Here is a 72089-nt window from a genome sequence, read left to right on the forward strand (position 1 = left end):
AGGCTGCATCGAGGCCAGAGAGGCTGACAGCAGACCACCTGCAGAGCCTATGCTATTAGAGCTCGGGAGGAGCAAGATGCCGGATGTCATCGAGTGCGTTCTCCTCTACACTACACTGTGCATGCATTGGTGGATCCAGATCCACTCACTCATACATCGCATCAATCTACCCGTAGAAAGGGGATCTTGGTAGGGAGAGTGACCAAGACATTCGGTCACTAATCCATTGGGTCACGATGTGGTAGTGAACAAAGTATACAAGGGTTGCGTTGAGGATTGAGGGTATGAATTCTTGGCGGACCTAATTGAGTTACCCTTCCATGAGTTTGGCGTGATTTTGGGAATGGGTGGCTATCACGTCATCGGGCAATAGTTGATTGCAAATTGAAGAGAATTTCTCTAAAAACTTGAGAGGGTAATGAGATCACGGTTGTGGGGAAAGGATGATTTCTTGTCCAATGTCATCTCACGATTGCAAGCAAGAAGAATGATGAGAAAAGGTTGAAGCCTACCTAGCACATGTGGTGGATACTTGGCGAGCTAAGCCAAACTGAGTGACATACCCACGGTGAGAGACTTCCAGTATTTCTGAAGAGTTACAGTTTGCCACGAGAAGGGAAGTTGAATTTGCCATTGAGACAACTGTAAGATCTGACACCCATTTCCATTGCTCCTTATAGGATGGCACCACGGAATTGAGGAGTTGAAAACTCAATTGCAAGAGTTGTTGGATAAGGGGTTCATACGCTGATGTGTCACCATGGGAGCTCCGTCTGTTTGTGAAAAAGAAGGATGGGACTTTGAGGCTTTGTATTGATTCTGGCGGTTGAATAAAGTGACTATGAATAACAAATATCCGTTGCCTAGAATTGATGATCTGTTTGATCAGTTGAAGGGAGCAGGAGTATTTTCTAAGATTGATCTCAGATCAGGGTATCATCAGCTGAGGGTAAAGGATGTAGATGTGCCCAAAACTGCATTCAGGACCCGGTATGGGCATTATGAGTTTCTGGTGATGCCCTTTGGCTTAACAAATGCACCAGCGGCATTCATGGACCTTATGAACCGTATCTTTCATCCATACTTAGATCGGTTCGTAGTGGTCTTTATTGATGACATTTTGGTGTATTCCAAGACCAGGGAAGAACATGATGAGCATTTGAGGATTGTTCTGCAAACCCTGCGGGAAAAGGAGCTGTATGCTAAGTTGTCCAAGTGTGACTTTTGGCTGAATGAGATTGCATTCCTTGGACACATAGTGTCAGCTGATGGGATTAGGGTGGATCCCAAGAAAATAGAAGCAGTGATAGAATGGAAGCCTCCCAGAAATACAACTGAGGTCAGAAGTTTCTTGGGGTTATTTGGGTATTACAGAGATTTGTGAAGGATTTTCCTAATAGTTGCTCCAATGACCAAGTTGTTACACAAGAATGTCAGATTTGACTGGAATGACAAGTGTCAGACCAGTTTTGAGAAATTGAAGGCTATGTTGACAGAGGCACCAGTGTTAACACAGCCAGTGTCAGGGAAGGACTTTGTGGTCTACAGTGATGCCTCTCATAATGGGTTAGGATGTGTGTTGATGCAAGAGGGGAAAGTGATCGCCTATGCTTCCAGACAACTAAGGCCACATGAACAAAATTACCCTACCCATGATTTGGAGCTTACGGCAATTATCTTACTTGAAGATATGGAGGCATTACTTGTATGGTGAAAAGTGCTACATATACACAGACCACAAAAGCCTGAAATACTTGCCAACCCAGAAGGAGCTCAACCTTAGACAGAGGCGATGGATTGATTTCTTGAAGGATTATGACTGTGTAATTGACTACCATCACAGGAAGGCAAATGTAGTTCTTGATGCTTTGAGCGAAAATCCATGGCGACTTTGAGATCATTGAATGCCGTCTATCCTTGGTTCGAGATGGAGCTATTTTGGCTGAGTTGCAAGTGAGGCCAAACCTGCTACAGCAGATACTAGATGGGCAAAAGGCAGATGAGAAGCTAATGGCTATTATGAGCAAGATCTCAGAGGGAAAAGCAACTGACTATGAGGTAAAGGCAGATGGGTGTCTGTATTACAAAGGAAGGCGTGTGTACGGATGATGGGGAATTGAAGACCAGTATTCTAAAAGAGGCACACACTAGTGTATATGCTATGCACCCGGGAAGTACAAAGATGTATCATGACACGAAGCTTGATATTGGTGGCACAGTATGAAGAGAGATATAGTGACTATGTGACTAAATGCTTGACATGTCGGCAAGTCAAGGCAGAACATCAAGTTCCATCGGGTTTGCTACGACCTATCGCATACACGAATGGAAATGGGATCGGGTCACCATGGATTTTGTAAGTGGTTTGCCTCTCACCCAGAAGAAACACGATGCAGCATGGGTGATAGTTGATAGATTGACCAAGTCAGCACACTTTACGCGATTAGGGTGACTACTCACCGGAGAGGTTAGCGGTGTATATTAGTGAGATAGTTAGATGCATGGAATTCCACTTTCCATCATATCGGCCGAGACCCAAGGTTTACATCGAGATTTTGGAAGAAGTTGCATGAATCCTTGGGTACACAACTCCATTTCAAGATCGCTTTCCATCCTCAGACGGATGGGCAATCGGAAAAGAGTAATCCAGTCCTTGAGGATATCTTTGAGGAGTTGTGTCATTGAGTTTGAGGAAGTTGGGATAGATATCTCCCATGGCGAGTCGCATACAACAATAGCTACTGGGCTAGCATCCAAATGGCCCCATATGAAGCACTATATGGAAGAAAATGTAGAACTCAGGTGTCTTTGGACTGAATTGGGTGAAGATAAATGGTAGGGCGGACACAGTGAAACAGATGAAGAGAAGGTAAAGATAATCACACTAACTTGAAGGTTGCCTCGCATGGATAGAAATCTTATGCCGACCAAGAGAAAAGAAATAGAATATGTGGTTGGCGACAAAGTGTTCCTCAAGGTGTCACCGTGGAAGAAAGTGTTGAGGTTTGGAAGGAAGGGTAAGTTGAGCCCTAGGTTCATTGGCCCATATGAAGTCATTGAGCGTGTGGGTCCAGTGGCCTATAGGCTAGCTTTACCACGAGTGGACAAGATCCACAATGTGTTCCACGTGTCCATGCTCGGGAGATACCGCTCGAGATCCTTCACATGTCATCTCGGAGAAGAAATTGAAATACAGGATTTGACATATGAAGAAGAACCTCTACGGATCACGGCTCGGGAAGTAAAAGAATTGAGGAACAAGCGATTCCATTGGTGAAAGTGCTTTGGAGGCACCACAACACCGAGGAGGCAACTTGGGAAAGTGAAGAAGCGATGAGGCAACAGTTCCCTCAGCTGTTTGCATCGAGTAAATTCGAGGACGAAATTTAAATTAGAGGAAGAGTTGTAACACCCTCCGGTAACCACTCTGTACATTCTCTTTATTCGGTGACGGTGTCGGTCAGGGCTAGAACGTCGGAAAAATATTTAAATTAAAGTCGGGAATCAAAATTAACTCAAATATTAATAAGAAAAATTTAGTAAAAATTTTAGAAATAAAATACAAGCGAGTCAAGCAATGGTGCCCAAGCGATGGGTCACGGAGGGAAGTTCGGTTCTATAACGAGGAGCCCTAGACTGGGAAAAATTATAAAATAATTTTGGGACTCCAGAGAAGGGTCATTGAGGTTCCTATGGCATTAGAATGCCAAGAAAATACCTAGAAAAATTTTTCTATCAGTGCAGACAATTTTGGCCCGTTAAGTCAAGCGGAGGGCATTTTGGTCATTTCGCCTTACGAGGTGATTTTTGGCAGACTTTCCCAGTTGAGTAAATAATTAATATGACATAAAATATAAAGAAAGATTACTAGAAATGAAATTTAAAATGAGTAGTGAAGGAAAGGAAAGAAAATGAAGAAAAGATCAATTATGGCATCATGGTGATGTCATTAAGGAGTTGGACCAATCATACTTAAGCCATTGTTTGACTAACTATTAAAAGAGACTAAATAAGACCAAAATAACAAAATTTCAGCAGCCATCTTCCTCACCCAAAAACGTTACATTCTCTCCCAAAACCCTATTCTTCCATGGGAGCTTAATGGAAGCTTGAGACAACCCACCAAATCACCATAAAACCTTTAGTCATCTTCACAAAAATTTGCCCTAGCACCTTGCTAAAGCTTTTGGCAGCCAAGAAGAAGAAAGAAAGTGAAGCTTTCTCAAGCTTGGATTGGCATACAACAAGGTTAGTGCACTATATACCTAAAACTCCTTAATTTCATGAATGAGCACTTGAATTTAGTAAGAAAATGTCATTTAAATGAACAAAATTCATGTGTGTGTGTACATGAATTTTTTGGCTGCCCTAGTGGAGAAATAGTAAGGAGTGTTTTTGATGAGCTTGAAGTGAACTAGAATTAAGTTGAAAGTTTATAAACATAAGAATAATAATTTGGTATGCTAACTAAGGCATTATGTAGGAAACATAATGTGAAGCTAGGGTTTTGGAGAGTGAAATTTGGTTTTGGCTTATGAAGTGGTAAGTGAACATTATAAGGGTCAATTAGTGACCATTTTAGGTATGTTGACCATAATTAGAACTTAAAAATAGAATGGCAAAGTGAAAGTAAAATTCTGCCCTATGGACAGCAGCATAGGGACTGAAATTTCAGTCCATTTGCACTGCCATAACTTGGGCAGTGGTAGTCCAATTTAAGTTTGTCAAATTGGACATGAAACCACGCTTATAAAGTCACATTTTTGATTAAGAAACCATTCACAAAAGTCCAAATCAAAGGGTCAAAACCCAGCTCCAATCCGGATTCCCTGCACTGAATTCTGCAGAATTTGACCAAATGAACAGTAACTGTTCATTTGGCCATAACTCACTGTAGATTTGGTCAATTGGTCTGAAATTTTTACAGCAATAAGTTAAGACATAGACAAACAACTTTCATGAAGGAATCTACCCCAAATTATGGCCAGAACCCAACCAACCAAGTGACTCAAGTTACTGTTCCTGCACTGTAGATATGGTAAATTTCTGCAGAATGCAATCCGGACAGCTAGGGTTTTGAGCCATATCTGGAGCTACAAAACTCCAAATGGAGTGATTCAAAAAAGGAAATTCAACTAGACAAAATAAGGAACAACTTTCATGTTTTACATTTCTTCAAATTCCAACAGTAACAGTGTCCAATGGAACAGTGAAGTAAGGGCACCAAAACTGAAATTTTCTGCTAGTGTGGGTTGCACTTTGAAATTGCAAAAACACTTAATGCCAACAAGTTTTAAACACCAAATGTGGTATGTTGGGAGTGCCAAAGTTGATGTACACATTTTTATGCTAAAAGTCAACATTTTTGGTTGACCAATGATGAATAGTGACACCAAAAAAGTTGAAATTCACAAATTGAAGAATTTAAAAGTTTCAAATGCCCTAGTATACCTAACAAGATTGGTTTGGATAGTTTGGCATGCCAATAGGGTTCCGTTAGCGATCGCACATGGAAAAAATGCCATTCGTGATTTCATGGCTTTTAGCCATTACGGCTTTGTATTGAGACTTGGCCTTGTGCACGATATTATTCTGACTTGTTAGCCGCTCATGCACACCGGGAGATACATATGTGACCGATGGTGTGACGGCCCGAGGTACTAGGTACCCAGTGCCAGTTTACCCGTTATCCAGTCCAGTCGTCTAGTGTAGGTTACTTGGGGCAACCAAATGAATAAAAGTGAATAAAGCTAATGATTTAATGAATATACCAAGACCAAACAAAGAAAGCATACACATTGTATACACATTTATTTTCTTGCTATTTTCTTCTATTATATTATTGCACCACTAAGCATTATTGCTTAGCGCGTTGCTTTTGCCACGCGTAGGTACTGGAGATCCCGATCGTGAGCCCAGTAGACCACAGACTGGGTGAGTCTATCTGACAGTTCTGCTCAGTGTCCGTGTCACCTCACTACCTGCAGTGCATCGGTAGGGCACTAGGTGTCATTTTGTCATTTTGATATTTTGTAGCAGATTTGTATTTTCTCATATGTATTTGAACTCATGTAATATATTTTGATGTATATGTAAATTATGAAAATTGTATTTGTTAATGGAAAAGTAGATGTTTACTTGTGATTTACATGCGAACATCACATGTGAATGATGAATGAAAATGGAAATTGAAATGTGGAAATCATGATATTGAATTTGGTGTTGATAATGGATGTTTGAGAAATATTGTTGAGATTTTGGGATATTGGAGTTTGAGATGATGAAATAAAAATATTGGAAGTGTTTTTAACAGGTTCCGAAGAACGGTTTTCTCCATTTTTAGCCGGTACTCCGCCGGATTTTCTTTAAAATTTTCGGAACCTTAAATGAATAATACTTTTGATAAATGGCTTAAACAGATTATATTTCATAAATTATATGCAAAAGCATTGTCTAAATTAATTGAGAAATATTAGAGTGTGCCGGTACACCAGGTGGCATTACTTACTCGGGTATACTGTACACGGGTAAGGGGTGTCACAGTTGATATGCTACAAGAGGTGAGTAATTCTAATATTAATAAATGTAAACTTTCTAAATTTAATTTATAATCATCCTCATGCATCGCGTCATAATTATTTAGGATGCATGTAATAAAACACAAAGACGTTGCATAATTACATAATTGTTATTGGTGCATTGATGGATGATGGATGACCTATTGACTCCCTCATGTTTATGACTATGTTATGTTATGTATTGCATGGATCCATAAGTAAATCCCATGGAGAGATACTCCATCAGGGGAGATCTCTAAGTCGTCTTGGGTGTATGATACATGTCACACCTTACTCCTCTGTAAAGTATAACATGATCCCATAGTATACTTAATAAATTACCGAACTTCATCTACAGATAACCCATTAAATACATTACAAAGGATTTTAAAATAATTTTATCTCTTTTGAAGGTGGTGAACATTTTTTGTAGGAATTAAAAACTTTTAACTGAAGTTTAAAACCCAAGTAAAATGTTTGATAAATTCTATTTTTTGCAGTTTTTTTGTAAAAATTTCGGCAGAGTGCCGGCTATAATTGAGAAAAACCAGTTCTTCAAAACCTATGAAAACACTCCTAATAATTTCATTTCTCAACCCCAACCGCCAATATATTCTCAAATCAATACAATTCAACCAAATTTCAATTCAAGATTCACAACTCAAAATTTTTCTTTTCAAAATAATTCGATAGACTCATAAATATTGCATTAAATTAAATTTACATACACAAGTCTTAATTTACAAAAGGAAAATAAAAAATAATATTATTACAAACTTTAATGTACAACTGCTCATTTAACTACTTAGATACATATGAACAAAAAATTATTTATGTCAAATCAAATTTACAAGGGTATAAGTAAATACCTGTATAAAAAGTTAGTGTAGTCTTATCAACAGCAGCTCACTCTGCTGCTTTCTCCTTATTCCTATCTGCGATAGCAAAAGAAGCTATCGCTGAGTATATTTTACTCAGTGGTGCACAACAAAATTTAAAAAACTGAACATAAACCATTCAATGCCAAATCATAATGTAAACATTACATGATTACATTTCACAAAATCCAAATCACATTTATAACAAATCACAATTTAAATATTTCACAATTTTCAAAACTTAATATAACACAAATTTGATCAAATAATTTAATAAACAAAGTGTTGTCAATTAATAACACAATTTAGGCCATGACAAAAAATTTCCAAACATGCCGTGTTGTACACCACGACAAGGCAAACTCACCCCGCTAATCGAAATTAATGAGGGAGGTGGCTATCTAGCTAATGAGTACTCATCCAAATTCACCTCAGACTGGCAAGCTAGAGAGGGAGAAATATAATTAAATATCAAACTCAACCCAACAAGTGGAGGAGGAATATAGTAAGGAACTGCCATGCCAAGTGTGAATAAAAAACAATTTAAAACTATGATGTTCAATTATAATTGATACAACAATCAAACAAACTTCATTTCAAATATCAATTTCTAAAGTAGGCAACACACAAATTCTCAAATAAAATTTCCAAGGCCATAACCAAATTCAAAACCATATTGTTCAAATATTTTATACAAATCAATAAATAATTTTTATTTTAAATTTCCATTGTAAAATAGGCAACACAATATTCTCGAAATTCATAATGAACAAAACACATTCACAATGTATAACAAATCAATTTTCATTATAAAAACTATAATTTAAAAATTTTTATGTACAAATCTGATGTGAGTTGCCTCTAGGATTTGACTTAGTTTGCCCTATCCTTTTCCATATCTTTTTCAACTGAAACATGTAATTTATAGTATTTCAGTATCTTATCTCATAACAAATCCAATAATTTTATTTCATATTTATTTAATTGTATCTCTACATAGGCCTAAATTGGCATTTTCTAAACTTTACATTTCAGGATTACTATTCATGGTACTATTCCAGTCAAAATATTGACTTTCTTATGCTTAATAGGTATGTGGATTCCAATTACATCCACATAACACATTTTGGGTGCCTAATTTGTTGGTTTTGGTTGCCATTTCAATTTTTAAGTCTCCTAAGAGAAAATTCAATTTTTTCAGTTTTGGTGCCTTGTTTTGCATTGTTCCATTAGTCTAATTTCTATGGAAATTTGGCTACGTGTCCTTCATCAAAGTTGTTCCTTATTGTCTTATCTTTAATTCTCTTTTTGAATCACTCCATTTAGAGTTTTTTAGCCTAAGATATGACCATTTAACTAAGGTTGGGCGGATTGGTGTTAACCAGAATTTCTGGGCATTTTACTGGTTCTAGCAGTTTTGGACAATTAATTTTTGGTGGCAAAAAAACTTAGTTATGGGCAGAATTTAGGTTAGTGTTCTTCATAAAAGTTGTAGTTCTATGTCATATCTTTCTAATTTTACAAAAATCAGGTCATTTGGTCATTTTTGTACAGTGGCAGTGCACATTATCCGGATTTAACCTAATTGTTCACTATCTAAATGTCATTTTCCGAGCATGGTCTCTAAATGAAAATTGTGTCTTTATGTGTCTAATTTCATTCCCAATTGGTTTCATACCAATTGGGTTAGCAAAATTTCAGTTTTGGTCCCTGAAAAGGACCTAGGTTAAACTGCCAGATTGAGACCCTTCACTAATCCGAATTGCACTTCATTTTCACTCATTCAAACACATTCCAAATGACTCAAAATGACCATTTCAAACCTTAATTAAGTCAAAATACATCAATTTACTAATTTCTCAAATTTTCTCCTCAAAACCCTAAGGGTCAAGAACCCTAATTATGCAATTCATGCAACTAATGAGACTAAGGTGTACAATCAACATCTATACACTAATCTAAGCTTAAATATACTTTTAATTTCATCAAACTGAATCAAACCCTAGTGGATCTAATGGTGGCCGAAATTTTTCCATGGTTCAATTCATAGAATTTTTCAAAGTTTTCATAAAATTTTATCAAGCATAACTTAAGTTCAATCAATTTTTATTAAAGAAGAGGATTAAATTACTTACCTCACTTGAAGAATTTCAAACTTCTTAAATCCTTCACCTTTCTTCAATTTCTTTCTCCCTATCTTCTTTTCAAGAGTAATTTAAAAATTTTCTAGGGTTCAAAGTTAAAAATTATGGGAGAATTTCAAGTTATTCAAGCTTGAATAACTCATCAATGGTAGAATTTCATGGAGGTGAGAGAGAGAAGTGGGAGAGGAGAAAGTGCCACGGCAAAAAAGAAAATGAAGATAGAAAATTGGCTTTTTTTTTTTTTTTTAATTTTGTACATTTGACTTTTATTTGTGTGCAATTATCCACCTTTTTCCATAATTAAGAAATTTTAATTATTATCTCATGGTGATGTCACTATAATGATATCATAATTCTCTTTTTAATTTCTTTTCTTTTCCTTTGTTTTCTTCATACTTCTTTAATTTAATTTCATATTTCAAAATTTTTATTTCTCAGACTTTATTGGATAGTTAGGTCATGAGTCACCTCTAGGGGTGAATTGACCAATTTGTCCCTCGCCGGATTGATCCGGTTTGCAAATAATCTGGTATTTCTTTCGGAGTCCTGACCTAATTATTTACCCTACTTATCAACTCTTTTCTGTGATTTTCTCTTTTCTACTAGGTTCGCAATATTCCTTAGGACTGCGGCGTCACATTTTTTAGTTCAGAATTCGGATTAAAACTGACCTCGTAGTCACTTCCCGGGAAGGTCACCTATCGCTGTGACCCTCGACTCATTTAACTTTTTGTGCTTTATTTTTCTTATTTATACTTAACCTTCTAGCACTCACTATTTATTTTCATTAAGGGATTTTCTAGGTGTCTTAAACATAGTTCTAATTCTCTTAATTGTCCGGATCGACACCGATCACCGGAACAGTAAATTACACATAGTTATGCATATAGGGGTGTTATAATACTTGTCATGTTTTAAGCGAAAGTCATGTCATGTATGAGCTAGGCATATTGGATTTGGGGAGTCACTGGTGACAAGTACATCTTACGTAAAATGTTTGTGATATGAAAACCCATTTGGATGATGCATTGCATATGTATGAAATGAATAATATAATTAATGTTGGTTAGTTTACTCACTAAGCTTGTTTAAACTTACCCTTTCCCCCCCAACTCTCAGATGCAGGTTTGCAAGATTAAAAGAGATATTTGAAGAGAGGGCATCAGAGATAGTTTGAGTGCTTTTCTTTATGTATGATGCATGGATAGACAGACATATAAAATATGAATGGATAGTATTGTGCTGATAATTATAGAAAAAATTAAAGATATGTAATATTCTAAGTATGAATGATGATGTTAATATTATGTTAACTCTTGGGGGAGTGTAAATATTAAATCATTATGCTTGAGAGCTTATATATGTAAAAGTTCAAATTATGAACCACTTTTATGTTAAAGATATTTATTTATGGATGAAAAGATTCAAGTATAATGGTTTGTAATACATTTAAGCATTAATAGTACAAGTGTTAAAGGTATATTCATATATTTTAGACTTATTATGGATTTCGATAGTCTTAAACTGGCTCAATTTCTAGTTTTGATAACGGCCTTAACTTTATCATTACTAACTCTTTTGTTTCTCATTTATCGATTTTTAATTATTAGACTATTGATTAAATTGACAAAAAATGGACACAGGACCAAATAATTAATGAAATTAAATGTGAATTAAATTATATGTTTTGAGAATATGAGAATCAAGCCATTGATTTTAACATAATCAAAGGAGTAAATTAGTAATTTACCCATATATTAAACTTAATAATTTATTTTCAAAAATATTAAAATTAAAGAATTAAATAATAAACTACCCATAATTAGGAAAGCCGGCGACGGTGCCTAATTTGTTCTTTCGCTTCCCACGGAGCAGCCGCAGCATCGTCTTCTCAGATCTGTCTCCCTCGTCACTGAGAAAGAGAGAGAAAACAGAGGTCTCTTTGCCGTTGACATGGCGATTAGGGTTTTTCTTATTTCCCTTTTATTCTTGTCGACCACAATCACTACCTTTTCACTTTACGAAGATCAAGTAGGCCTCATGGACTGGTGAGCTCCCAATTTTACTTGATTTAACTTCCGTTTGGTTCTCTAGAAAAATCGCAGAAAATAGTAAAGAAAACTTTCTCATATGGCACCTGTATCGCGTTACGTAACTTCGATTTCTATACCTTCTCTGGAATTCGCTGAATCCTAACGGAGTTCGTTGCCTTTGTTCTATTATTGAACTCAACCTTATTAGTAATTGAACTTCGCTTTTTATGATGTATCATCATCGACCTGCTGAATACTCAGATTCTTAGTTCAATCCTAATGTAGGCATCAACAATACATAGGGAAAGTGAAGGACGCAGTATTCCATACACAGAAGACTGGTAGAAAGCGCGTTGTTGTTTCCACTGAAGAGAATGTTATAGCTTCCCTTGATCTTCGGCATGGCGAGATTTGTAAGTCGTAGTTGTGTTTTATGATTTTATGTAATTGGGGAGAGACTCTTTGTTCTATTAGCTAGTAGTTTGGAATGGTTAGTTTTGATGTACAGGTAAATTTTCTATTTTCTTATACATGTTTATATTTGTTGTTGAAAGCTAATTGATGTTTTGTTTATGCAGTTTGGAGGCATGTTCTTGGGAGCAATGATGCTATCGACAGAATTGATATTGCCTTGGGGAAATGTAATTAAGTTCATATCTATAATTGCTTTTGTTGTTTACCAAGTTGTGTAAATGAATGATTTCATTCTTGAGCATATAGTTGCTTGATCATAAGTGGAGCTTGTCCTATAAGAATATAGTTTTACTTGATTGTGGTTTTAATGGGATGCATTTTTATAGGGATGATACGAGTCTAATATTGATTAGTATGGTTGTTAAGCTTTAGAACAGTTATTCTAAACTGATGTATAAAAAGAACTCTTAGGGACTTGTAAAGGTGTATTGATTGAATGAAATATTGCATTTCTGTAAATCTCTTCTTCCCCTGTAATGCTTATGTGTTCTTCCCTTTCTAGTTCAATTCTTCCTTTGGTTTGCATCAATGGTGTCAGAGATGCAGACTAATATCTTGAGACTCTTTTCTTTTTCTCTGAGTTCTTCTTCCTTCTTCTCTTTCTAATTCTTTCTTTTCTGAAACTGTAAGCATCATTCTGCTGATTCTTTTCCCTGGTTATTCTTCCTCTTCCATTCTTGAACCTGGGGTTCTTCCCTCTCACCTGTTCTCAAAGTTTTCTGTTCTCTTTGTTTCTTGGTTACCAAACCATCTATCAAGATTCATCTACGTTTCTCTTATTGTATCCCTAAATTCACACCCATTTAATTACATAAAATTCCTGCCCAATTGATTACACGAAACCCTCCCATGGATGTTCATCTATCAGTCACAAAGACTTCATCAGAAATTGAATGATTGAAGGTGCAAGGGCTTGTGCTTGTGGTGTGATGAGCAATTTACTGCTAACCATGATTGTGACAAGGCACCATTTATGTTGAGTATCATAAATGACATTGTAGATGAAGAAGGTGATGATGAAAATAGCAAGGAATTGCAGCAAATCCAAGAAAATATTCCTACCATTGATGATAATGTTCAACAAGATTGGCCATCAGTAGCAAATGTTTTTGTCGTCAATGGCAATGTTCAACAAGAGTGCCCACCAATCTTTCAGCCTCTTGAATATTCTAAATGGAATGAAGAAGGCCAAGATTCTGAGAATTCAACCTTTTCCTTGCTTCAGATATCACTTTCGGATGATCAAAATTTTTCAAAGATGGAAAATCATGCAACTGTGCCTTTGCTTTTGGTTTGCCTAGTGCAAGAAATTCATGACGTGGAAAAGCCATCAATTCCTGCTGAGAATCTTCCACTTTGTACCACTAAGCTAAGCCTAATGAAGTTTGGGTTAATATCCTTGATAAGAGATGCGAGGGGCTTTGCCAATTGGATAAGCCAAAATGCGAGGTTTCAACTTCTTGGATATCCATGATATAGCTAGATTAGTTAGAGGTGCCTATGCGGGGAAAGAGTTGGGAATCAGTTTCTTATCTCACAATTATGCAGTTGATAGCAATTTTTATTTGTTTAAGAATGTTTTAGATTCATTTGTTGGTAGTGAAATGGATGCGATGGATCATTATGAACAAAATTTTAGAGTATGCACACTTCAAGAATCTAGATACTGGTCTTCACTATTTTCCTAAGGTATCAAATTGGATTTTGGAGAATGCTTATCCATATTATATGCTGAGGGTTCATTTGGGAAAGATTAGATGCAAGATGAAACAACTATTAAATCATGATTCCATTGGGCATTTGAACAAGATCAAATGCAAGATGAAGAAGATGTTCTAGAAAATTTTATTGTTCCCTTCAGGTTCCATTAGCAGAGACTTCTTAGACCTTAGAGTTTGTTTTCAATTTTCCTTCCTTGAGGGCAAGGAAGCTTGAGGGGGAGGTATTGATATGTGTCTGATACTGTTTAGTACGGGTTGTTAAGCTTTAGAGCAGTTATTCTAAACTGATGTAAATCTTGCATTCTTCGCTGTAAATCTCTTCTTCCCCTATAATTCTTTTGTGTTCTTCCCTTTCTAGTTCAATTCTTGCTTTGGTTTGCATCAAGGGATTATGGTCAATCTAGGATTCTTTTGGCCATCAACCTTTCAATTTGGTGTTATAATGGCCGGTGATATTCTTTGTGATTCCATAAATCCTTCTTTTTTTTTTTTTTCTCTTTAGCGTGACCACTGTATAAAATACTGAAATGTCATCGCGCCTTAAAGTTTTTAGTTTATTGAGATTCAAGAAAACAAAATTAGTACTCTGGTTTGCTGAATGGTGGTTTGTATTATGTACACATATATTAATGCATTTTGTTGAGCTAATTACAACATTTGTTCATGATTTTATCATATGTGGAGCATTGCTTATGGTATTATTATTTTGTCTAGACATTATTTTTTTCCTTCTGGTGTACCCTGGAAGGAATGAGCATTTGACTGTTCTAGTTATCCAGATTCTTAAATCTTCTACCTCATTTTCTCAGACGTCATTACCCTTTCATCAGAGGGGAGTATTCTAAGAGCATGGAATCTTCCTGATGGGCAGATGGTGTGGGAATCATTTCTTAAGGGCCCAAATCACTCAAAATCGTTATTGTTGGTGCCGGTTAGTAAATGAATTTTTTATTGGTTACCTAATACAATCTCTCAGAGATACGATGATCGTTGAATTGCAGTTAATGAGCAATTTTATGAGGTCTTCCTGCTATATATATATTGTTTTCCAATTACAATCAAACATATCTTGGATCATTTGCAAAATCAGTCATCAGATAATGCTGAGATCATTTGTCATAATGTACTTACTGTGATGAAAACTTAATTTTCTCCCATTTGTTGTTAGCATAATTCACCCTCTTTGGAGGATCTCAGTTCTTCTTTCAAGTCTGCTCTTATACATCATGCTTTCTATAAATTTTCATAACAATTCGTGGTTAACTAAGGTTTCTATCTCCAGACAAGCTTGAAAGTTGACAAGGACAATGTGATTATTGTGTTTGGTAAAGGAGGCCTCCATGCTGTTTCTAGCATACATGGCGAGATTCTCTGGCAGAAGGATTTTGCTGCTGAAAGGTTTGCCCAATTTGAAGTATTATGTGTTAAGTGTTGTTTTTGTTTTCAGCAATCACCAGACCATTGATTTTGTGATTGTCCTGGTTCCTGGTTGCAGTTTTGAGGTTCAGCATGTGATTCAGCCTCTTGGAAGTGATATAATATATGTTGTAGGATTTGTTGGTTCATCTCAGTTTAATGTGTACCAAATGAATGCAAAGAATGGAGAGCTGCTGAAGCATGAAAGTGCGGCATTATCTGGTGGTTTTTCAGGGGAAGTTTCTTTAGTTTCTAGTAACACACTTGTTATGCTGGATTCCACTGGTTCAACTTTGATAACAGTGAACTTTCATAATGGAGAAATCAACTTTCAGAAAACAGACATATCAGATCTGATTAAAGAGTCCTTAGGGATGGCAACGATATTACCTTCAAAACTTGCTGGAATGTTTGCTTTGAAAACCACTACATTTATGATATTTATAAGAGTGACAGATGAAGGAAAGTTGGAGGTGGTAGATAAAATCAATCATGTAACAGCTGTTAGTGATGCTCTCTCATTCTCCGAGGGTCAACAAGCATTTGCATTGGTTGAACATTACAACAATGACATTTACCTTACAGTGAAGCTTGGGCAAGAGTGGAATAGTGATTTGCTTAAGGAAAGCATTAAATTGGACGACCAAAGAGGTTTGGTCCATAAGGTTTTCATAAACAATTATATCCGGACAGATAGGTCTCATGGGTTTAGGGCTTTGATTGTCATGGAAGATCATTCACTTTTACTGCTACAACAAGGTGAGATTGTCTGGTGTAGGGAGGATGGCCTTGCCTCTGTTATAGATGCAACAACATCCGAACTTCCTGTGGAAAAGGAAGGCGTATCGGTAGCAAAAGTGGAAGAGAACCTTTTCGAATGGCTCAAGGTATGATCTGAGTAACTACTAAGATGGTTTTGTGAAGAAGAAACTTGACAAATTTCCAGAAATTTAATAGTAAAACATAATATCACCCTGCTTAGGCTTGAATGAGATCAAGCAATCAAGGTTAAAGCTAGCCCCCCACTGCCGCCCCCGCGCGCGGCCCCCCTGGCCCCACCCCCCCTCCCCCTCCTTGATGATTACTTATTTTCATTTGTTGACTGGTGGGAAAATGACATACTCATAAAAAGATTGATACTGTTCTGGTTGAGTATTGGATTGCAGATAGAAAAGTCTTGATTTCTGTTTCTTTCAAATGAATTATTCATTTTTTACTGCATTTTCTCAAATATTTCTTTATTTCTATATGCACATGGGATGCTTTATCATAATTGCAACTATCATTATTCAAAAGCAATGCTCTTCAGTGTCTCTTCCTGCGGGTGTTCTCTGTGTGTCCAACGAAGACTTGATCAGAGAGTAGAGTTTTTCCATGCAACCTGGTTTTATATTTAATTAGAAGACCTACCATATAGTTTTTGGTTCCCCCCTTTTGCTTGACTGTAATAAGGTCATAGGTCTGTGTGGCCCTATGATGGTAATCACCAGCACAAAAGAGGAATTTTGACAATTGAACTATCAATCTCTCACATCCTGATTTAACCGGTCACATATCTTTGAAGATTAGAGTCCTTAATTCTGCGAACATCCGTCTTTGCCCCCTTATTAAGAAATGTGGATGTACATTTTGCAATGGCAGGATGTATGATTGCATGTTTGTATATCTTGTTTTATCTGATAATTCTTTTTACTACTGTGTTCATTGTTTATTTTGATGATAAATTTCATTGATTGTCTCTTCTCTGATACTTGAATTTTTGACACATGATGTTTTATTGTTGTAAGGGACATATTCTGAAGATTAAGGGCACCTTAATGCTTGCAAGCCCTGAGGAGGTTGTGAACATACAAGCCATGAGGTTGAAAAGCTCTGAGAAGAGCAAAATGACCCGAGACCATAATGGGTTCCGGAAGCTGCTAATTGTGCTTACTAAATCTGGGAAGGTTTTTGCCTTGCATACTGGAGATGGACGGATTGTGTGGTCTCTCTTGTTAAATTCTCTGCGTAAATCAGAAACATGTGAAAACCCAACTGGGCTTAATTTGTATCAGTGGCGGGTTCCTCATCACCATGCGATGGATGAGAATCCATCTGTTCTGGTAGTTGGCAGGTGTAGATCAAATTCAGATGCACCTGGTGTACTTTCTTTTGTTGATACTTACACGGGGAAGGAGCTTGGTTCTTCCAGTCTTGTTCATTCTGTTGTCCAAGTGATTTTGCTTCCATTTACAGATTCAAATGAACAACGGCTACATCTGCTAATAGATGCTAAACAACGAGCACATTTATACCCAAAAAACCCTGAGGCTGTTGGTATTTTTCAGCGTGAGTTTTCTAACATTTACTGGTACTCAGTTGAGGCTGATGATGGCATTATTAAAGGACATGTGTTGAAGGACAATTGCATTGGCGAAGTATCAGATGAATATTGCTTTGAAACCAAGGAGATATGGTCGATTGTATTTCCCTTGGAGTCAGAAAAGATCATCACAACTGTGACAAGAAAGTTGAATGAGGTATTGCTTTTTTCCCTTTGAAATGTTGGCAGTTAATTTACTGCCACTTCATTCTTTGTTTTAAAAATTCTTGTTGCTTGGTTAATCGATTTTGCAGAATTGCAGTTCTTAATTCATTAACAACTTTCATAATTGGCGCTTAATAAATTTGTGTTGTTTAATTAGGTCAGACAGACAAATAGGCATATTTTCTGAATTTGTATTGGAGTGGCATTTGATATATGGATTTTGACTACTAGTAAAAAAAAAAAAAATAGTGATTTTCCTGTCTACCTCTCATTAACTCAATATTAGAATGTGATATTAATTTGTAACTTTGTATATTTTCAACGCTATCAATTGTAAATAGAGAGAAAGATATCAATTTTTTTTCTAGAAAATAATGAGGGTACAGAAAGGAAAAATGGAATTAAAAGTGAGAGTTGGCATAACATGAATTATGTTTTATTAAACTCTGTAAAAATGGAAGGTGACAACCTTTTTGGGCATAGGGAGTATTATTCCTCTTACATACTTGCTGGTGCAAAAAAGAGGGTGTCTTCTTCCTTAGTGTAATATCATTATTTCTTCTGTAAAATGAGTGTTTCTTGTACATGTTTGAACAGTAGAACAATCATTTAAATATATCCCCACCCGATTTTTACCTTCCAGTTTATGGGCAATGATTTTGTATTGTGGCAGGCATTGTAGCAAGTGTGCTACCTGGATTAATATGTGATGTGCTTTATGATTGTTGCTTCCTGCATCTATCTATCTCCATAGGATTGCTTACCAAATGCTTTGCTACTGTACGTTTTAATTCTAAAAGTTGCTGTTTCATTTGTTCTCCAGGTGGTTCATACTCAGGCAAAGGTTATAGCAGACCAAGATGTGATGTATAAATATATATCAAAAAATTTACTTTTCGTGGTGACTGTTGCACCAAAGGCCACTGGAGGTATTGGATCAGCTACTCCAGAGGAATCATGGTTGGTTGCTTATCTTATCGATTCAGTAACTGGTCGTATATTGCATCGCATGACTCATCATGGCTCACATGGTCCTGTCCATGCGGTAAGTTTCTTTTGTTTTTCTCTGTTTTGAATAAAGTTATATTTACTCACGCATGTTCACATTCTGCAGGTTTTTAGTGAAAACTGGGTTGTCTACCACTACTTTAATCTTAGAGCACACAGATATGAGATGTCAGTCATTGAAATTTTTGACCAGTCTCGAGCTGTAAGCATATGATCTAGGAATACTTTGTGCAGTATTTATATGCATTTTGATTCCAAACAATTAGCTTTTGCAAAATGAATACAGGACAACAAAGATGTTTGGAAGCTTGTTCTGGGAAAGCATAATCTCACTTCTCCCATTTCTTCCTATTCTCGACTAGAGGTCATAACAAAGTCACAGTCATACTTTTTTACCCATTCTGTCAAAGCAATAGCTGTTACATCTACGGCCAAGGGTATAACTTCAAAGCAGTTGCTTATTGGTACAGTTGGTGATCAGGTTGGTTAACATCTTCAAACTACCTCAAATTCCGAAGTTGGTTCATGATTTCTTTTGAGACTTTATTTCTGTTCTGGTTTAATTATTTTTGTACCTTGTGGAAAATATGGCCATGGGCATCTTAAATGGCAGCTATGCTTTTATGTGCACTGAGTGCAAGTGAATGCTAACAGGTTTTGGCACTGGATAAGCGTTTCTTGGATCCCCGTCGATCAATTAATCCCACACAAGCAGAGAAAGAGGAAGGAATGATACCTCTTACAGATTCATTGCCAATAATTCCTCAGGTTAGTTGTTAGTTACCTGATATCTTCTTCTTCTTCTGTGCTCCTCTGCAATAATCAGTGCTTAGTTTTTATTGTTCTGTTGTTTTCTTGGGAGCACACATTTGATTTGGTTGGATCTTCTTTTTTTTTTTGAGCATGCTTCACGTACATACTGAATCTCCAAGTATAAGATGGAGTATAGAAATGGATTCTACAGTGGTTCACATAGAGTTAGTGATGTAGAACTAGAAGCTTAGGGCACAAGAGAAATGAATTCTCTAGGATATTGAGAAAAAAATTCTCAAAATTGGAGGGGAAACTAGTTCTCAAGAAAATATTTTATGTAGTTGTTAATAATGATCATAATTAAAAGCTACTGAACGATAGAAACTAGCCCTATTTATAGAGTTTACAACCCTAATCAAATTAGGGATAAAAATCCAAATTCAAATCTAGTTAGGAATATAGATTAAGACGAACTTTCTAAATATGATAAAATACTTCCTAAATAAAATACTAAACCTAATAGAATTCTTGAATAATAAAAACTCTAAGTTTCCTTAAATACTAAACCTAATATAATTCTTGAGTATTAAAAGCTCTAAATTTCCTTATTTTACATGGAATAAAATTCCCAAGTATCCTAATTTTATTCTTCTTCCAATACTGCATTAGTTTTTAGTGATCAATTATTGTTGGGTTCATTATCTTGTTTTCCCTTCCAACTCTTATGTGTGAAATGATTTATTTGTATGTGAAAATAAGCTGATAATGACCTAACTTGGACACATTTTGGTGGTATAACTAGCTAGAACCAAGCACATTGCTTGGTTGAATTTGGTCTTGGCAAAATATATATTGGAATTATCAAAATTGTGACAAACAACAACTAAACCTTAATTCCAAACTAGTTGGGTTAGGCTATATGAATCCTTTTTTGCTATTAAGCTTCGTCTGAAATCAATTCCACAATCAATTTTCAAAAATTGTAATTTTTTTTTATATTACTTCTCTTTACATCATTTTGGTTTCCCCTTTTCTTCTCATTCATCCTGCACTAATTTATCACACTTTTATATGGGGCATTTGATGTTCTATATTGGACATGATCAACCCATCTTGATTGAAATATTCTCATTTTATCTCCAATGTGCTACATGCAATTTTTGGCAACTATGGTCGTTCTTAATCTTATGTATTATTATAATATTAAACAGCCATTTTAACATCTGCATTTCTGTCATGCTCATTTTGTGGGTCTATTGTTTCGTAGATGCCTAACATTCACTTTCATAAACATAGCTGGTCTGATCATAATTCTATAGAACTTACATTTACTTTGTTAGAATGTTATGGTCATACAACACACCTATTGCACTTCTCCATTTCATCTATCTTGTTTTGATCCTATGATATATATCCTTATTTACTATTCCGTTCTTATGAATCATAGAACCTAAATACTTGAATTAGTTACATTTTGACACCAACTCCAACCAATCAAACCTCCTCTCCATTCCTTCTACAAGAGCTAAACTTACTTCTACTTGCCTAAAACCCTTACTTTCAAGAGTCCTTCACAACTCCAAACTTTTTGTGAACTCCTTCAATAATTTAATCCACTGACAATATAATTTACAAATAGCACGCATCATTGGACATGTTAAAAGATCTGAGTCGGATGCCTTCCTTAAAATGACAAGGAAAGAAAATGAGAAGTATAGAAACTAAAATCAAGTTGCGGAGCCAAAATGAATTTCATGCTTGTTTGGATACAATTACTGGATTGTCCAAATATCATGGGTATTGAGTTTGTTAGTGCACTTGATAATATTGGGTGCATTGGTTATAAGAGCTTCGTGTAAGAATTTGTTTGTCTATTCTAGTATTATTCAAATAGGGTTTATCAAAACTATCTAGTTTCTATGATAAGGAGCTCTGAATTTCAAAATATTTCTGATATATTGATGGAGGGGGAAGTGATTTTGCTATGTGAGTATGGGATTGATGCATGAGTTTATGTATGCATTAAAAGAGAGCATGAGTTTACTTAGGGAATTATAGGTCATCTTGTAAAAGAGAACATGAGTTTATGTATGCATTAAAAGCTTTCAAGTATGTACTTGTGCTTAGACCAAAACAAGGTTCTTGGGCGGAAGAATCTACAAGAATGTCCTAAACTTTAGCTCCAAGGGATGAAACTAAATTAGGTGTTCTTAGGACTTAGAAGTCCAAATCAACAAAATATACACGCATAATCACACTCAAAGTGAAAGATAATTTGTATCTTGAGGCATTAGTCTGCTTGTGAGTCTTCAAATAAAAAATCAAAGCTGAAACAAGTCGAGTTCAGTTCCTTGATTGATGCAAGTTCTTCTTGAGATTCTCGGGATTTTAGGACGACTTGTTTTAGAAAAGAAAATGATAAGTAGATTTTATTTATTCAGGAATTTTTGGGGATTCCTAGTTAATATTTGTTCAAATGTTTCTTGTGAAAGATTTATAATATTAATAATTATACTAGTAGGAATAATAATTCTATTATAAATGGTGCAGTGGGTAGCAAAGAATTCAAGTTCACGGTGAGAATGCCAAAATAACTTGGTGCGAGCCAAGCCAACAAGTTTGGCACACTAAAACTTAAAAGAAAACTTCTGAAATTATATTGATGAATAATTCATCCATGATGCCTCTATGGCTATGTAGAAAAGATCTACTTGTTCTACAAGTATTACAATAATTACTAAGTACTTGAAGAGTCTCCTTGAAAAACTAAGTTATGATAAGTACTTAAAAAATACTTCTTGAATAATTAAGTTCTAATAAGTACTTAATAAATATTCCTTGAAAAGGTAAGTTATGATAAGTACTTAATAAGTACTCCTTGGTGGCTAAGTTTGCTTATTGGGCTGGATATGTGCATTGAGCATGTCAATAAATACTTATGACTTTTAGGTATTTTGTTAGACCTTTTCTGTTATTGATAATTGATTCGAGAATTAATAAAATTGAGAATTTATTTCTCTTCTTTTTTTTTTTCTATTGGTTCTACATTAATGTGCTATCAGAACATCTTTTTTACATGTTGCTTGTTAGCAATCAAAACTCCGTTTACTTCCTGCAAAATTTTATGTCCGTTGTTACTGTTCTTTCTTTCTTCTTGCCCTTGCAAAGCCTGTGCCTCACATTTTTTTTTGCTGTTGGGCTTTCTCGCAAAATAGTCTTATTGACCTTCCCTCTTTCACAATTTTTGTTTTATTGTCCCTTGGTGTTTTAGCCCCCTTCTTAAGCCTTTGTTAAGTGTTGTCCCATCACCTAGCCTCGTGAAATAACCTCTTGTAACAACCCAGCCAACAGTTCTTCACCCTACCATTACTATCGGCCACCAAATAGCCACAATGCCAGGAAACCTTTTCCCAGCTTGATCGCCACGCCAAAAAGTCCACTGGAAGCTGAGATTTGTCGGAGTCAAAATTGGGCCCGAATCCAAACCCAACAAAAACTGTGCAGATTCTGACATTTGGACCTTCACCGTGCCTTGCTAGCCGATGATTGTCTCCTTCCTGATGCTAGAAGTTAAGTTTGACATCCCTACAGCAAGTAGAGGTGAGCATTGAGCATACAATGGTTTTAACCAAAAAACTTAACGGAACTGATTTAGGTGTTTTGGTCTATTGATTCAATCTTTTTTCTTTTAGAATTTTCAGCTTTTTTTTTTGGTTCGATTATCAAGGTTAAAAGCTGAAAGAACCAAGCCAAACAGATGAGTAATACATCTCTGTTTTGGTCAGTTAAATAATCCTTCTTCCTTAGTCCCTACCTCTCTCTAGACTGCAAGGCAAGCCATAACATTTGTAGCCACACTGCAAGTCATACGGTGGTTCCTGTCCACACCAAAATCCATACCACAAGCCACAAGCCATACAACGGTTTCTATCCACACCACAAGCCATTAAGTGGTTCTTGTCCATACTGCAAGCCATGCCACAGTTCCTGTCCATACCGCAAACCATACTGCGATGGGTATGAATATGCGTCTGCATTGAAAATCAATGAACCAAACTGATAATTTTCAGTTCAATTTGATTTCTTCTATACTTTGGTTTGATTTGGTTACTATAATTTTAAATTTTGGTTTTTTGGTTAGTTCGATTTGAAAACGAACTGAATAATTGCACACCCCTACTAGCGAGTTCCATCTGCTTTGGGTGAAGATCTGCCCATAATTGCAGCAAGGTCACGTTGCTTACTGTGCACTTGCCCATACATGTTCTTATGCCAACTCATTGCCACTTAAACTACATGCTCATTGCCAGGTCACATGCCACATTAGCACTTGTGCCACGTCAACAAATTTTTGGCAGAAACCCTCCTTACTAATTTAGATGCTCTGATTTATTTTTATTTTTCTTTGGATAAAGGCTAAGTTGAGTTGAGTTGGGTTGAGTTTATTTTGACATCTGTTTTAGGCAAAAATGAATTTTTAGGGCTAGTAAAAGCTTTGAATTGTGTTTTTCAGTGAGGTACACTTCTCTAGTGAAACTTGATTTGTATTTATATATTAGGTAGTTAGATAAATTTTGTTGGTTCCCAAGACTTTGGTTCTTTATTTACTTTAATTGCTCAAACAATAGCCTTACCCAATTTATTTTGAGCAAAAAAAAGGAACACGTAGAACAAGAAGAGCAAAGGAATCAAGAGACAAATTCTCTAGATTCAATGGAAGGGAAACAAATTCTCTAGGGAAATTAATTCTCAAATTTTATTTATTCTCAATAATGATATTGTAAGTTCTAAGAAAATACTTAAATTACATAGGTATTTATAGACTATTGTTTAGGGGTGAGCAGATTTTGGTTCAAACCGAGAAATCGAACCGAATCAATTTGGTTCAATCGGTTCGGTTTTAAAATTTAATCAGTTCGGTTCGGTTTTATATTATTTTGATTATTTCGGTTTGGTTCGGTTTTGAAGATAAAAAGATCGGTTAAACCGAACTGAACTGAATAGTAATTTTATATATTCAAATCGAACCGAATCGATTTTTGAATTGATTTAATTTTATGGGAAATTTATGAATTATATTTAATTTTATATATGTAAATTGTTTAATTTCATTGATTAATGGTTATTAGGTTTAAACCAAGGTCAAAATTAGATCAAATAACTTGAAAATCAAGTTTAAATTAAAAAATAATCAAAAATCAAAACCGATCGGTTTGAACCAAACCAAACGGAAATAGACTGTTTGATTTGATTTTTCATCAATTTTGGTTCGGTTCATTTTCTAAAATACGTAATTCGGTTTTCATAATTTAATTTGGTTTGTTTCGGTTCAGTTTGAACCGAATGCTCACCCCTATTATTGTTCCTAATATTAGGATCAAAAAACCCTTGATCAATTGCTAGTTAAGAATCCTAAACAAAACAAACTAGAAAAATAATAATAAGCCTAGTAGAATAATAAACTTAATAATAATAGAATTCCTAAAAAAAGGTCTTAAACTTCCTAATTCTACAATGACTATAATTCCTAAACTTCCAATATTGCATCATTTCTCCTGATTGGAGAAAATTTGATCTTGAGTCTTGTATTGTAGTAGGAGTAGGAACTTGATTCAAAGAACACACAACTCTATCGTCTTCAATGATAGCAACGAAATTGAAACAAAGAGCTTAATGTTTTCCTTTGCATCCTTGAAACATCGGAGCATAGAAAATAAATCACAACTTCAATTGAAAAATTCTTCAATTTAGTAGAGGAATAAGCTTGGCTTGATTTTATTCAATTTTCTCCTAGGGTAGATTCCTTGAGCTTTTCTTGCTCTACTTCATCAACTTCTTGCTTTAGAACAGACTGATCAAAAGTTCCCAACTCAAGCTTATCAACTTGGATGCCAATATGTGCAACTAGAGCTGAAGGAGTAATAACCAAAGTTTCAATTTCTGGTTCTCCAAGCTCATGACTCTTCAAAGTGCTCTTTTTTTTGGGTCAATTTTCAATTTGATCTTCGAATTCTTGTTCATCTTCAACTTTAAGTTGCTCTTGTTCAAATTGCTATTTCAGATGTTCTTCCATTCTTTCCCTAACTTGTAAAATTTATTGGGCATCTTGATATTCTCTTTCCTTATCTCGTAAAATTTATTTGATTTCTCGATATTGATCATGTAAATAATAACATAACTAACATTCATGACCATTGTTATCTATCCACTGACATATATATAGTAATCGACTCTTTATGGTATTTGATTTCATAATATAGTTCTTCAATGACAACTTTGTAGTAATTGATTTTATCTTTGTAGTATCTTGATGTAAGTCCACAGCATAAAATTCTAATTGAAGAAGTACCTCATTGCAAAATACAAATTTCAACCTTTAAGAGTTGTTTCCACCATAAATGGATGCTATAATCAGAATTAGCACGCTGAAATTAGCAAGGAGAGTGCTGTCAAATTTCTTTTGCTAACATGGCATTGTTGTTGATATGTCAGTTAGCTTGCAGCTAATGTGGCACTTGAGCTGGTGCTAATATGGCGAGAGCAGGGGCAGGCTCTGGTGGAATGAGTGCACAGTAAGAGACTGACTCAGCTGGAATTCAGGAGCGGATCTGACTCGACCCAGTTAAATCTCACACAGGAGTGTTGAAATGGAGTTTTTATAGCTGGGGATTGGTTGATAGTTGCCAGCGAAGCTCCAGATAATGTCATGATATCGAGATTTTCCAACTTGACTTGATCAGATGTCCTATTGTGGCTTTTGGATGCCAAAGTTGCAGTGTTGGATTCTCACAGAGCTGATGAGGTTTTGGGGAGGTTCAAACGATAAAAATTTTACAAGATTTGGCCTGGTCTTGAGTTGGGTCACCTTACGATCTAAGTGGATCAATTTTTTTGCCCTCCTCTTTTTTCATAGAAAGAACAGCATAAACGTCGCAGGAATAGTAAAGGAATTTTCAAAACTCTAGTTGCAAATTGATGTAGAATAAGAAAATGATCAGGGAAACAAATTGTCTAGATTCAAGTGAAGATAAATTCTCTAGAGAAATTAATTTTCAAAAACTTTATTTAATTCTTAGTGACTTTCAAAAGTGGGCAACATAGAAGCCAAATCGACTTCCTCTTAACCAGGAAGACAAATAGAGCTCTATGCAGGGATTGCAAGGTCATTCCAGGAGAGGCTTTAACAAGTCAACATCGGTTGGTGGTCTTGGATGTCAAGTTTATGAATAATTCAAGTAAGGTCAGAAGAAATAGTATAGCTCGAACAAAGTGGTGGGAGTTCAAAGGAGTAAAGCAAGTGAAGTTCAAAAATGAGCTTCTCGAGTCTGAAGTATGAAAGCTGGATATGGAGGCCAATGATATGTGGATGCAGATGACATCAAAGATTAGAGAAGTAGCTAGAAAAGTACTTGGAGAGTCTAAAGGACATGGACTACCCTCAAAAGAGAGATGGTGGTGGAATGAGGAAGTACAAAAGGCAGTGAAGAGAAAAAGTGAATGGTATAAGAAATTACCTAAATGTGATAATAATGAGGCATATGAACAGTATAAGATAGCAAAGAAAGAGGTAAAAAAGGCAGTTAGTCAAGCAAGAGCACAGACCTTTGAAAAGTTATATGAGAAACTTGGAACTAAAGAAGGGGAGAAAGATATTTGTAAGGAGGAGAGAAAGGAAATGTCAAGATCTGAATCAAGTTAGGTGCATTAAGGATAAAGAAGGAAAAGTGTTGGTGAAAGATGAGGACATTAAAGAAAGATGGAGAAATTATTTTAATGATCTCTTTAATAATAGTCAAAATGGTAATAGCGTGAATATAGACTATTGAACAATAGAAAAGAATGTAAATTATACTAGAAGGATTAGATCTTTAGAAGGAAAGGAAGCACTTAAGAGAATGAAAGTGGGTAAAGCCTGTGGACCTGATGAAATACCAATTGAAGTATGTAAGTGTTTGAGAGATATGGGAGTGGCATGGTTAACTAAATTATTTAATAAGATTCTAAACTCAAAGAAAATGCCTGATGAATGGAGGAGTATTTTAGTACCTATTTTTAAAAATAAGGGAGACATACAGAGTTGCTCAAACTATAGGGGAATTAAACTCATGAGCCATACTATGAAGTTGTGGGAGAGAGTTGTGGAGCATCGACTACGTCATGATACTTCTATCTTTCTCAATCAATTTGGTTTCATGCCTGGTCGTTCAACTATTGAAGCGATCTTTCTTATTAGAAGCTTGATGGAGAAATATAGAGATGTGAAGAAAGATCTACACATGGTTTTTATTGATTTAGAGAAGGCTTATGATAGTGTTCCAAGAGATGTCTTATGGAATGTGTTAGAACAAAAGAGGGTATCTATTAAGTACATACAAGTATTGAAAGATATGTATGAAGGAGCTACTACTATTGTGCGCACAGTAGGAGGGGGACAGGAGATTTTCCGATCTCAATTGGATTACACCAAGGATCAGCCATAAGCCCTTACCTTTTTACATTAGTTTTAGATGAACTGACGAAACATATACAAGAGAGTATTCCTTGGTGCATGTTGTTTGCGGATGATATTGTTCTGATAGATGAGGCACGAGAAGGAGTCAATAGAAAGCTAGAGCTTTGGAGAAGTACTTTAGAGTCAAATGGTTTTAAGTTAAGTAGAACGAAGACAGAATACATGCATTGCAAGTTCAGTGAAGGCCAAACTGGTGATAGGGAAGGAGTTAGTTGAATGGAGTGGTACTGTCCCAAAGTAATCACTTTAAATATCTAGGCTCAGTCTTTCAAGTAGATGGGGGATGTGAGGAGGATGTTAGTTATAGGATTAAAGTCGGATGGTTGAAGTGGAGACATGCCATGGGAGTTTTATGTGATCGTAAAATTCCCAATAAGTTGAAAGAAAAATTTTACCGTACAGCCATACGACCGGCTATGTTATATGGTAGTAAGTGTTGGACACTAAAAGAGTCATATGCATCTAAGATATGAGTTGCAGAGATGAGAATGTTAAGGTGGATGAGTGGTCATACTAGACTAGATAAAGTCCGTAATGAGAGTATTAGAGAAAAGGTAGGAGTGGTGTCAATTGAAAATAAGTTGAGAGAAGGGAGATTGAGATGGTTTGGTCATGTGAAGCGTAGACATACGGAGGCTCCAGTTAGACAAGTAGAGCACATTAGGTTAGATGATATAAAGAAAAAAAAAGGGTAGACCTAAATTGACTTGGAGGAGAGTAGTACAACATGACCTAGAAGCATTACACATTTCTGAGGATTTAACCCAAAATCATTTAAAGTGGAGAAAGCGAATCCATATAGCTGACCCCAAATCTTTGGGATAAAGGCTTAGTTGAGTTGAGTTTATTTAATTCTTAGTATTAATATTATGATAAGTTTCAAGAAAAATATACAAATTACATTGGTATTTAGAGACAAGCAATTCTGTGATAATTAGGATCAAAAACAATAATCAAATCCTAATTAGAAATTTTAAACAAAACAAACTAAAAAAAAAATAATAAACCTAATGATAATAAAATTCCTAAAAAAAAAACTTAGACTTTCTAATTCTACAATGACTATAATTTCTAAGCTTTCAATATTTCATCACTTTGTCTCTATATCTGCTCACTTTTGCCTATTTCTATACATATATCCATTCATTCATAACTTTGACATAACACTTGAAATTGAATTTTGTTTAATATTGTGAAATTCTTTGATCCAAAGAGTGTGGATGAATGTCGACAAGGTTCATATGTTTAGCTTTGTCTCCACTAAAACGGCTCAAGCCAATTTGGCTTGGCTTCTCTTGCTTTATATTTCCTTGCTTTTTCTTGTTTGTTGGCAATGCGGCACATCCAACACTTCCCTCTCAAATGCAACTAGATTGGACTCAAGATTATAGGTCCAGTTATCACTTAAACTGCATGCAGTCGCCTATCCACTAGAGTTTGGATTCTTCTTTTGCCTCAACCCTACGAGTTTTGTCCTTTTTACTAGTCTATGGATCCACCGGATTTTGGATCGTTATGGCATTGCCCACTATGCTTTTCGTGTCTCAAAATATGACCTGCTTTGATGCCATATGAAATTTAGAAAAAGTATTGGGCATTAATTCATTTTCAACACGGACATATATAAGTGATTGAGTTGTTTATACACTAAAATGACTAGCAAATTTAATGTTACAATTCAACCGTTTATATTATGCCCTTTCACTATGTATATTTTCAATGTGTGATTTCCTTACATATATTTATATTGGTGTGTCTTCATCAAGTTTGTTATTTGCATTACTTTTTGACAATTTTTAGTCTCTCAGCACCATTCATCACCATGATCAATAAACACCATTCCTTCACATCACACAGATTCCCAACTTTAATGTGTTGAACTTGTTGAACTATGACAAGTGGCAAAATCACTGCACAAATGAGTTAAATTCACAAATCTTTGGGTAAACGTTATGGATGAAGGATAGTTAGGCAAACGCTTGGTTTTCCTCATTTTGTTGAGTCTACACCCGTTATAGTTTATATTTCAGGATGCAACATGCATCTCATAGAGCAAGAAATATAGCTCAAAGGTATGTGCAATTTTCCTCTACTGGTAATCTTTCTCTGGATGATTGGGAACCTTTTGTGTATGATGAGCCTTTTCCTAAAGAACCACTTCACACTCCCTGCTATTATGAGACAACTAGTCCTCATGGTGGAGCCGCTAATAGGAATTAGGCCCATGTATCGTTTTTGGGGGTCCCAAACTGAATTGAAGAACCATACCAAATCAACAAGAACAATGCCGACAAGAACTTATTTAGATACTTTAGTTTGGTTATGGTTCTAATTCTGGTTCTTCACTAAGAACCAAGCTGAATTGAGAACTAAATTTATACATATGTTTTTCTATGATTTTTTCAGATGTGTTATATACTTTCAATATAATTATATATATATATATATATATATATATATATATATATATATATAATTATGGACTAAATACAATATAATATTATATTTTATTTCTTTACATTTTCTTAATAATTTTAGTTATAAATATATTCAATTACCTTATAATTCTTAATTATAAGTGTACTATTATGTTATATATACTTAGTTCATAATTATATTTATATTTTATAGTTAAATATTATATAATTAATAAATAGCTAAAAGGTATATTTTATAATATACTTGTACTACTATATTATGTAGTATGCTTAATCTTAAATTATATACGTATCTGGTACTTAAAGATTATATAATTTAGAAATAGTTAAAAGATACATGATATATTATGAATTAATAATCTAATTAATAATTTAAATACTAATTCAAATATGACTTTTTATGAAAATAATTGTATAAAATTATTTGAAGAACTGAGAATCGAACTGGAATTGAAGAATTGAGAACCTTGTCGAACCAGAGGTGAAGCAACAAAGAACCAAACTGAATCGTATCGAAAACAATGAAGAATTGAATTGGAATCATACCAAAATTTCATTTTGGTTCCTAGGTAGATCCGGAATTGGAATTGCATACTCTTAATAGGAACCATAGACAACCTCCTAGGCATGATTATGATGAACGCGTTGATATCACTAGGAATGTCAAAATCAATAGTTTGATGAAAGATTGAATCTTAATGCTTTAATTGAATGGATGAGAATGAGATGGAGGATTATTGTGGTTATTATGATATGTTTGATTTGGACTATGTTTGTTTTGTCAAAATGAAATGTGATTGGGGCTGTTAAGAAATATTGGCAAACTGTTCAGCACAATTTGGAGCATTTAAGTGAACCACCTATTACAAATGGCCGGTCATGAAACACAAATTGAAAGAGAAATGTTTGTTCACCTAAAGTCATTTATTAAACTATGATAAACTTTGAATAATTGACTCATTCTAGTGTGACTGATTACATGTAAAAATTTGATAAACTTTTGCTTGGATGTGTTGCTTTATAAAACCTTTTTATTATACTTTACATGTTTATTAACGGTTGAGAATAGGGAAATTATGCTTCTAAGAAAACAGAGAATGCCTATAAAAGGCTTTAGAGATAGAAGTATATGACAAATTGTCATCTTCTAATCATGTAGCTTCATATTTTATAGGGTTATATCACTCTAAATCTTTTTTTTTTTTAATTATTATCTAATTCTAGAAATAGCACTGATAAAACCAAAAATAAAAATATCACTTGCGTAAGTGAAACAAGTCTCTCTTCTAATTCTCATTCTGATGTTGCATATAGTGGATCTCGTGCTAGTAACTCTTCCCCTTTATTCTATTGCTTATACATCACTCCTCTAGTGTAGCAACACGGGGGTTGTATTTGCTGTTTTGATCTTCATTTTATTGTTTCTTGCCTATTGATTGTGTCCTTTAAACTGATGTGAAAATTATTCTCCAGTCGTATGTTACACATAGCCTTAAAGTGGAGGGTCTCCGAGGCATTGTAACAGTGCCTGCTAAGCTTGAATCAACCGCGCTGGTCTTTGTCTATGGTGTGGATCTCTTTTTCACTCGGCTTGCGCCCTCGAGGACCTATGATTCACTTACTGAGGATTTTAGCTACGCATTGTTGCTAATGACAATTGTTGCACTTGTCGTGGCAATCTTTGTCACGTGGATTTTGTCAGAGAAGAAAGAGCTACGAGACAAGTGGAGGTGAATTTAGTTCTCTAGTCTCTGTGCCATAATTTATTTTCCTCTCTTCAGATTAAAACAAAACGTCATCTTGACTTAAACTGATTTTGTAGTGCGCCTTCTTTTAGCTGCAATTTTTTGCGTCATTAATACATTAGGAAATGTTAACATCATGTATTGAAATTTAGATGTCGCAAGGAAATTGTTCCTCGATAATTGTTTTTTTTTATTATGGTGTCATTTTTATTTACCTAATTAAGCTGGAGCAAAATGCCAAAAAATATGGGAAAAAATGTAGATTTCCTTGTAATAAATAAAAGTATGGGAAAATTAAAAATTATGTCTTTGCTTCATAAATCCTTTTGGGAACAATTCCAAGACGAGGATGAAAATATATTTTTATGGAATCCCATTTATAAATAGTGTCATGAAAATTAAAATTCTAATTAATGTATACTTTTTCTATAATATTTAATCATTTATCACTTAAAAATTACTTTTATTTTAATTTTTAATTATGGGTTCATTTTTATTTATTTGAGGGGTAAAATATCTTAATTATCTATGCACATATTTTATATGTGAGAAAAATAAAATAAAATAAAATATTTATAAAAAATAAAATATTTATAATTTTAATTTATATTTTTACTGAATTTAGATATGAATTAATTTCAATTCATTTTAAAATATTGATGATAATCAATAAAAAATAAATATTTATTAATGTATAGTATATTATAAATGCACGTACAATTGTCTTAAAGAAAATAAATTTATATATAAAAGAATGTAAGGCGGGACGAATTTGTGAACTCATTAAAAATATATGATTAATTTGTAAGTATTAATAAAAGACATAATTATTAAATTAAATTTTTATTTATAAAAATTTTTGTAGATAAACTTAGTATAAAATAGTTTATTTTTATAACTGAATTTAAAATTTTATTTTAAATAAATAAGAGTGCAGAATTGAAATGTGAAAAAATTAAATAAAATATTTTTTATTCAAAATTATGCTGAATAATAATATAGGGCAAATCCTTCTATCAATGATATAGTAAATCAGTAATACAAGGTGCTCGTGGTCGTAAAAAAATGAGAAAAAAAAACAGTAATACAGCAGAATAAAATCACAAATTTTTTCATATTCCATCTACACAATCAAAGGAACAATCAAAACCATGATTCAAGAATCAAAATTAAGAATAAAAAGAAGTCGAAAGAAGAATCAAAACTTATCAACAATAAAAGAATCTGAAAATAAAATAAGGGATTACAAAAATAAGTTTGAAATTTTGATAATTTCATTAAAAAAAAATTCATTCTCTGAAATTAAATAACAATTAAAAGAAGAGCAGTGACAATGGACGTTTGCCATTGTAGTGGAGTTGAAGGAATGGGCGATCCGATATGCAGAGCAACTAGACCAGATGGGACCTTAATTAGACCACCTACTGCTACTGCAATGCGCAGATCTACCGTCGCTTGGCTAGCCATTATCTGATATTAAACTACCCGTTCATTCCACTTGAAAATGTCTTCTATTTTTCATTTTTAGATTAAGAATCAGACCAGATGGGCGTACCGTGACAAGCAAATGACACGTACACTCCAGCTTGAAGGAGAGTGTTGAGATATTTGACCCTTAATTAGCTGTTCTAGTTATGTATTATAATTAGGGGGTACTGTAAATCAGCCCAAAATTAAATCTTTATTATTCCTGTTTTTGTAATCTTTATAAATTGCCAATCAAGCCTGAGGAAATAATCAATCTTTAAATTGCCAATTAAGGCTTCGTTTGGGCATTTTTACATTTTTTTAGCATTTAGGCATTTAAAAAATTAGTGAATGAAAATATTTTTTATTAAATGAAAACTTAAGTAATTTATAAATTTTGATAAACTTATTAAAACGTAAAAATATTTATACATATATTACATAAATATATATTATTAATTTAATATTATAATTAAATAATAAAAATATTTTTATAAAAAATATTTTTTAAAAATAATTTCTTAAAAAAAAATATATTTTTTTACATACATATATTTTTCACGAAATAAAAGGTGGTGCTTTAGACTGTAAATCTATAAGCATAGTTCGTTCTAGAGTGTAGTCATGTTTAGGAATAGACGAATAGCGAGACGTTGAACAAGAACTTGTGATAACCCATAACGGCATCCATGTAAGAAATGTGTGTTTGGAACGGTGTATGAAGTAAGCTGATGGGAAGCTCAGCAAAACGTGATGTAAAAGAGAATTGAGTGCGTCATTTTTATTGTTAAAAGGGAAAAGTGGTGGGGAGACCACTCCAAATAAGTTGTGTCTACGGCACACAATCCATCCACATTAATTCCAAACTTTGACAATGTGAACATAATTTACCAATACTCTCACTTTCTAAGTCGATAATAACAAAGCTGTATCCTCATGCTTCACATTAAAAACTTTGCGTACAATTTAGGGGACAGTAACATTATGGTTTCCCTTCCAAGCATTGACCTCTTGCTTTCCAAAATTCATTAAATAGGAAGCAACTGTGCCTGCCTTTGCGCAAATAATTTCTATTTGATTCAGAATTTCCAGGGCCTGATCAATGGTCTACTCATGGTGTCTACTTGGTGCCGTGCATCTTGTTCTTCTTTGGGGTCTAACCCCAATAGCTGTCCTTGCCATGCCACCTCCCCCACCGATTCGATGCAATGATTCTGGCTGCACCCTTTACAACTCCTATGGTGCCTGGAATGATCGGAAGGCTTGTAATGTTCCTAATGTCTCGTATCCTTCATCTGAAGAAGAACTACGCTTGGCTGTGGCATATGCTAATAGAAATAAACTCAAGGTTAAAGTGGTTAGCGGATTTTCACACACTATACCCAAGTTGGCTTGTCCTGGTTCACAGTATGAGAATTCGATGCTAATAAGCACACTGAATGATAACTCTGGCATTGAAATTGACATGGCTAATTTAGCTGTCACAGCTGATGCTGGAGTGGGTCTGCGTGAGCTGATTGATAGAGTTGAAGAAGCTGGATTGAGCTTGGTGGCAGCTCCATATTGGGAGGGTGTGAGTGTGGGGGGACTTATTAGCACAGGAGCACATGGAAGCTCATGGTGGGGAAAAGGTGGAGCTGTCCATGATCACGTCATTGGCCTTAGTCTTGTAGTCCCTGCAAAGGAGTCTGAAGGGTATGCAAAAATTATCAGAATTGAAGCCCAAGATCCTCTGCTTAAGGCAGCCAAAGTATCTATAGGATTATTGGGTGTCATCTCCAAGGTCAGTTTCTAAATTCGATTGTTCTTTTTGCTTGAATGTATCCTAACTTGTGAATTTTATTGAATTATAACCTGAAAATCAATAACAGGTGAAGTTGTCCCTGGAGCCTGCATTCAAAAGAAGCATAACATACAATTTCACAGATGATGCTCACATAGAGGATATGTTCATAGATCATGGGAAGAAATATGAATTTGGCGATATTACTTGGTACCCATCAAGGAAAACAGCAGTCTATAGATATGATTTCAGAGTTCCTCTCACTGCCTCCGGTAATGGAGAATTCGACTTTCTTGGATTTCAATCAAATTCTATTGTGGTATCACAATCAACTAGAGCAGCAGGTACTGTTTATGACTCCCTCTTCATCTTCTGTTTCTTGTGTTCAACTTCTGACTGATTAAAAATGTAACATTATGCAGAGAAATCGTTGGAGAAAGCAAATAATGTGAATGGAAAGTGCTTATTGGCAATTTCTTTTGTGGGGTTTAAGAAGTTGATAGCCAATGGATTGAAGAATGGCCTAATCTTTACTGGCTATCCAGTAGTGGGTCATCAGGGGAAAATGCAGTCTTCAGGTTCTTGTTTATATTCCCCTGCAACAAGAATCGATACCTCTTGTGCTTGGGATCCAAGAATTAAAGGGCTCTTCTTTTACGAAACAACTGCAATATTTCCTGCTTCAAAGTTTGGAGATTTTATCAAAGATGTTAAAGAATTGAGAGACCTTCAACCAGAAAATTTTTGTGGGGTTGATATCTACAATGGGTTCCTGATACGATTCATCAAGGCTTCTCAAGCATATCTTGGTCAATCTGAGGACTCTGTGGTTCTTGATTTTAACTATTATCGAGCTGATGATCCTTCAACTCCAAGATTAAACCAAGACATTTGGGAAGAAGTAGAGCAAATGGCATTCTTCAAATATGGGGCTAAACCTCATTGGGCTAAGAATAGGAACCTGGCATTCTTGGATGTGCAGAGCAAGTATCCTAATTTTAGCAAGTTCCTTGCAGCAAAGAAGATATTAGACCCTCAAAACATGTTTTCTAGTGAATTGTCAGATGAGATATTCATGTTAAGAAAAGAAGCTGTGAAAGGCGATGGCTGTGCCCTGGAGGGGCAATGTATATGTTCAGAAGACAAGCACTGCAGCCCAAAAAATGGGTATTTTTGCAGACCAGGTCTTGTATACAAAGAAGCAAGGGTCTGCAGGTATTCATCGTCCTCAAGGACCTCAACTACATTAAACATTCTCAAAAGAGTGATCAATTAAATTCCTCGGTCACAGTTGATCTACATAGTAGCTTAATAGTCTGAGTGTTTATCAGGTAAAACAGGAGGTGTAGAACCTTTTTCTTTATTTGTCATATGTGTGAGACTAAGAAATTTTAATTTCTTACGCGTATTTCATTCTTTCATTAGATGGATTTTTTATGTTTTAATTCAAATAAGCTAACCTATATGGCATTAAATAGAAAAGATGGCAACCCAAGTGGGTCTAGTCTCATGGTGCACCTCATGAATTTGATTTAACTGTTTAACTGTGAAGTTTACAGTTTAAAAAGGGCTTCACTTTACATATCCAACGCTAAATTTTTATGCCCACTTTACTCGTCCAACATTTGTGATGGATTAGTCTTCTATCAATTATGAAATAAAAACGGAAGATAGCAAATCAATATAACTAAAAATAGAAAAGATGAGGAAAGAAGTCATGGACAAATTTAGTATAACTTAATTCTTTAATTTTAATCTATTTTTTAATGTTTTTTTTTAGCATAATTGATTTCAATTAAGATTTAAATTTGAGATTTGACAATTTTAAAAATAATTTCAGTATTATATATTGAGTTAAAGTTAATTGATTTCTAATTATTAAAATTTAAAATTCAATATTGTTGAAATTTTTTGTTAAAGAATCACTTAATATGAAATTTCAAATTTACAAATAAGAGTTTAACGAATAATTTTATAAATTTAATATTTCAATAGGTATATATCATTCAATTTAAAAAATTAGTCTAAATTCAATCATCATCTCTTAAAAAATTCTAGATATATGAATGATTTCTTTATAATCAAAAATAAAAATGTAAAACTATAAGATTAATATATTTAATACACACCACATACAACAAATCTCATCTAATTAACCCTTAAGTTCATTATGAATAAATCATCTGAAAAAAAAAATTCAATTCTCATATAATTATATTTATTTTTTATTTTTTTAAATAAAATTTATTAAAAATTAAAAAGAGATAGAATTTTTTCATTTACTTAAAAAAATTAGTTTTAGTTAAATTTTTATAAAATTTTAATTTTTAAATAGAAAGTAACTGTTTACATTTCAGAAATTAAATAGCTTTAAATTAAAAAATAAGAAAATAAATGTATAATTATGATTATATCTAAGAGGACATTTTTATGAATTATCTTATTTAATTTCGATTTTATTTTTTTTATAAATAGAATATACGCATACACGAGTTAGTGATAAGAATGTATTACTATTAAAATCATGATAATTTTAATAGAGTTTTTATTTTTATATATAATCCACATACACTTCACATTCGACGTGAAATCTGATGCATGCATTTTAGATCATCATTTAGGTATAATTTTTGCACATAATTTACCCTTGTTCATAGCTATTATTATAGATATTAACATATATTTAGTCAATTTTATAATTTTTACACTTAGTTTAATTTTTAGAATTTATTTGTTTTGTAGGTTAAATTTGAAGAAATTTGGTGTATTTTGATCAGAGTAGCCATTTGGAGGAGATTAGAGTTGAATTGCAAAAATTTTTGAAGTTAAGTAAAAAAATGGCTGAGAGCTTCACAACCTGCAGCACAACCGATTTAGCTTATGTCGCAGGTTGTGTCGATCGTCAGATATTCAGGCCGAGAGTTACACAACCCACGACACAACTGATTCAGCTTATGTCGTTTTTACTAGAAATGGCTGACGTGGCATTTTCGTTGCTCTGATTTTATACCTCACTTTTTCTGGAATCTTCCACCTTTTTACCCATTCTAGGGCAGACCCCTAACTCATATAAAGTCTCCTTTATCATTTTCTTTCCATAAGGAGGAAGGGAGACATTTTTGGCAAGAAAGAAGGAGAGAAAGAGAGGAGCACGTGAAGCAGATTTTGCAGTAGCAGCAGAGGCGTTTTGCAACTCTCCAGCGGCAGATTTTTGCAGCATTCTTCTGGGTTTTTCTATTCCTTAACTTAGATTTCCATTATTTCTTCATTTATACATTTGGGTTTGTCTTGAAACTATGATTTGTGAGTAGTTATTAGAGATTCTAGAGATGGGTTTGTAAATACTGTTTTGTATTATGGTTTTGAACTGATTTAGTCATTTAATGAGGTTTGTTACATTTTGATTTATTGCTTGTGAGCTTGTTGCCTTGCTTGATGAATGGGCCCTCATTAAGTTAAGCTTTAATCCTTAATAGATGGACTGAAAAGTGAATATTTGGGATAGATAATCTTGCAATAAACTTAGTTTTCTTGGTGTTAGAGATAAGCTAAAAGGATTAAGGGGACTTTCCAAAATCAATTAGAGCTTTAATTGGGTTTTTGTTAGATTTGAAATACCGTGAAAATAGGGTTTGATTTAATGAAAACCAACTTTGAGATGCTTGAAAAATGTTTCAAAAATTTAAGAATTGATTTCCCTCAAAATTGCAATTCTCATGTGTTTGGCTAAATTAGGGATAAACCACATGCAAACAATATTGAAAATCCAATCTCTAGAATCACTTTAATTTTTATTGACTCTAGATTTAATTCCTCTCAATTTGATAAATAGAATTTTCAAATTAAATTTTGGTAATCTAGTTTAATTAATTTTAGTTAATTGTTTGATTTAGCATAAATTCCTCAAATACCAATTTTAATTTTTAGATTTAATTTGTTATAGCTTTAAATTTTGTTATTCTAATTAGCTTATACTTTTATTTCCAATTTAAGCACAATTCCCTGTGGGATCGATATCATTCTTTTAAAAATATACTACTATGACCCGTGCACTTGCGGACACACCATCAAGTTTTTTTGGCACCGTTGCCGGGGAATTGTTTGTTTTTAAGTTGGATTTTAATTGTTTTAAGCTAATTAGAATTTTTATTTTCTTTTATTTTCACTATTGTTCCTTGTGTTTTTCAGGTACTTTTCTTGTTTATGAGACGATCGAAAAGCACAAGTGATACTGAATTGTTGTTCAACCCAGAAATTGAAAAATTCTGTCGAACCAACAAAAAGGAATACAAGAGAAGAAAGGAAGCAGAAAAAGAAGAACAACAAATATTTGAGCAAGAGGAGACAATTGAAAATATGGAGAATCAAAACAGAGCTATTGGTGGAGATAATAGAGGAAATGAACAAAATAGGCAAAATGAAGTGGTTAATCAAAATGATCCTCAGAGAAGATCCATGTTAGATTATGCTTTTCCTAGATGTGCAGATGTGAGAGATAACAGACCTATCATTGGAGCTAATCAATTTGAGTTAAAGACTGGTCTCATTCAAATGGTTCAGAATTCACAATTTGGAGGTAGTCCACTTGAAAATCCTCATTCTCATTTGAAGAAATTTTTGATGATATGTGGTACACAAAGGCAGCCTGGAGTTTCAGATGAAGTGATTCGGCTCACCTTATTTCCATTCTCTCTTCGGGATTCAGCATTGGAGTGGTATGACTCACTTCCACAAGCTACTATAGCTACTTGGGAGCAGCTATCTCAAGCTTTTCTATCTCAGTTTTTCCCACCTGGGAAGACTACTCATTTAAGGAATTTGATGGTAGCTTTTAAGCCAAGAGATGATGAAACTTTGTATGAATCTTGGATGAGATTTAAGGAGCTTGAAAGGCAATGTCCTCATCATGAAATACCCAAATGGATGATTGTTCAGAATTTCTACACCAGAGTTACTCCAGCCATAAGAAACACAATTGATTCACAAGCAGGAGGAGATTTCATGAGAATGACAAGTGAAGAATGCTATGATCTATTAGAGAAGATTGCTCATAATACCCATTTATGGGGAAATCCTAGAGCACTTGAGCCAAAGAAGGCTGGGATTTATGAACTTGACTCAGTTAGCTACATGAATGCAAGATTTGATCAGTTGACTCAGCTTCTTAGTGATTTTTGCACAAAGGCAACAACCTCAACTCCTACAACTATGCAACAAGTTGCCTTCACAGATGGAACTCAAAGTTGTGGAGTTGATTACTCTTCTTATGGTGATGATTTTTTACAAGAACAAGCTGCTTATACAGGAGGTTATCAACAGAAACCTATGGGAAATTCTTACTCTAATGTGAACAACTCAACATGGAGACCACAAGCAACTTTTGCTCAACAAGGTCAAAGCTCAAACTATGCTCATAACCAATAATATATGCAGCAGAATAGGCCTCAATTTTAGCCAACAAGGCAGCCACAACCTGGATATCAAGCAAGAGCACAACAATCCCTTCCACCTCATGAGCCGAAGCCAACCTTGGAAAGCATGATGGAGAAATTTTTTGTTGAACAAAGCAAGATGAATAGCAAATTGGAGGAAGAAATGCAACACATGAGACAAACCATGGATCAATTACAAGTCCACAATCGCATGTTAGAGACTCAATTGGCCCAACAAGCAAGCTCATCGGGAAGCAAATCCTATGGTAAACTACCTAGCTTACCACAAAACCCTCATGAACAATGTAAGGTTGTGACCTTGAGAAGTGGTAAGAAAGTTGGTCAAGAGAGTGAAAACAAGAGAGAAGAAAAAGAGAGCACAAAAGAAGAAAATTCAATTGAGAGCAAGAAAAATGAAAAAGAAGAAGAAAGCAAAAGTGAGCAAGATGAGGGAGAGAAACCATACATCCCACCTGAACCTTACAAGCCCACCCTTCCCTACCCTCAAAGATTCATCAAGCATAAGCTAGACAAACAATTTGGCAAATTCCTTGAAGTGCTAAAGAAGTTGTATATCAATGTGCCATTCACTGAGGCACTATCCCAAATGCCAAGTTATGCCAAGTTTTTGAAGGAGATTCTTACCAACAAAAGAAGGTTAGAAGACTATAACACCATCAACTTGGGAGAGCAATGTAGTGCTATAATTCAGAAGAAGTTACCTCCCAAACTCAAAGATCCGAGTGTGTTTTCCATTCCTTGTCATATAGGTGATAATTGTGTGGCAAATGCCTTATGTGACCTTGGAGCTAGTGTCAGCCTAATGCCACTTTCAATATATGAGAAGTTGAATATGGGAGAGTTGAAGCCCACAAACATGTATCTTTCATTGGCTGACCGTTCAATTAAGTATCCAGAAGGCATTCTAGAAAATGTGCCTATCAAGGTTGGAAAATTCTACATTCCAGTGGACTTTGTCATTTTAGATATGGAAGAAGACACAAAAGTTCCTATCTTATTGGGAAGACCCTTTTTGGCAACAATTGGTGCATTAATTGATGTAAAGGGTGAGAAATTGACACTTAGAGTGGGAGATGATCAAATGATATTCAACATCAATCCAGCCATGAAAAGGAAACATGAAGAAGTTGAGTCTTGTTTGCGGGTAGACATTATTGATGAGATTGTTCAAGAGCATTTCAGAAAAAGCTATCCACAAGACTCGCTTGAAAATTGCTTAGTCCATGGTGGGAGCATTGATGATGACAATCACAATATAGCTACTTTTGCACAACACTTGGAGAGCTCTCCACCACATCCTGAAGCCACAATTTTTCAACTTGAAGGAGTGCAAACTTTGGAGATCAAACCACCATCATTATAGGTAGAGGATGCCCCAAAGGTAGATCTTAAACCTCTTCCTTCCAACCTCAGGTATGCTTTTCTTGGACCCAATGGAACATATCCTGTTATAATTAATGCATCTTTGATTGATATTGAGAATGAAAAATTGTTGAGAGTTTTGAGAGAATATAGAAGAGTTTTGGGTTATGCAATTGATGATATAAAGGGAATTAGTCCAACAGTTTGTATGCATAGGATTTTCCTAGAGCCAAATAGTAAACCTTCCATTGAACACCAAAGAAGATTAAATCCTACAATGAAGGATGTTGTGAAAAAGGAAATCTTAAAATTACTAGCTGCTGGAATTATTTACCCCATTTCTGACAGTGAGTGGGTTAGTCCTGTGCATGTTGTACCAAAAAAAGGTGGGGTGACAGTTGTTAAAAATGAAAATAATGAATTGATACCCACTAGAACTGTTACAGGTTGGAAAATGTGCATAGACTATAGGAAGTTGAACAATGCTACAAGAAAAGACCATTTTCCCCTTCCTTTTATGGATCAAATTTTAGAGAGATTAGCCAAGCATTCTTTCTTTTGTTACTTAGATGGATATTCTGGTTTCTTTTAAATTCCAATCCATCCTGATGACTAAGAAAAAACTACCTTTACCTATCCCTATGACACTTTTGCCTATCGAAGGATGCCATTCGGATTGTGTAATGCACCTGGCACATTTCAAAGGTGCATGATGGCCATTTTTTCTAATTTTATTGAAGAAATTATGGAGGTCTTCATGGATCACTTTTCAGTATATGGTACTAATTTTGATTCATGCTTGACTAATTTGTCTAAAATCTTGCAGAGATGTGCTGATAATGATCTGGTATTGAATTGGGAGAAATGCCACTTTATGGTCCAAGAGGGGATCGTTTTAGGGCATTTGATCTCAAACAGGGGAATTGAAGTAGATAGAGCCAAAATAAAAATTATTGAAAAAATGCCCCCTCCAACCACTGTCAAAGGAGAGCGGAGTTTTCTTGGACATGCCAGGTTTTACCGGCGATTTATTCAGGATTTTTCTAAACTTGCTAAACCTTTAACAAATCTTTTGAATCATGATGTTAAATTTGATTTTAATCAAGATTGTATGGTTGCTTTTTGCAGGTTAAAGACGACATTAACAACAACTCCTATCATGCAACCCCCGGATTGGACTTTGCCATTCGAAATCATATGTGATGCAAGCGAGTTTGCTGTTGGAGCTGTCCATGGCCAGCGAAAAGATAGAAAACCTTATGCCATTTACTATGCAAGCTGAACCCTTGATGAAGCTCAAGTCAATTATGCTAAAACTGAAAAGGAGTTCCTTGCGGTAGTATTTGCACTCAATAAATTTCGTTCTTATTTGGTCAACTCAAAGGTAATAGTTTTCACTGATCATGCAGCAATAAGGTATTTAATGAGCAAGAAAGAAGCTAAATCTAGGTTGATTAGATGGATTTTGTTACTTCAAGAATTTGATTTGGAAATAAGAGATAAAAAAGGTGTTGAGAATGTGGTGGCTGATCACCTTTCTAGGATAAAAACTGAAAATAAAGATGATGAAATTGTGCCAATTGATGAGTGTCGCAAGGGGTTTTGCGGTCGCCTGGACGAACACTCACCGAAGTGGGAAAAGTGAGGAGTCGCCACTTTAATTTTGAGAGAAATTAAAGAAAACCATTTGTGAGAGTAAGTTAGAATAAAACCACTTTAAAAACAGAGATTCTAGGTTCGGGGTCCATGAACGGGTGGGGAAGGTGTTAGGCACCCCACCTCGTCCCTCAATGAGGGTAAGCAGATTTAACTTCACGTTCTTCATAGTTAGGAGGGTTTGAATGGAAATGTTAATCCTTTTGACCGAAAGGAATGTTTGATTTTCACTAATCCGGGTTACCCAGATACATAAGTAAATGAGACGACCTTAGTGAGTTGTGGTTACGTATTAATTTTCTTTTAGAGGGAATCATCTTACGTATTTGTTGAAATTTAATTTGGAAATCGGATAAGAACTCTCCTCCGATCTCCTTTAAATATTTATTAAAATTTTTAAGCTTGAGAATCGGATAAGAACTCTCCTCCGATCTCTTTTTTAAATGTTTATTAAGAGTTTTTAAGCTTGAGAATCGGATAAGAACTCTCCTCCGATCCCCTTTTAAGTATTTATTGAAATTTTTAAGTGGAAATCGGATAAGAACTCTCCTCCGATCTCCTTTTAAGTATTTATTAAAATTTTTAAGTGGAAATCGGATAAGAACTCTCCTCCGATCTCCTTTTATTTATTTATTAAAAATTTTAAGTGGAAACCGGATAAGAACTCTCCTCCGATCTCCTTTTATTTTAATAGGGATCGGATAAGGACTTTTCCGATCTCTCGAAACTTGATTACAGCTGCCCGTCACGAAATCCTAGAACTAAGGGTTTTGGCATTTAAAGATGCAGGGGCTCGGAATAAGGCTTCTTTTAATTCATTGGTACCTTGTATCTAGTCAGGAGATACCAAACCGAATTTTCCGACCTTCCTATGTGGTCGCCTTACCAGTACCCTTTGATACCCGATCTATCCCATTTATCTATCTTAAAGTTCAGTTTTACTCTGCCTTGTGTTGTCTTACTCAATCGTCTTTTGCATTATTCTAGTGATTCGGCCTTACTATTTTCCCGACTCATTGTTTAGACCTTTTATTATTTTTAAAGAAACCCTTAAGATACGATTACCTACATTTTACCCGACCCCTTATACATTACTCGAGACTAAAAGAATTGCATTCAGAAATAACAAAGATTAATAAAAAGAATGGACTGATCAACAAAGAAGTAAACCCGAGAGTAACCTTTTGGTATTCTTTAACGCAATATAAACTAAAAAAAAAACTACGTATATAAAAGAACAAAGGAAATACGAAAAATGCAAACGAGCACTTAATAAAATGGCAATACGAACACTCACCTGTAGGGAGCCAAATCTACTAAACTAGGTATTGAATCACAAAGCTTAATAGATCTGTAGATTGGTAACTGGAAGATTAAGGTCCGCCTTGAAACAAAGGATGCTTCGCTAAAATGCAATCGGGTCGAGATAATACCCGAGTTTAAATGAGGTTGAACCTGGACAATGGGAGTGGAACTAAATAAAACAAAGAGCTGAAAATGAGAGCACCACAGGACAATGAACGAACTGAAAATAGAGAGTTTCAGTATTCAAGAATCCCTTTTGCAAGAAAATACTTCAGAAAACTGGTTTCAAGAGTTTTTCTTATGAAAGCTTCAAAAATAGCAGAGTAACGAGCTGAATTAAGTTTCAGAGTTCTTCCACTATAATCACTGTCCTCCTTTTTCGTCCCCTGAACAGCTTTTCATGCAGGTATTTATAGGAACCGGGTGCTCCCCATGAAGGGTCAGGATCTGTTTTGGGGGAGATGGAGGGTTAAGATTTTGAAGGACATGATCTAAGGGCTCGGGAATTAAAGAGAATCAGAATGGACGACTGGGATCCCTTCCGGAGTATTTGTCCTTTTCTTTCTTCTAATCTGACGGCCCAAAATTTCTTGTCAAGAGCGATCCGAGGGCTAGGAGTGAAAGGCGTTGATCTTGTCGTTTTCTTCTTCGATCCGAGGGCTTTGAGCTCGTCCTTACAAGTAAGATTAATGGTGGAGATTAGGATGTATAGCGCTGTCCTGACGTACTCTGACACATGTCAGTAATGCAGGCGATTCTGGGGCGTGCGGTTGAGATCTCACCTGCAACGCTTTAACTACCTCGGTTCTGATTATGACGATAATCGGCAGGAGCTGTCTTATTCTCTTTGTCTTCCAACCTCCCCTCCTTTCCGGTCTTTCCAATGTGATCCTTTTCCAATCTCTCATACCGGGTTCCTCTCTTCCGATCTCTCCTGACACGCTCTCTTCCGATCTTTCATGCCGGTCTCTCTTCTACCGATCCTTACCACACCAGTCTTCCTTTTTATCGGGTTCGGTCCCGTCAAAGCATTTATTTCCCTCAATTCTCGAGGCGTCCGCTTCATTTTCTGCTTGCAATAAATGCTCAAATTTTCCTATATATACCTTCAACTGGGAAGCCCTACCTCATTAGACTTTCTCCCCTATTCTCCTCATTTTCCTTGTTCAAGCTGCTCCGGTAACAATCCCGGACAAAATGACCGCTTTTAATCTTTTTCCGGTTGTCCTCTTTGTTCCTTGCCTGAAAATTTACGATCCCGGTGATCGAAAAATCATGATGACCTTATCTGATGACGATGAGAGAACTGGACTAATTAACCGATCTGGATCGAGGACCTCGATCGTACCTATCTCGAATCGTTCGCCCGATATAATTGACGAACTAGTTTCGGGCAAGAAGACTGCTAATATTCCCCTCAACACCGGTGACTGCTCTTTGGCGTTCATCTGGCTCCTCTCCACACTGGGTGTTTCGACAGCGGCTCGGTTTCGAGTGGTAACTTTGATGACGACCTCTCTCATTCTCATGAGAGTCATAGTCCCCCCAGCTGGTCTCCTGGTCAAACACATCTTTTGACTCAGCCACGAGACTAGGCTTTGACATAGGCCTTTTAGATAGGATGTTTCGTCGGTCTCTAAAGATCGCCCTTATAATGTAATAAGACCTTTAATGTAACCCAATCTTTAGAGATCGCCCAAATGATGTAATTAGACCTTTAATGTAATCCGATCTCCAGAGATCGCCCAAATGATATAATTAGATCTTTAAATGACCTGGAGACTTGGTATTAATTAAATTCCTTTTGAGGGGAGATCGGAAGTGTGGTCGGTTGGCAAAGGGGACTGTGTTGGGGATCGGCTTCAAAGTTTATTAATTTCGGGGGATCGGCCAAAATATGGTGTCGACAACTGCCCCTCTTTACATAATTTCTATTGAAGGGAAAAATTTTCCCGTGTAGGAATTATGTAAAGATTCAGACCCATATTTTGGACGATTTAAAATTTGAAATTTGAAATTAAAGTCCGGAGGCTAAAACCCACTTGGGTCGAAACCTTGAGGTTGGTCACAGGAAATTAAAATGCTAGAAAATTAAAATCAACTTAGATCAAGGAACCAGAGGTTGATAACAGGAAATTTAAATGCATGAAATTAAAATCAACTTAGATCAAGGAACCAGAGGTTGATAGCAGGAAATTTAAATGCAGGAAATTAAAATCAACTTAGATCAAGGAACCAGAGGTTGATAACAGGAAATTTAAATGCAGGAAAAATTAAAATCAACTTAGATCAAGGAACCAGAGGTTGATAACAGGAAATTTAAATGCATGAAATTAAAATCAACTTAGATCAAGGAACCAGAGGTTGATAACAGGAAATTTAAATGCAGGAAATTAAAATCAACTTAGATCAAGGAACCAGAGGTTGATAACAGGAAATTTAAATGCATGAAATCAAAATCAACTTAGATCAAGGAACCAGAGGTTGATAGCAGGAAATTTAAATGCAGGAAATCAAAATCAACTTAGATCAAGGAACCAGAGGTTGATAGCAGGAAATTTGAATGCAGGAAATTAAAATCAACTTAGATCAAGGAACCATATATTAACTACAAAGGTACAGTGTCAAAGGAGAAGGGTACAAGGATAGATCTCACATATTCCTTGTAGTTAGCTTTGAAGTCATTTAACTGCCATTATTTCAAGTACTCTGAAGCCTCATGCCATGACGGTTTATTTCCATCCTCAGTTTCATTGCCCCATTCCTTAGCATGGGTGGCACAGTTCCCTTCATGAGTCTCGAAAAGGATTTTCTTCGCCTCTTTTGCATCCACACATCTCAACAATTTGCCATTGGAGCTCCTTTTGTATAGGATTTCCCCACTGGGGAAGTATCCCAATGCTAATCTCCGAATCATCCTCCTTTCATTTTTGCTCGCCCCAGAGGGGAATTCTCTGGTTCTGATGTAGAGCAAGATGTCATGGTACCAAGGTTTACCATCAGGTTCTTCTTCGATCATGAAGCAGTAAACCGGCTCGCTTCTTGCTTTAATCTTTAGCACCTGGGTCGTCTGTCCTTCTTCCATCTGAGTCATCACAGCCAGGGTGGCTAAGGCATCTGCAAATTGATTCTTGTCTCGACTAAGGTGAGTGAAAGAGATTTCCTCGAATTTCTTAGTCAGCTCCAGTAAGTACTTCTGATATGGGATTAGTTTCGGATCTTTAGTTTGCCATTCTCCTTTGACTTGATAAATAATCAGGGCCGAGTCTCCATACACCTCCAGCTTCCTGACTTTCATTTCGATGGCCGCTTGTAAACCCATTACACAAGCTTCATATTCTGCGACGTTGTTGGTGCAGTCAAATCTCAACTTGATAGCTATCGGAAAGTGTTTCCCATCCGGGGATACCAATACAGCTCCGATTCCATTACCGGACAAATTGACAGCTCCGTCGAAATACATTTCCCAAACATCAGCTGGCTCTTCTTCTCCGCAGTCTACTTCATTAATATGCTCATCAGGGAACTCAAAATCCAGAGCTTCATAATCCTGGATAGGGTTTTCTGCTAGGAGATCAGCGATCACGCTACCCTTCACCGCTTTCCGGGTCATATAGACAATGTCATATTGGGATAGTATGACCTGCCACTTGGCTATCCTTCCTGGCACGAACGGGCTTTCGAATACATACTTGATAGGATCCATTCTGGAAATGAGCCATGTCTTGTGATTCAACATGTAGTGCTTGAGGTGATTCGCTGTCCAAGCTAGTGCACAGCAAGTTTTCTGTAGGGAAGAGTACCTTGACTCACAATCATTGAACTTTTTGCTCAGGTAATAAATTGCTCTTTCCTTCCGGCCGGTATCATCATGTTGCCCCAAAACACATCCCATTGAGCTTTGCTGGACTGCCATATACAGAATCAGAGGTCTTCCAGCCACTGGTGGAACCAATACTGGTGGGTTTGACAGGTATTGCTTGATTTTCTCAAAAGCCTCTTGACAAATTGAATCCCATTGAGTAGTGTTGTTCTTTCGGAGTAGTCTAAAGATAGGCGCAGCCTTAGCGGTGAGATTGGAGATAAACCTTGATATGTAGTTCAATTTCCCCAAGAAACTGCGTACCTTCCTTTCTGTTTTTGGGGATGGTATCTCTTGAATGGCTCGGACTTTATCAGGATCAACTTCTATTCCCTTCTCGCTCACTATGAATCCCAACAATTTCCCAGATTTAGCTTCGAATATGCATTTGGCAGGGTTCAGTTTCAGCTGATATTTCCTGAGTCTCTCGAATACTTTCCTCATCACCTGCACATGGCTCTCCTTTCCCCGGGATTTGATAATCATATCATCCACACAGACCTCCACTTCTTTATGCATCATATCGTGGAATAATGTGACCATGGCGCGTTTGTAGGTGGCTCCAGCATTCTTTAATCCGAAAGGCATGACCCGATAGCAAAATACCCCCCATTGAGTGATAAAGGCAGTTTTCTCCTTGTCTCCCTCATCCATTGGGATTTGATTGTACCCTGATGCCCCATCGATGCACGAACACCGGCCTGATCCTGCTGCATTGTCTACTAACACATCAATGTGAGGGAGAGGGAAATCATCTTTCAAGCTTGCTTTATTAAGATCCCTGTAGTCAACACATACCCTAGCTCTCCCGTCCTTCTTCATTACCGGGACAACGTTAGCTATCCATTGGGGATATTTGACTATTTCCGTGAATCCAAAGATCATCATCGCTTTCTTGACCTCATCCCTAACTTTGAGCAAGGTGTCGATTCATTCTTCTTAGCTTTCGCTTACGGATCGCCCCTAATTAGGGGAATTTTATGCGTCACTATCTGGGGGTCCAAACCAACCATATCATCATAGCTCCATGAAAATACGTCTAGGAATTCCCTGAGCAAACTGATCATATCTCCCAATTCTTCACTTTCCACTACCTTAAGTTCCCTTTTTACTTATTCCGTGCCTAAGTTTATGGTATGCGTTTTGTCTCCACAAGGTACTAGGGAAGGTTCATCCCTTTCATCCCTTTCTTCTGTGAGCTCCACCTCAGAATCACTTGAAGTAATGGCAGTTATGGGGATTTCAAAGTTAACTAGAGGAATTTCTGAGTCTATTGAATTATTAGGTGTTAATTGATGAATGGTCCTGAATAAACGAAAATAGAATATATTATAAGGATGGAATTCCAATGGAGAGCAAAAAAAGAATTGGAAATAAATGCGCTATTAATTCATTAAAAATTTATGACATAAGAAAAGGGTCCATTTACAATGTTACACTTGTCATCATGGACAAAATGATCAAGTGTAGATAACCAAAGGTACTTTACTCGAAATTAAGTACAGGGATGTCCTCTGCTGTCCAGTTATCCAACTCTTGCCCCTCAGCTATTGGCGAGACCAGAGCCTCATACAAGGAATCCAAGTGGATGACATCAATAGATGGTTCATCGGGTGATTCTTCAACCTCTGCCGAATTTTCGATAACCGGTTCAGTGAAGACCTCTGTGATTCTCGGGACTACTTTCATTCTCCCGACTTTCTGGTCAAATCTCTGATCCCGAAGTCTGTTCCTCATCCAGAACCATCCATCTATGAGGACATCTTCCTCAAATCCCAAACCGCAATGGCCCACCTTCTGGATAGCCGGTATAGGTTCAACAATTCCTTGTAACGTAGCGCCTAGGCCTTTGCCTTCTTCATACCCATTCCTCGACATTATCTTTGCTACCATAGCCATAGCCCCTTCATTTCTAGTTTCTTGTAGTTCAAGGGCCTGGAAGGAGCTTTCCAACGACTCCTCAGCCGCTTCCACATAAGGAAGTGATTGTGGCTTGGTGACCAAAATGGATTCTTCCCCTCTCACAGTGATGATTTTGCTGTCCATGATGTACTTTATCTTCTGATGCAAGGTTGAAGGAACGGCATTCGCTGAATGGATCCACGGCCTCCCCAGCAACATAGTGTAGGCCGGTTCAATGTTCATCACCTGGAATGTGACGTTGAAGGTGCATGCGCCAATTTGGAGTGGCAAGTTGATGTCTCCCAACACTTCTCTTCTTGTACCGTCAAAGGCTATTACCACCATAGCACTTTGACGTATATCTGATCGGTCAACTGGCAGCCTAGCCAAGGTAGCACTAGGCAGTACATTGAGGGCTAATCCGTTATCAGTAAGGACCTTGGCCACTATACAACCTTTACATTTCACTGTCACATGGAGGGCTATAGTGTGTGCCAAGCCTGCAGGATCTATCTCTTCTTCAGAAAAAGTGACAAAACTGGATGCCTGAATTTATCCCACTATCTTCTCGAACTGCCCCGGTGTGATGTCGGGGTTCACAAAGGCCTGATCCAGGATTTTCTGCAAGGCATGACGGTGCACCTCAGAGCTCAAAATCAGTGATAACAGTGATATTCGGGCAGGTGTCTTTCTCAACTGTTCCACCACATCGTACTCACTCTGCTTCATTATTTGGAGCAACAGCTCCTCCTCTTCTTTAGGCCCGGCGGGCTCTACTTCCCCCGTTTTCTCAATCTCCTCTTCTGTGTTCTTCTGTAATTCTCCCATTTTTACTTTCCCCTTCTTCTTTTCTTTCTCTTCGTTCCCGTAACATCTCCCACTTCGAGTTATAAACTCGACTTCTTGCTCAGGTGGGGAGGATTTTGTGGCAGCGACGGGCTGAGGATTAGGTTGGGGAGTAGTATTGCTGGTAGGTCCGGCGTAAGTCATTCTGAAGTGCTCATGGGGAGTGAAGCACGGTTTTGGAGGTGCCGGAGGTGAAGTAAGATTAGGAGCCGGCGTACTGCTCGATGCTCCTTGGGTGAAAACTTGGAAATTGTAGTTCCAAGGGACAGCATGAGTATTTGTGACTGGGAGCTGAGGCGGGGTTCGGATAATCGTTACTGGTGGTGAGGGCATTGGGGCATTGGGGATAGAGAAGGTTAATCTAGGATTGGGGGTAGAGGTATTCTGGCCAAACCTGGCGGTATTTACTTCGCCCTCCACTTTTGATCTCCTTTGGCATCTTAAAATTTTGAGGGACAGCAAGTTCTGGACCTCTTGCCGGAATCCCTCACAGTCTTGCAGCTCATGATCAGCTACCCCTCCATGGTAAGGACATCCCGTACCTTTTCCTGATTCCGATACCTGAGGGTAAAGGTAACCTTCCCTCATCGCCATGGCAAAAATTTCTTCAAAGTGAGGAATTAGCTCTTTTACCTCTGGCGCCAACCTCTCTCCATCCGGTTCTATCATATTTACTCCATTTCCCGCATTATGATTAGGCAACGGGTTTGAGGTAACATTGGGGAGGGAATCATTTTCCTCAATCTTCAACCACCCGTTCCGGATTAAAGCGTGCACTCTCCCTCTGAGTGCCCCGCAGTTGTCAGTTGAATGCCCTTGTGCCCCTCCATGATATTCACAACGGGCAGTGGCATCATACCACCTGGGGTATGGTGGCTGAATTGGGTCTAGGGGAACTGGTACAATCTGGTTTATACCGATGAGGTATCGGTATATTTCACTGAGTGGGAGAGGAAGGGGTGGATCAGGGTTTCTTGGTGGTCTGGGATTATTTTGAGGTGGCCTGGGTTGGGTAGGTGAAGGAGGTGGTCTGGGTTAGTAATTTGTAGGTGGGTATTGTGGGCGCGGGTGTGGATAATTTGGGAAAGGAGGTGGAATGTTTGCAACTGTTTGGCCATAAGGGGGAGGATATGACTGGTAGTTATTTTGGGTAAGTGGGGAATAATTATTCTGACGGGTGATGGAATGCACATCACCCTCCTTCTTCTTGCCAAAACTGGCAGTCTTCTTCGCAGGGTTCTCGGCCAACTCCTATAGTCGTCCCATCCTTAAGTTGGCTTCAATTCTCTCACCCGCTTGGATGATATCCGAGAAGCTGTTGGAGGTATTCCCAATCATCAGATTGAAATAAGGAGCCTTCAATGTTTCGATGAACAGGGTGCATAGTTCATTGTCAGTTACTGGAGGATATACTTCTGTAGCCTTCTCCCTCCATCTTTAAGCATATTCCTTGAAGCTTTCCCTGTCTCTTTGCACCAGGTTTTGAAGGTCTCTCCTCGTGGGGGCCACATCACAGTTAAATTTATACTGTTTTAAGAATGCATCAGCTAAATCCTTCCAGGAGCGCAGTTTGCTTCTATCCAACTGAATGCACCATCTCAGGGCTGCTCCGGAAAGGCTCTCGTGAAAGAAGTGGACGAGAAGTCTATCATCTTCCGTCAAGGCAGACATTTTGGCAATGTAGGCTGCCAGGTGAATGCAGGGATCTGAGTTCCCGGTGTACTTGTCGAAATCCGGGACATTGAATTTGGGTGGCACCACCACATCTGGCACTAATCTCAATGACGCCACATCAACTGAACCATACATGTTCAGTCCCTCTATTGCTCTCAGTCTTTCCTCTAGAGCAGACAGTTTTTCATTTTCCCTGGCCTTACTTTCTCCTCCTACTGCAAAAGATACTCCCCCAGCTGGGAAATGAGGGGTGGAGTGAATCGGAGGGATTACTATTGAAGGGTATGGGTCAGCATTTGAGACGGCTGGGTAATGGGAGAAGGGTAGGTCATTATTTACGGCAGCTGGGTTGACAGTGACTGTCGGATCCGGGATAGGTGACTGAAAGGTGAAAGAGGTTGAAGCTTGGTGAGGATCCATTATTGTAGGTGGTGGGGGAGGTAATGATAGGTTAGGTTCTGAAGTGGGTTTATTTTGGGACATCTCCCTCATTAGTCTCATAAGTTCTGAGACCTGATCCTTCAATTCGGAAACCTGTCCTTGTAGGTTCTGTACTTGTTCCTGATCTTCCATTATCTTCTTTGTTCGGGATCTTGTTAAGTACACTCGCTTGGGTTGAACCGTGTGCTTGGTCAGACTTGCCTTGTTTGAAGCAATGTTGATTTTCTGTAGGGAGATAAATAAAAGCTTTTAGTGAATTTTGAATTTCATAAAAAATTAAAGGTCCTGGTTCAGACAAAGGATACAGTGGCATTTGGGAGCCAAAATGAAATCAGCTGAAGGATGATTGCATTAATTTTATCATGGCATCATTCGATAGTTTGACTGTGAATGACAGGATTGAATGTGCGTCTTATGATACCTGTCCATATGGCACATCCAATTTTTCGCATAACCCTAGCGAGGGGGTTCCTACGGGAGTTATACTATTCATTCATCATTTTGCTAAACAATGGCCCAAAAAGTTTTCCATTAATTGAATATTTATACACAGCATTCTTTACATCGGCCTAGGCTCGGGGAGGCTCTTTATAATGAGATGACATTTTCTGAGATACTCGTATAACCTTTCTTCTTGTTTGGCAGGGTCGAATGCTTTTAGAGCATACTCGGATTCAGGAAGGAGTTCTTGTTTTCCCTGTGCTATCGTTCTCTCCAGCTGGTTAACATTCTCTTTCAGCTCTTGATAGAGAGCAGCTTGTCTTTCTTTCTCCTTCCTTTCCTTAGCACATTCTTTCAGGATATCGTTGATGAGCAGTGCCTGTTCCTTTAATTCAAGCTTCTTTTTTTTGTTTTCTTGTTTATACTCTTCTACGAGTATCTCTTGGTATTTCATTTTTTCCTGAAGCTTACTATTCTGCACTTCTACTTCCCTTACCACAGCTTGGAGAGAGCCTTTTTCCTCTTCCCACCGTGCCTCTTTCTCTCCGAAGCTCATCTTTTCGGGCCTTACCTCTTCCCTGAGTCTTCTCACTTTTCTTTTAAGGTTCTGCTGTTGATCCTCCAACTATTTTATTTGTTCTTGCAGTTGCGAGTTCTCAATGTTTGCCTTCTGTAGTGAGTCAGTCAGGTGATTATTAGCTTCCTCTGATAGGGCATTTTGGCGAGGGTTGCTGTCTTCGCATTTTGTTGAACCTGCAGTTAAGTGTTCCTAGTCCCTGTTAGCCCTCCATTTAAGATAATCGCCCGTGGTACTCGGACCTTTAGGCGACCTCTCCACCAGAGTGATGTTTTCCCAAGATTTGCGAGCTATCTTCAACCCTGCCTCTTCCTTGAGCTCATGGTAGAAATGGCTTTGGTGGTATCCTTCAATGTTGATTCTGGATTGTGTTGAGCCAAACTGTCTCATTACTAATGCCGGAGTGTAACTCGTGTATCCAGTCACTCCGATTAGGGATACAGATTGATTGTTCCCCGTGCTGATTAGAATAGATTGACTTGACGTCCACAATTTCTTCCAACAATAGTTATGGCTATTGAAGCCCAAAATCCGCTCTTGCCACTGTGGCTCATTCTTCGGGCTGATTACTAATCGGGTCATCTTCTCGATGAGAGGCTGGTCAAGATACCAAGTTAATCCCTTCGTCTCCATAGGACACATATGACTAATAATCCAGAGGTGCAACAGCTGAGAACAACATTTAATGGACCCCTTGCCTTGCTGTCTACAGTAAGTGAGGGTTAAAAAAGTCTCGGCAAGTATTGCCGGTACTTGATTGACTTTCTGTTTCTCTACTGCCCAGAACATTTCCACAACACCGCAGGTTATGATTCCGGAAGGCCCAGGGAACAAGATCAAGTCGTAAATTGCTAAAGCGAGCATCAACGAAGCTTGATCCCACTGTTGATCTTGGATGCATTGATCCAACCCTTTCTTGAGGTAAGTCCAATACCATCCATGCGTGTTTCCTTTAACGGTTTCTCTCGCCTTTGCTTCTTCTGGTGGGATCCCCAGCATATGTGCAAGCCGTTTCCCGGTTTGCCTATGTTCGAGGTGCAGTTAGATCCGATTCTGCGCCGCATAAGGGATTTCTAGCAATGATTGATATTCTTCCATAGTGGGAGTAGTATCGATATCATTGAAAGAGAACACTCCAAACTTAGGGTTCCAAACTGACAACATGGCCTTTAGTGCCGGGACTTGAACTTTAACTTGTATCAAGGTTGCAATCCTCCCGTATTTCTTCTCAAATTGTGCTTTGACCTTATCAGGAAATGACTTCCAACCATTGACTAGACCTTCGAGATTGTTCATTCTGACTTCAATTTGGCTTAGGTCCAGTAGAGGAAATGAGTTAGTATATCTTCGTAGGGGTACTGAGCAATTTTTGGGCCACGGTTTAGCATTTTGTTCTGATTTAAGAACTTCTTCTGCCGACTGACTTGAGGATGCCATGTTAAAAAATGATGCTTATCCTTTTACAGACCTTATTTCAGAGATGCCTGCAGGAAAAACTTGTTAGCAGGATAAATTCAGGTAATCTTGAATTATACTATTGGCAGAGTGACACCTGCACATTTATCTCAGTAGGAAAATGTGTAGGTTTTCTTAACAGTATGATTCAAGATTACCCTTAAAAATAAGAACAAAATAAAATAAACAAAATAGGGTAAGAGTAAGTATGCCCCTTTTGTCCTAAAGTAAAGGAAAGTCCTAATACCGGCTGGGTGCTACCTAATCGGACAGTTTTATCTTACAAGGTAGGTCGCTACGGCTTCCAGCTATCGTGATAGTTTAGCTCAAGGTCTAATTTTCTAAAAGCCATAGGTCCCCAAATTGCCCCTACTGTAAACAGTAGAGCCCCATTCTATCCCCCACGATACTATCGGGAAAATTCCACGGGTATCACGGTGAATAGAACGAGTTTCAATTTGAGCAGAAGCCTTCACGGATACTAATGGGGTAAAACCCACGGGTACCGCTGCATGACTCCCTCCTACTTTCCTAAAAGGGTAAGAAAGCCCGGGTATAGGGCTGAAGTGTGTAAGGACATCGTGTGAGTGTTCAGTGTGTGAAGGGACATCTTTACCTCTTCCCAACTCAGGGGAATTTTTATTTTTCCTTTTTTTCTTTTAAATGAAGAGCGCTGTAGAAAATAAAACAAGCAAGACAAGCAAAATGGTTAGCAGGGATAACAATAATTAATATATAGAACTTTGCGGAATAAGCCTACCTAACTATGATTTGATCGCAAAATTAAATCTACCTTTGGACCTCTAGATCGAGGTTAAGTTTTATGTCTCCTTCCCCAGTGGAGTCGCCAAGCTGTCGCAAGGGATTTTGCGGTCGCCTGGACGAACACTCACCGAAGTGGGAAAAGTGAGGAGTCGCCACTTTAATTTTGAGGGAAATTAAAGAAAACCATTTGTGAGAGTAAGTTAGAATAAAACCACTTTAAAAACAGAGATTCTAGGTTCGGGGTCCATGAACGGGTGGGGAAGGTGTTGGCACCCCACCTCGTCCCTCAACGAGGGTAAGCAGATTTAACTTCATGTTCTTCATAGTTAGGAGGATTTGAATGGAAATGTTAATCCTTTTGACCGAAAGGAATGTTTGATTTTTCACTAATCCGGGTTACCCAGATACATAAGTAAATGAGACGACCTTAGTGAGTTGCGGTTGCGTATTAATTTTCTTTTAGAGGGAATCATCTTACGTATTTGTTGAAATTTAATTTGGAAATCGGATAAGAACTCTCCTCCGATCTCCTTTAAATATTTATTAAAATTTTTAAGCTTGAGAATCGGATAAGAACTCTCCTCCGATCTCTTTTTTAAATGTTTATTAAGAGTTTTTAAGCTTGAGAATCGGATAAGAACTCTCCTCCGATCCCCTTTTAAGTATTTATTTAAATTTTTAAGTGGAAATCGGATAAGAACTCTCCTCCAATCTCCTTTTAAGTATTTATTAAAATTTTTAAGTGGAAATCGGATAAGAACTCTCCTCCGATCTCCTTTTAAATATTTATTAAAATTTTAAGTGAAAACCAGATAAGAACTCTCCTCCGATCTCCTTTTATTTTAATAGGGATCGGATAAGGACTTTTTCGATCTCTCAAAACTTGATTACAGCTGCCCGTCACGAAATCCTAGAACTAAGGGTTTTGGCATTTAAAGATGCAGGGGCTCAGAATAAGGCTTCTTTTAATTCATTGGTACCTTGTATCTAGTCAGGAGATACCAAACCGAATTTTCCGACCTTCCTATGTGGTCGCCTTACTAGTACCCTTTGATACCCGATCTATCCCATTTATCTATCTTAAAGTTCGGTTTTACTCTGCCTTGTGTTGTCTTACTTAATCGTCTTTTGCATTATTCTAGTGATTTGGCCTTACTATTTTCCCGACTCATTGTTTAGACCTTTTATTATTTTTAAAGAAACCCTTAAGATACGATTACCTACATTTTACCCGACCCCTTATACATTACTCGAGACTAGAAGAATTGCATTCAGAAATAACAAAGATTAATAAAAAGAATGGACTGATCAACAAAGAAGTAAACCCGAGAGTAATCTTTTGGTATTCTTTAACGCAATATAAACTTAAAAAAAAAAACTACGTATATAAAAGAACAAAGGAAATACGAAAAATGCAAACGAGCACTTAATAAAATGGCAATATGAGCACTCACCTGTAGGGAGCCAAATCTACTAAACTAGGTATTGAATCACAAAGCTTAATAGATCTGCAGATTGGTAACCGGAAGATTAAGGTCCGCCTTGAAATGAAGGATGCTTCGCTAAAATGCAATTGGCTCGAGATAATACCCGAGTTTAAATGAGGCTGAACCTGGACAATGGGAGTGAAACTAAATAAAACAAAGAGCTGAAAATGAGAGCACCACAGGATAATGAACGAACTGAAAATAGAGAGTTTCAGTATTCAAGAATCCCTTTTACAAGAAAATACTTCAGAAAACCGGTTTCAAGAGTTTTTCTTATGAAAGCTTCAAAAATAGAAGAATTGCATTCAGAAATAACAAAGATTAATAAAAAGAATGGACTGATCAACAAAGAAGTAAACCCGAGAGTAATCTTTTGGTATTCTTTAACGCAATATAAACTTAAAAAAAAAACTACGTATATAAAAGAACAAAGGAAATACGAAAAATGCAAACGAGCACTTAATAAAATGGCAATATGAGCACTCACCTGTAGGGAGCCAAATCTACTAAACTAGGTATTGAATCACAAAGCTTAATAGATCTGCAGATTGGTAACCGGAAGATTAAGGTCCGCCTTGAAATGAAGGATGCTTCGCTAAAATGAAATCGGCTCGAGATAATACCCGAGTTTAAATGAGGCTGAACCTGGACAATGGGAGTGGAACTAAATAAAACAAAGAGCTGAAAATGAGAGCACCACAGGATAATGAACGAACTGAAAATAGAGAGTTTCAGTATTCAAGAATCCCTTTTGCAAGAAAATACTTCAGAAAACCGGTTTCAAGAGTTTTTCTTATGAAAGCTTCAAAAATAGCAGAGTAACGAGCTGAATTAAGTTTCAGAGTTCTTCCACTATAATCACTGTCCTCCTTTTTCATCCCCTGAACAGTTTTTCATGCAGGTATTTATAGGAACCGGGTGCTCCCCATGAAGGGTCAGGATCTGTTTTGGGGGAGATGGAGGGTTAAGATTTTGAAGGACATGATCTAAGGGCTCGGGAATTAAAGAGAATCAGAATGGACGACTGGGATCCCTTCCGGAGTATTTGTCCTTTTCTTTCTTCTAATCTAACGGCCCAAAATTTCTTGTCAAGAGCGATCCTAGGGCTAGGAGTGAAAGGCGTTGATATTGTCGTTTTCTTCTTCGATCCGAGGGCTTCGAGCTCGTCCTTACAAGTAAGATCAACGGTGGAGATTAGGATGTACAGCGCTATCCTGACGTACTCTGACACATGTCAGTAATGCGGTCGATTTTGGGGCGTGTGGTTGAGATCTCACCTGCAACACTTTAATTACCTCGGTTCTGATTATGACGATAATCGGAAGGAGCTGTCTTATTCTCTTTGTCTTCCGACCTCCCCTCCTTTCTGGTCTTTCCAATGTGATCCTTTTCCAATCTCTCATATTGGGTTCCTCTCTTCCGATCTCTCCTGACACGCTCTCTTCCGATCTTTCATGCCGGTCTCTCTTCTACCGATCTTTACCACACCAGTCTTCCTTTTTATCGGGTTCGGTCCGATCAAAGCATTTATTTCCCTCAATTCTCGAGGCGTCTGCTTCGTTTTCTGCTTGCAATAAATGCTCAAATTTTCCTATATATACCTTCAACTGGGAAGCCCTACCTCATTAGACTTTCTCCCCTATTCTCCTCATTTTCCTCGTTCTAGCTGCTCCGGTAACAATCCCGGACAAAATGACCGCTTTTAATCTTTTTCCGGTTGTCCTCTTTGTTCCTTGCCTGAAAATTTACGATGACCTTATCTGATGACGGTGAGAGAACTGGACTAATTAACCGATCTGGATCGAGGACCTCGATCGTACCTATCTCGAATCGTTCGCTCGATATAATTGGCGAACTGGTTTCGGGCAAGAAGACTGCTAATATTCCCCTCAACACCGGTGACTGCTCTTTGGCATTCATCTGGCTCCTCTCCACACTGGGTGTTCCGACAGCAGCTCGGTTTCGAGCGGTAACTTTGATGATGACCTCTCTCATTCTCATGAGAGTCATAGTCCCCCCAGCCGGTCTCCTGGTCAAACACATCTTTTGACTCAGCCACGACACTAGGCTTTGACATAGGCCTTTTAGATAGGATGTTCCGCCGGTCTCTAAAGATCGCCCTTATGATGTAATCAGACCTTTAATGTAACCCGATCTTTAGAGATCGCCCAAATGATGTAATTAGACCTTTAATGTAATACGATCTCCAGATATCGCCCAAATGATGTAATTAGATCTTTTCGGAAATAAAATTTATTTTGACAACTATTGTTTTATTATTATTGCATTGATTATTTTCCGATCTCTAAAGTATTTATCCGATCCGACTCTTAATTTGAATGACACTTTTCTGATCCGTAATTCAAAACACCTTAATCTGCCGCTCTATAGTTAACCGATCTCTTTATGGAATCTCAGGAATATTCATGAGACGTGTCAGAACAGCTGGCGAGTCCCGCTATCTGATGCACTACCTGGAACATCGTGAGCATTAAATGCTCGAACGAGTATAAATAGCGGTGGGGTTAGCCAGTTGCTCCTTTATGTCATTTTCAGTCTCTCGTAAACAACTTCCAAATTCTCTCGTTTTCTCAAGTTCCTCCGACACCGATCAAGCTCCGGTAAGGGTTTTGATCTTTCTTTTAGTTTAAATTTTCTGTTTCCTTTGAAAATGAGCGGTGCCGAGGGTCAGAGAGCAGTAAGCCCCCCTTCCATTCAGTTCTCGTGGTCGTCCGATGAGGTAGAGGTGGTCGGACCAAGCGCGCAGCCTGAACTTCCTAGGGTCTCCGTTCCAGCTCGGGGATAACCAGCACCATCAAGGCATGTGCCTTCTTCGGGGAGGGAAAATCTTCCCATGGACGAGCTGCAATCAATCTTGCAAGAAACTGACCTGCAGTCGTTCAGCCAGGAGTACAACATCCGGCCTGATTCGTATGAACTTATCCGGTGTCATGGCGACCTTCAAGCAGATCACTTCTTTGAGAGGAATGATATGATCATGGTGTATGAAGAACAGTTAAAAGCCGGGCTGCGGTTCCCTCTTGACGACTTCTTTAAAGAAGTTTTAAAATATCACCGAGTGTGCATCGCCCAAGTTCACCCGAACTCATGGCGGATCTTAGTAGCCTTCCGAGGCCTATGCCGATCTAAGGGGCTCAGACCTACAGCTAAGGTGTTCAGCCGAATCAAGACAGCTAACTCGTCGTAAGGACGACGAGTATTGGTTCTTCCAGGTGAAACCCCATTGTGGGCTTTTTACAGACCTACCTTCGTCCTTGAAGAATTGGAAGAATCGCTTCTTCATCTTGAGGAGTAAAATTCCGAACGCTTTTGAGGGCTTCCCTCGGTCATGAGGTGTCTTCTCTCCGATCCCAACTTTCGTCTGCTCAGGACTACATATCTCAAATCGAGGGACGAATGAAGTTCTATGAGGACAAGCTAGCCGAGCAAGCTCATGTTCTGGCCGAGCGAGATCGTGTTCTCGAAGGAGTTCAGGCGGCCCCGAGCTGATGAAGCTACTCAAGTCGCTCATCTTGCTGAGGAGCTCAAGGCGAAAGAAGAAGAATTGGTGACCGGAGTGGCCGGCGCTTGTGTGAATGCTCACAGAGATCTCCTGGCTGAGCTCAAGAAGAGTTATCCCGAGGAGGACTTCTCCTGGATGGCCAACCTGGCTCCCGAGGACGAAGCTGAGGATAGCGAAGGGGAGGCTGAAGGTGAGAGAGAAAATGAACATGTAGTTCAGTGGGCGATCCTCACCAATGACTTGTATAAATTTTGAAATGAAATGAAATGAAAGTTCCCCTTTTGTTCAATGATTGATTGTGATCGAAAAGTTTCTAAATTGCATAAGCACTTGATTGTTTGAACATATTAGAATGACAACTGAAAGTGATTATTAATCTGAGTATAGGAGATCGAAAAACACAATATGCATGAGATCAGTTACGAAACGAGACTTAATTAAAATTAGAAATTTGGCTTTGAACACTTAAGATCGGGATCATCTTTAAACCGAGTCGAAACCTTTATCATTCTCAAATTTTCAAATGAGAGACCGGCAATAAGACTGGTTGTACGAAGGCCTTATGTTAGTTCAATCTTATTTGACAAGAAAGATCGGAAATATAATTAAATGATCAGGGGACTCGAGAATTGGTTTGAGGGATCAGTAAGGCTTTAAATGACCTGGAGACTTAGTATTAATTAAATTCCTTTTGAGGGGAGAATGGAAGTGTGGTCGGTTGGCAAAGGGGGCTGTGTTCGGGATCGGCTTCAAAGTTTATTAATTTCGGGGGATCGGCCAAAATATGGTGTCGACAGCTGCCCCTCTTTACATAATATCTATTGAAGGGAAAAATTTTCCCGTGTAGGAATTATGTAAAGATTCAGACCCATATTTTGGACGATTTAAAATTTGAAATTTGAAATTAAAGTCCGGAGGCTAAAACCCACTTGGGTCGAAACCTTGAGGTTGGTCACAGGAAATTAAAATGCTAGAAAATTAAAATCAACTTAGATCAAGGAACCAGAGGTTGATAACAGGAAATTTAAATGCATGAAATTAAAATCAACTTAGATCAAGGAACCAGAGGTTGATAGCAGGAAATTTAAATGCAGGAAATTAAAATCAACTTAGATCAAGGAATCAGAGGTTGATAACGGGAAATTTAAATGCAGAAAAAATTAAAATCAACTTAGATCAAGGAACCAGAGGTTGATAACAGGAAATTTAAATGCATGAAATTAAAATCAACTTAGATCAAGGAACCAGAGGTTGATAACAGGAAATTTAAATGCAGGAAATTAAAATCAACTTAGATCAAGGAACCAGAGGTTGATAACAGGAAATTTAAATGCATGAAATCAAAATCAACTTAGATCAAGGAACCAGAGGTTGATAGCAGGAAATTTAAATGCAGGAAATCAAAATCAACTTAGATCAAGGAACCAGAGGTTGATAGCAGGAAATTTAAATGCAGGAAATTAAAATCAACTTAGATCAAGGAACCAGAGGTTGATAGCAGGAAATTTAAATGTAGGAAATTAAAATCAACTTAGATCAAGGAACAAGAGGTTGATAGCAGGAAATTTAAATGCAGGAAATTAAAATCAACTTAGATAAAGGAACCAGAGGTTGATACCAGGAAATTTAAATGCAGGAAATTAAAATCAACTTAGATCAAGGAACCAGAGGTTGATAGCAGGAAATTTAAATGCAGGAAATCAAAATCAACTTAGATCAAGGAACCAGAGGTTGATAGCAGGAAATTTAAATGCAGAAAATTAAAATCAACTTAGATCAAGGAACCAGAGGTTGATAGCAAGAAATTTAAATGTACTTACAAAGCAAGCCTAATCCGGACACAAGAAGTTCTTTCCCGATGAAGTGTACTTAACAGGATCCCGAGGGCCAATGATTAATGGAGGACAAGTTATAAGACTTGACCTACGACTTCATTTCTTCGGATGCCCCTTTTTTGTTTTTGACTTTCTCCTTACTTTTCGAAAAGCGCCCTTGCGGGTTTTCACTTTCCGTCCATTTGACTAGAAGCGCCCTTCCAGGTTTTCACCTCTATTTTTTTTTTTTAGGCCATTCCCTGCAAATCTCATAGTAAAGTACGTGAGATTATCAATTTCAAATCCAAATCTTATAGGAAAATTTTAAATGATTAATAGCACATCAAGTAAAAATATTAAAGAAGGACAATGTTGAAGAAGGAAAGATAAAAGCAAATAGATAGGAAAATATGACTTTATTATGGTTTTAGGAAACAAAGGTACAGTGTCAAAGGAGAAGGGTACAAGGATAGATCTCACATATTCCTTGTAGTTAGCTTTGAAATCTTTTAACTGCCATTATTTCAAGTACTCTGAAGCCTCATGCCATGACGGTTTATTTCCATCCTCGGTTTCATTGCCCCGTTCCTTATTTCTCCCTTTTGGTTCTTGGGATGCCCTTTCGGATTTTCATCCCTAGATTTTTTTTTTAGCTCGCTTTTTCAGGACGCCCTTTTGGGTTTTCGTCCTTCACTCATTTTACAGAAAGCGCCCTTCGAGGGTTTTCGCCTTCTTTCACACATTTTGCTAGGAGCGCCCTTTCGGGTTTTCACCTCTACTTCTTTTTTTTTTTTTTTTTAGGCATAGTATCTCTTGACGGTGTCAGCATTCACAGGTCTTGGAAATTCTTCACCGTCCATGTGGGTCAAGATCAAGGCCCCACCAGAAAATGCCTTTTTAACCACATAGGGACCCTCGTAGGTTGGTGACCATTTGCCCCGGGGATCGTTTTGAGTTGGCAACACATTCTTCAGAACTAGGTCCCCAGGTTGAAATTCGCGTAGGTGAACACCTTTGTTAAATGCCCTGGCCATTCTTCTTTGGTACAGCTGTCCGTGACATGCCGCCGTTAGCCTCTTCTCATCTAGCAAATTTAATTGGTCTAACCTTGACTGGATCCATTATGACTCGTCAACCCCTGATTCTTTTAGAATTCTTAGAGAAGGAATCTCCACCTCAATAGGTAATACAGCCTCCATCCCATAAACCAACGAATAAGGAGTTGCACCAGTTGAGGTCCTTACAGAAGTCTGGTATGCGTGAAGAGCGTAGGGAAGCATATCATGCCAATCCCTATATGTGACCATCATTTTCTGAATTATCCTCTTGAGATTTTTGTTTGCGGCTTCCACTACTCCATTCATCTGGGGACGGTATGGGGAGGAATTGAGATGTCGAATCTTGTATTGGTCACATAACTTCTGGATCTTTGGGCCATTCAAGTTCTTGGCGTTGTCAGTGACAATTTCATTGGGGAGACCGTGCCGACAGACGATATTATTTTTGAAGAATTTGAGAAATGTGTTCTGAGTAATGTGAGCATATGATGTCGCTTCGACCCATTTAGAGAAATAATCGATAGCCACCAGGATAAATCTATGCCCATTGGATGCCTTAGGGTTAATGGGACCAATCACATCGATGCCCCACATTGCAAAAGGCCATGGCGAAATGAGATTGAACAGTTGGTGAGGCGGAACATTTATCGGATCCGCGTAGATTTGACACTTATGGCACCTTCGAAAATACTCGATGCAGTCCTTTTCCATGGTAGTCCAAAAATATCCCCGTCGCATGATTTGCTTAGCCATCATATGCCCATTAGCATGGGTGGCACAGTTCCCTTCATGAGTCTCGAAAAGGATTTTCTTCGCCTCTTTTACATCCACACATCTCAACAATTCGCCGTTAGAGCTCCTTTTGTATAGGATTTCCCCACTGGGGAAGTATCCCAATGCTAATCTCCGAATCATCCTCCTTTCGTTTTTGCTCGCCCCAGAAGGGAATTCTCTGGTTCTGATGTAGAGCAAGATGTCATGGCACCAAGGTTTACCATCAGGTTCTTCTTCGATCATGAAGCAGTAAACCGGCTCGCTTCTTGCTTTAATCTTTAGCACCTGGGTCGTCTGTCCTTCTTCCATCTGAGTCATCACAGCCAGGGTGGCTAAGGCATCTGCAAATTGATTATTGTCTCGACTAAGGTGAGTGAAAGAGATTTCCTCGAATTTCTTAGTCAGCTCCAGTAAGTACTTCTAATATGGGATTAGTTTAGGATCTTTAGTTTGCCATTCTCCTTTGACTTGATAAATAATCAGGGCCGAGTCTCCATACACCCAGCTTCCTGACTTTCATTTCGATGGCCGCTTGTAAACCCATTACACAAGCTTCATATTCTGCGACGTTGTTGGTGCAGTCAAATCTCAACTTGATAGCTATCGGAAAGTGTTTCCCATCCGGGGATACCAATACAGCTCCGATTCCATTACCGGACAAATTGACAGCTCCGTCGAAATACATTTCCCAAACATCAGCTGGCTCTTCTTCTCCGCAGTCTACTTCATTAATATGCTCATCAGGGAACTCAAAATCCAGAGCTTCATAATCCTGGATAGGGTTTTCTGCTAGGAGATCAACGATCACGCTACCCTTCACCGCTTTCCAGGTCATATAGACAATGTCATATTGGGATAGTATGACCTGCCACTTGGCTATCCTTCCTGGCACGAACGGGCTTTCGAATACATACTTGATAGGATCCATTCTGGAAATGAGCCATGTCTTGTGATTCAACATGTAGTGCTTGAGGCGATTCGCTGTCCAAGCTAGTGCACAGCAAGTTTTCTCTAGGGAAGAGTACCTTGACTCACAATCATTGAACTTTTTGCTCAGGTAATAAATTGCTCTTTCCTTCCGGCCGGTATCATCATGTTGCCCCAAAACACATCCCATTGAGCTTTCCGGATCGCCATATACGTAATCGAGGTCTTCCGCATAATCGGTGGAACTAATACTGGTGGGTTTGACAGGTATTGCTTGATTTTCTCAAAAGCCTCTTGACAAATTGAATCCCATTGAGTAGTGTTGTTCTTTCGGAGTAGTCTAAAGATAGGCTCAGCCTTAGCGGTGAGATTGGAGATAAACCTTGATATGTAGTTCAATTTCCCTAAGAAACTGCGTACCTCCCTTTCTGTTTTTGGGGATGGCATCTCTTGAATGGCTCGAACTTTATCAGGATCAACTTCTATTCCCTTCTCGCTCACTATGAATCCCAACAATTTCCCAAATCTAGCTCCGAATATGCATTTGGCAGGGTTCAGTTTCAGCTGATATTTCCTGAGTCTCTCGAATACTTTTCTCATCACCTGCACATGGCTCTCCTTTCCCCGGGATTTGATAATCATATCATCCAAACAGACCTCCACTTCTTTATGCATCATATCGTGGAATAATGTGACCATGGCGCATTGGTAGGTGGCTCCAGCATTCTTTAATCCGAAAGGTATGACCCGATAGTAAAATACCCCCCATTGAGTGATAAAGGCAATTTTCTCCTTGTCTCCCTCATCCATTGGGATTTGATTGAACCCTGATGTCCCATCGATGCACGAACACCGGCCTGATCCTACTGCGTTGTCTACTAACACATCAATGTGAGGGAGAGGAAAATCATCTTTCAAGCTTGCTTTATTAAGATCCCTGTAGTCAACACAAACCCTAACTCTCCCGTCCTTCTTCATTACCGGGACAACGTTAGCTATCCATTCAGGATATTTGACTATTTCCAGGAATCCAGCATCATACTGTTTCTTCACCTCATCCCTAACTTTGAGCAGTGTGTCAGGATTCATTCTTCTTAGCTTCTGCTTTATCGGGACTGTCCCCGGAATTAGGGGAATTTTATGCGTCACTATCTGGGGGTCCAAACCAACCATATCATCATAGCTCCATGAAAATACGTCTAGGAATTCCCTGAGCAAACTGATCATATCTCCCAATTCTTCACTTTCCACTACCTTAAGTTCCCTTTTTACTTCTTCCGTGCCTAAGTTTATGGTATGCGTTTTGTCTCCATAAGGCACTAGGGAAGGTTCATCCCTTTCATCCCTTTCTTCTGTGAGCTCCACCTCAGAATCACTTGAAGTAATGGCAGTTATGGGGATTTCAAAGTTAACTAGAGGAATTTCTGAGTCTATTGAATTATTAGGTGTTAATTGATGAATGGTCCTGAATAAACGAAAATAGAATATATTATAAGGATGGAATTCCAATGGAGAGCAAAAAAAGAATTGGAAATAAATGCGCTATTAATTCATTAAAAATTTATGACATAAGAAAAGGGTCCATTTACAATGTTACACTTATCATCATGGACAAAATGATCAAGTGTAAAAAACCAAAGGTACTTTACTCGAAATTAAGTACAGGGATGTCCTCTGCTGTCCAGTTATCCAACTCTTGCCCCTCAGCTATTGGCGAGACCAGAGCCTCATATAAGGAATCCAAGTGGATGACATCAATAGATGGTTCATCGGGTGATTCTTCAACCTCTGCCGGATTTTCGATAACCGGTTCAGTGAAGAGCTCTGTGATTCTCGGGACTACTTTCATTCTCCTGACTTTCTGGTCAAATCTCTGATCCCGAAGTCTGTTCCTCATCCAGAACCGTCCTCTTCTTTAGGCCCGGCGGGCTCTACTTCCCCCGTTTTCTCAATCTCCTCTTCTGTGTTCTTCTGTAATTCTCCCATTTTTACTTTCCCCTTCTTCTTTTCTTTCTCTTCGTTCCCGTAACATCTCCCACTTCGAGTTATAAACTCGACTTCTTGCTCAGGTGGGGAGGATTTTGTGGTAGCGACGGGCTGAGGATTAGGTTGGGGAGTAGTATTGCTAGTAGGTCCGGAGTAAGTCATTCTGAAGTGCTCATGGGGAGTGAAGCACGATTTTGGAGGTGCCGGAGGTGAAGTAAGATTAGGTGCTGGCGTACTGCTCGATGCTCCTTGGGTGAAAACTTGGAAATTATAGTTCCAAGGGACAGCATGAGTATTTATGACTGGGAGCTGAGACGGGGTTCAGATAATCGTTACTGGTGGTGAGGGCATTGGGGCATTGGGGATAGAGAAGGTTAATCTAGGATTGGGGGTAGAGGTATTCTGGCCAAACCTGGCGGTATTTACTTCGCCCTCCACTTTCGATCTCCTTTGGCATCTTAAAATTTTGAGGGACAGCAAGTTCTGGACCTCTTGCCGGAATCCCTCACAGTCTTGCAGCTCATGATCAGCTGCCCCTCCATGGTAAGGACATCCCGTACCTTTTTTTGATTCTGATACCTGAGGGCAAAGGTAACCTTCCCTCATAGCCATGGCAAAAATTTCCTCAAAGTGAGGAATTAGCTCTTCTACCTCTGGCGCCAACCTCTCTCCATCCGGTTCTATCATATTTACTCCATTGCCCACATTATGATTGGGCAACGGGTTTGAGGTAACATTGGGGAGGGAACCATTTCCCTCAATCTTCAACCACCCGTTCCGGATTAAAGCGTGCACTCTCCCTCTGAGTGCCCCGCAGTTGTCAGTTGAATGCCCTTGTGCCCCTCCATGATATTCACAACGGGCAGTGGCATCATACCACCTGGGGTATGGTGGCTGAATTGGGTCTAGGGGAACTGGTACAATCTGGTTTATACCGATGAGGTATCGGTATATTTCACTGAGTGGGAGGGGAAGGGGTGGATCAGGGTTTCTTGGTGGTTTGGGATTATTTTGAGGTGGCCTGGGTTGGATAGGTGGAGGAGGTGGTCTGGGTTGGTAATTTGTAGGTGGGTATTATGGGCGCGGGTGTGGATAATTTGGGAAAGGAGGTGGAATGTTTGCAACTGTTTGGCCATGAGGGGGAGGATATGACCGGTAGTTATTTTGGGTAAGTGGGGAATAATTATTCTGACGGGTGATGGAATGCACATCACCCTCCTTCTTCTTGCCAAAACTGGCAGTCTTCTTCGCAGGGTTCTCGGCCAACTCCTGTAGTCGTCCCATCCTTATGTTGGCTTCAATTCTCTCACCCGCTTGGATGATATCCGAGAAGCTGTTGGAGGTATTCCCAATCATCAGATTGAAATAAGCAGCCTTCAATGTTTCAATGAACAGGGAGCATAGTTCATTGTCAGTTACTAGAGGATATACTTCTGCAGCCTTCTCCCTCCATCTTTGAGCATATTCCTTGAAGCTTTCCCTGTCTCTTTGCACCAGGTTTTGAAGGTCTCTCCTCGTGGGGGCCACATCACAGTTAAATTTGTACTGTTTTAAGAATGCATCAGCTAAATCCTTCCAGGAGCGCAGTTTGCTTCTATCCAACTGAATGCACCATCTCAGGGCTGCTCCGGAAAGGCTCTCGTGAAAGAAGTGGACGAGAAGTCTGTCATCTTCCGTCAAGGCAGACATTTTGGCAATGTAGGTTGCCAGGTGAATGCAGGGATCTGAGTTCCCGGTGTACTTGTCGAAATCCAGGACTTTGAATTTGGGTGGCACCACCACATCTGGCACCAATCTCAGTGACGCCACATCAACTGAACCATACATGTTCAGTCCCTCTATTGCTCTCAGTCTTTCCTCTAGAGCAGACAGTTTTTCATTTTCCCTGGTCTTATTTTCTCCTCCTACTGCAAAAGATACTCCCCCGACTGGGAAATGAGGGGTGGAGTGAACCGAAGGGATTACTATTGAAGGGTATGGGTCAGCATTTGAGGCATTTGGGTAATGAGAGAAAGGTAGGTCATTATTTACTGGCGGTGGGTTGTGATGGATCGCTTGATCCGGGATAGGTGACTGAAAGGTGAAAGAGGTTGAAGCTTGGTGAGGATCCATTGTTGTAGGTGGTGGGGGAGGTAATGATAGGTTAGGTTCTGAAGTGGGTTTATTTTGGGACATCTCCCTCATTAGTCTCATAAGTTCTGAGACCTGATCCTTCAATTCGGAAACCTGTCCTTGTAGGTTCTGTACTTGTTCCTGATCTTCCATTATCTTCTTTGTTTGGGATCTTGTTAAGTACACTGGCTTGGGTTGAACCGTGTGCTTGGTCAGACTTGCCTTGTTTGAAGCAATGTTGATTTTCTGTAGGGAGATAAATAAAAGCTTTTAGTGAATTTTGAATTTCGTAAAAAATTAAAGGTCCTGGTTCAGACAAAGGATACAGTGGCATTTGGGAGCCAAAATGAAATCTGTTGAAGGATGATTACATTAATTTTATCATGGCATCATTCGATAGTCTGACTGTGAATGACAGGATTGAATGCGCGTCTTATGATACCTGTCCATATGGCACATCCAATTTTTCGCATAACCCTAGCGAGGGAGTTCCTACGGGAGTTATACTATTCATTCATCATTTTGCTAAACAATGGCCCAAAAAGTTTTCCATTAATTGAATATTTATACACAGCATTCTTTACATTGGCCTAGGCTCGGGGAGGCTCTTTATAATGAGATGACATTTTCTGAGATACTCGTATAACCTTTCTTCTTGTTTGGCAGGGTCGAATGCTTTTAGAGCATACTCGGATTCAGGAAGGAGTTCTTGTTTTCCCTGTGCTATCGTTCTCTCCAGCTGGTCAACGTTCTCTTTCAGCTCTTGATAGAGAGCAGCTTGTCTTTCTTTCTCCTTCCTTTCCTTAGCACATTCTTTCAGGATATCGTTGATGAGCAGTGCCTGTTCCTTTAATTTAAGCTTCTTTTTTTTGTTTTCTTGTTTATACTCTTCTACGAGTATCTCTTGGTATTTCATTTTTTCCTGAAGCTTACTATTCTGTACTTCTACTTCCCTTACCACAGCTTGGAGAGAGCCTTTTTCCTCTTCCCACCGTGCCTCTTTCTCTCCGAAGCTCATCTTTTTGGCCCTTACCTCTTCCCTGAGTCTTCTCACTTTTCTTTTAAGGTTCTGCTGTTGATCCTCCAAATATTTTATTTGTTCTTGCAGTTGCGAGTTCTCAATGTTTGCCTTCTGTAGTGAGTCAGTCAGGTGATTATTAGCTTCCTCTGATAGGGCATTTTGGCGAGGGTTGCTGTCTTCGCATTTTGTTGA

General features: G+C 37.7%; 2 protein-coding genes, 1 long non-coding RNA gene and 1 other non-coding gene across 4 annotated transcripts; 3 read left to right on the forward strand and 1 right to left on the reverse strand.

Annotated features, from left to right (window-relative positions):
* The first annotated feature begins 3994 nt into the window (after positions 1–3994).
* On the forward strand, positions 3995–6148 carry LOC131179073 (uncharacterized). Its single transcript, XR_009148071.1, has 2 exons — positions 3995–4248; positions 5892–6148. It is a non-coding gene; the product is annotated as an uncharacterized LOC131179073 (long non-coding RNA).
* A 5246-nt stretch (positions 6149–11394) lies between these two features.
* LOC110667937 (uncharacterized) lies at positions 11395–32399 on the forward strand. Its single transcript, XM_021828947.2, has 12 exons — positions 11395–11627; positions 11898–12025; positions 12191–12253; positions 14617–14738; positions 15090–15205; positions 15303–16110; positions 17011–17742; positions 18574–18795; positions 18865–18960; positions 19045–19239; positions 19413–19526; positions 31935–32399. Exons 1-12 carry the CDS (start codon positions 11533–11535, stop codon positions 32193–32195), a joined length of 2952 nt encoding a protein of 983 aa, XP_021684639.2. The 5' UTR covers positions 11395–11532; the 3' UTR covers positions 32196–32399.
* A 2245-nt stretch (positions 32400–34644) lies between these two features.
* Positions 34645–36877, forward strand: LOC110667924 (L-gulonolactone oxidase 3). Its single transcript, XM_058145800.1, has 3 exons — positions 34645–35456; positions 35545–35800; positions 35879–36877. Exons 1-3 carry the CDS (start codon positions 34776–34778, stop codon positions 36730–36732), a joined length of 1791 nt encoding a protein of 596 aa, XP_058001783.1. The 5' UTR covers positions 34645–34775; the 3' UTR covers positions 36733–36877.
* Positions 36878–40263: 3386 nt separating this feature from the next.
* Positions 40264–40369, reverse strand: LOC131179739 (small nucleolar RNA R71). The gene has a single exon (XR_009148626.1). It is a non-coding gene; the product is annotated as a small nucleolar RNA R71 (small nucleolar RNA).
* Between the last annotated feature and the right edge of the window lie 31720 nt (positions 40370–72089).

The sequence above is a fragment of the Hevea brasiliensis genome, chromosome 4 (genome assembly GCF_030052815.1).
Source record: "Hevea brasiliensis isolate MT/VB/25A 57/8 chromosome 4, ASM3005281v1, whole genome shotgun sequence".
Classification (NCBI taxonomy): domain Eukaryota; kingdom Viridiplantae; phylum Streptophyta; class Magnoliopsida; order Malpighiales; family Euphorbiaceae; genus Hevea; species Hevea brasiliensis.

What these genes read in the sequence shown, in the direction of transcription:
- LOC110667937 (XM_021828947.2), top strand. Translation starts at nt 11,533, where the DNA reads ATGGCGATTAGGGTTTTTCTTATTTCCCTTTTATTCTTGTCGACCACA. An exon ending in TGACAAGAAAGTTGAATGAG is followed by an intron (nt 17,743 to 18,573) that starts GTATTGCTTTTT and finishes TTTGTTCTCCAG; the next exon opens with GTGGTTCATACTCAGGCAAA. An exon ending in CACATGGTCCTGTCCATGCG is followed by an intron (nt 18,796 to 18,864) that starts GTAAGTTTCTTT and finishes CACATTCTGCAG; the next exon opens with GTTTTTAGTGAAAACTGGGT.
- LOC110667924 (XM_058145800.1), top strand. Translation starts at nt 34,776, where the DNA reads ATGGTCTACTCATGGTGTCTACTTGGTGCCGTGCATCTTGTTCTTCTT. An exon ending in TATTGGGTGTCATCTCCAAG is followed by an intron (nt 35,457 to 35,544) that starts GTCAGTTTCTAA and finishes AATCAATAACAG; the next exon opens with GTGAAGTTGTCCCTGGAGCC. An exon ending in ACAATCAACTAGAGCAGCAG is followed by an intron (nt 35,801 to 35,878) that starts GTACTGTTTATG and finishes AACATTATGCAG; the next exon opens with AGAAATCGTTGGAGAAAGCA.